Source organism: Brassica rapa, chromosome A03, assembly GCF_000309985.2.
Source record: "Brassica rapa cultivar Chiifu-401-42 chromosome A03, CAAS_Brap_v3.01, whole genome shotgun sequence".
NCBI lineage: Eukaryota > Viridiplantae > Streptophyta > Magnoliopsida > Brassicales > Brassicaceae > Brassica > Brassica rapa.
The window spans coordinates 20,338,841-20,405,864 of NC_024797.2; the positions used below are offsets into that span (position 1 = coordinate 20,338,841).

A 67,024-nucleotide genomic window follows, 5' to 3' on the forward strand; every position below is an offset into this window, starting at 1 on the left:
TTTAACCTAAACAAGATTACAACCAAGGTTAAAGAAGTTTCTTTTGTGTGCATGCACATTTAACAAAGTTAAAGTTTAATAAGAAAAGTTAAGAAATTACGAAATAAATTTTGTTCGGAAAAATGAAAAAGAATTTTTACGAGTAGATATAACAAACAGTGTTTTATGGTCAACATATAATCCACCCAACGTTGATTTTTGTTTTGTCGTATATAATCGTAAACGTTGATTTTCTACAAAATATACGTGTGGGCTCGCTATAACGCACTTCGTGCGTCTACCCGGTGACTTTGTTTCACTCGGTCCACATGTCTCGCCATCACACTCTACACACATTTTTTATATATACAAATAAATTATTTATTTTAAATATATTTTTGCAGTCACTAGAAAAATCACACCCATTGATTCCCACATGCAATATAATATATGTACATACTTTTTGACTTTTGTGCCTCTAACCAAAGAAATCATCTCTCTCTCACACATCTCCTTCCGGGAGGCTTACCAAATGCTTTTGAATTCTCGCACATGCCTTTTGACAAATGCAGTATAAATACTCAAAACCATATAAGGCAGTAATTCTCAGGCTCATCAACAACATTGATCATATAGCTCATAAGCATTTGATCACCACAATCTCTCTCGATCCTATACTCAATACAAAACTTCAAACTTTTCACCAGCAATCAAAACACATCATCAGAAGATGGGAAGAGCTCCATGCTGCGAGAAAATGGGGTTACAGAGAGGTCCATGGACGCCTGAAGAGGATCAAATCTTGATCTCTTTTATTCACAAACATGGTCATAGTAACTGGCGAGCCCTCCCTAAGCAAGCTGGTATGAACAAATTAAAAGCTATATATATATATATATATATATATGTGTGGAGTCCAATTTCCTAAATCTCTTTATAAAATTTCTTAACACTGATGATAACTACTAATTACAGGACTTTTGAGATGTGGAAAAAGCTGTAGACTTAGGTGGATGAACTATTTAAAACCTGATATAAAAAGAGGCAATTTCACCAAAGAAGAGGAGGATGCTATCATTAGCTTGCACCAAGTCCTTGGCAATAGGTATATTTACTTTACACACTTCTGTTTTTACATATGAATTTATACACGTATGCCTATATACGGTTTACATACATCCAAAACACATACGATAATGATCATCACAAGAAACATGTCTTGGTCCACTATTATATAAAAGTTAGTATACAATTATCGGCTCTTTTGGAAAATTTGTATTAAAATTCCTTTTTTTTCTTGGTATTGTCTCTAGATGGTCAGCGATTGCAGCAAAATTACCAGGAAGAACGGATAATGAGATCAAGAACGTATGGCACACTCACTTGAAGAAAAGACTCGAAGATTACCAACCCGCTAAACCTAAGAGCAGCAATAAGAAGCAGGGTACTAAACCTAAATCTCCATCCGCAGCGGCGAAACTGAACAGTACTAGAAGTGAATCGGAGCTTGGAAATTCATCAAACCCTTCTTTTGAAAGCTTGTTCTCGGCATCACCTTCGACAAGTGATGAGGTTTCTTCTGTGACACTCATGAGCCACGAAGGCCATAACAACGAGGCTAAGATGGATAACAAATTGGGAGACATCAGTACTGCGGACCAAGATTGTTTTTCTTTCGAAAATTTTGGAGCAGATATCGACGAGAGCTTTTGGAACGAGGCGCTATATAGTCAAGATGAACATAATTACGCGTCGAATCTTGAAGTGACTGGTTTTGATGATGAGACACAACAAGAGTTTCAGCAGTTAGGCTCCGTTGGAAATGAGATGGTTTTCGACAGTGAGATGGACTTCTGGTACGATGTATTCGTGAGAACTGGAGGGGAGCAAGAACTATTAGCTGGGATATAATTAATTAATTGTTCGACAGTGTCCGTAAAACTTTAGTTGTATTAGTTTGGTTGTAGGTAAGTCGGTTGTAACGGTAAAGTTGTTACTTGTTAGTGTAAACTTTTTTGCAAAAACTTTTGTTGTAATTAGATGTGTTGTAGTTGTAAGTTATAGGTCGTAGATATTTTAAAATAAAATATGTAATGTATCTATAAAATAATTATATTTATCAATTAAAATCATTTATATTAATTATTTTATATATTATCAAAGTTTACTGTTATTTAAAATGTGATATTTAAATAATATTTATGTTGTCTAAAATATTTCAATAATTTAAAAAACACCCAAAATTAAATTAAAATATTTTTAGATGGTATTTATTATGATTATCTAATTTCTTTGATATTATAGATTTTTTTTTTCATTTTACAGATTTTACCGCCTATAAAGAAGGATGTAGGTTTTTTAACCAAAATACATAAGAAACAATTTTGCTTTAGTTTTTTGCTGTAACTTTAAAAATAAAGTTAAAAAATGATTGGTATATTTAATAGAAACTTGATATGGGTTTTCACTTTTAAAAATAAAGTTACAACATAACTGGTAAAATTTAATGATTTAAAAATAAATAAAGCGAAAATATAGATATAAAGCCCAGCCAAATAAAGTCAAATGGTGCAAATATTATGGCTAGGAAGCTCTTTAACTTTTTATAAAAACTAGCTACAGTGAAAACTCTATAAATTAATAATGTTGGAACTATACTAAAACTATAATTTTTTAATTAATTTATAGAGATATTAATTTACCGATATACTAATTGAACCAAAAACTCAATTTGAGACTATAAAATTATATTATTTTATATAGATTTTTAGTGTATATTAATTTATAGAATATTAATTTAAAAAGGTTATACTGTAGTTAGTTACGAGGGTTACTCCTATTAATTAGATGTTACGTTTTCAAAAGATATGTATGTATTTTCTCCAAGATTGAGTAGTTAGCGACTTCGAGTATAATCAATGACAAGTGATTAACTATAACCTATATTGCGTTGTGGATGAAATAATTAGCCGACAAACATTGGATGCCATGCCAACAAAATTGATTAAAATGTAGTACTCTCTCTTTTTAATTTTAAGTGTCACTTTGGATCTTTGCACACAGATTAGAGAAAAAATTAATTTTGTATATTTTGTATATAAAAACATAATTACCTATACAAATAACCATACTTCAACTAATAAAAAAATAAATTGTATTTCATAGCTAATCCTTTTTTGTTTATCCTATAACGTTCTGGCGGCGACTTTGACGCAGGATATCAAAACGACGATGTCTCCGGCTGAAATTGACGATAAAACAATGGAAACTTTCGGGTTTGCTCTGAAGTAAGACTCGATGAAGCTGTTTATATATATGAGGAAAAAGAGAGGAAGGTAGGACAAACACAATAACTAAGATATTAAAAAAAGTCATTGATTGATCGAGAGGAGCAAGCGGTAACAGATATTACAGAGCAACCAAGAAGGTGAAGACGAGGTGGAAGAGTCAGGGATGATCAACTCGTACGCTCCAGACGAAATTATGGTTGGGTGAGATTGGGCTTGCTATGGACCGTAAAGAAAAGTAATGACAGCCCAATTTTGATCTTAACACGACAAAAACAATAGTGACATGGCAAAATATAAATATGTGACTGGAAAATTTTTAAACGATATGGACATGCTGAGAGTTGATTATTTAGAACTTTTAGTATTGTAAGATACTACTCAACTTTCTAAATTGGTTTCAAGTTCAACTATGGTGGAAAAGGAAAAGTTGCTACTAATTAACTAGCAAATTAATTATCAGAGAAAGTAGCTTAGTGTATAAAGAAGAATTCTGTCCGTTGTGTATCTTTCTTTTAAAATTCTACGAGACAGATTTTCCCAAGTTTGTGCCAAAAATGCATAATTGAAGAAGATATGATATCTTGGCTCCATTGTAAATAGACATAAAACGCACTGTGTTGATGTACTAATTCCATTTACCATACGATCACTAATGGACAAATGATTATGCATAGCAACCCATGACATGAAAGCATAGTTGGATGTGGCAGCAAGTTAATATCACGTATAATAATTTTATATTAAGAATATCACAATTTTTCCTTAGTTATGCAACTAGTAATTTCTCATAATGAGCGTTTCACTAGGAGAGCCACTCCCTAGACATTCCCTGAGGTCGTTGTTCTTCTACAATTTAACGCTTTCAACTCCAAAGTTTGCTAATTTTCTGAAGGTTTTTCTTTTCTTTTCATATTCATATATACAGTACGTTATTTGCAACTCCAAAGTTTGTAAGATCCAGTGAAAGTGCAGGAGGTCATGGTGGTGATGGAAACGTTTCTCTTGTGAAGTAATGGTTCATCCAAGTACTCGAGCGCACTGTATCTTATATATCTTAGAGGAGATGATTGATGGATAGTTTGACAAGAGTACTTCCACTCACTCTGCTGAACTGTGGTTTTGTTTTGACATAGAGCATGAATGAACCTTTTCTCCACTGGTTAGGAATGGGTTTAAGTGAGAAAGCTTAAATAACCTACCTATTAAGCACCGCTAAACTAATATGCGACAGTGAAGTTCTATTTTTAAGATGGTTTTGTTTTTCACCCGTTGCCTAAAAGATTCTTGTTGTTTTAGGAACTTTAATAATATCATTCTTCTGTTTCTAAATAAGTGTTACTTTGACAAATTTCATACGGATTAAGAAAGTGACTGAACTATATGTAAGCTGTTATTAATTACACCTCTCTAACCAATAGTATTTGAGATAACTAAAATTATTTATAAAAACAATGCAGTTTACAATTAATTTTCGGCTGAAAGTAAGTATAATTTGCATTGGAATTGCAAAGTGACATTTTTTGTATAACAAGAAGAAAAAAAATTAGAATGATATTTATTATGAAACAGAGGAAATATTAAGAAATGGATATTGAAAAAAAAGACTCTCCTCCTCATCCTCTCGAAGATACAAACCATATTCAACTTTGCTCCGGCTCAGGCTCCGGTGAACGCGTGAATGTGACGGCTGTAGCCGGATGCGCTCGTTCTTCTTTCCTTCGTCTTCCTTTTTACTTCTCCATGGCCACTCGCTTCCGACATATCGCAGGTTCTGGTGTAGAGGTTCTAATCGGTGGAGGCTCTGCTCGCGAAGGGCTCATCGCCGGTGACGTCTCAGCTGCAAGCTTCGGTGAGGTTCGTGAAGAGGTGGTTCATGGAGGAGCCGGCTTTTTGAGATGGGAGTAGATCGATTTTCAGTTTTCAGATCTACAATTCCTCTCCGCCATTGGCTTGAAGTGAAGGGCTGAAGCTCCGCTCCTGTCTCGTGGTGGTCTCCGCCGCTCTAGGGCTGTGGTTTCAGTCTTCTTCTCGGGTTTAGAGTTTGTGCCCCTTTCGGTGTCGGAGAGGTACAGCTCTGGTTCTCATTAGTTAGGTGGTCTCTTATGGTTTTCAACTCAGAGGCGGGTCTTCGACAGCTTGGTACGTAAGTGGTATTGGTGCAGTGCTCTCCTTAGGCTCGTGTGGGTGAGGTTTGTAGATGTATCCTCCGTTCACCGGTGGATTTCGAAGGTTTTCTATGGCCTTTGGAGGCTGCGGGTCTTGCTTCTTGCTTCGTTATCTCGGATCTTTTTGTCAAGGCACTCGTCATAGTCCTTCCGGGTGTTAAAAGGCCTCTTATCACTTGGCTTGTACTCCTTGTTTCATCGGCATTTACTTGTCCGTTGACACCGGTACATGGGTTTCACAACTTAGACTTTGATCTTTGGTTCTCGGAGATCACAAATGTGGAGATGGTTCTCGGGAGAGTCATTGACCGTCTCCGTGTCAACATTTGGTCTTAGTTCGCCTCCTGAACCCTAAGAGTTCGCTTGATCTGTTATGGTGGTGTTCTGGGTCTTTCCTTGTAGGTTTAGGAGTATTCTGGGCAGGATGTGGCAGTTAGGTCATCTCGCTTTTTGTTTGGTTCGTGGCGGCATTGAAGGTTGTCTAGCTGGTTTCTCGGACTTCTCGGTAAGGGTAACCTTCCTCTCTTGCTCGTCTAGCACTTCATGGACAGTAACGTTTGTAAGCTTCGAGGTGTTCATCGGTCGCTAGCTATTCCGGAGACGACATAGGAATTTCCGGCATCCGAAGCAACGAGGAGAATTTCACTTGGTCATCGTTGATGGTTGAGAACGGCGACCGATTCCTAAAGATAATAAAAACGATCTAGCGAAATGTGCTTGGTTTAATGGGTGGACGAAACTAGGTTGTAATACTTAGAATTGAGAAATTTTGTTCAAATCGAGGTTGTAAACAAATCTGAATCCCCGGTTATCGGGATGAATAAAAATTTCGATTTAAAAACAAAAATTAACAATATCGTATTGGCATTATCAAATACTTGTTGGTTCAAATAAATTTTTTTTTTTGGACAACTGGTTCACATAAGTTAAACTGTCTTTCTTGGCTCAATTTTCAAGATAGGAAACCTAGATATATACTCTCTCTATATATATATATATTATTAGGTTTTCTGATGTAAAAAAAATCTATATAGGTGTTCCTTGGATCTCTCTCTCTCTCTCCCTTCCCATCATTCTTCAGCTCCCCTTCTCATATTACGCTATTAGAACTTTTTTATTTACGCAGTTAATCAGAAGTCTTTATGCAGTTGACAAGCCTTCCGAGGGATTTGTTAGAGAATATACTCTCTAAGGTTCCGGATACACCTCTGGCACGATTCCGAACAACATCGAAACGATGGAACATTATGTTGAGTTCTGAGAGCTTTGTTAAGAAACATTCTGCGAACGCACCAAAGGATGAGTCTCTGTGTATCACGTTGATGAACTCTAGGGTTCACTTAGTAAGGATCAATCTCCATGATCCATCTGTTAAGGTTGCAACTCATCCATTCTACCTTAAAGATCCACTTTCCAATTCGTCACAAGTCGATATACGTAACGTGTCTCGCTGCGATGGCTTATTGCTATGTAGCACAGAGGACGATAGACTCGTGGTTTGGGATCCGTATTCAGGTGAAACCAAGTGGATTAAACCTAGAGACAGATACAAGGACACCGACTACTTTGCTCTTGGTTTCGACAACAAATCCTCATGCAAGCAATACAAAATCTTGAGGGTGGATCGTAACCATATACTACCAGTCTGCGAGGTCTATGACTTCACCTCTGATTCCTGGAGAGTTCTTGGTACGGCTACTGATTGGTATCTACCAGATTATTGTCATGGCATATCTATGAAGGGAAATACATATTGGCTTGCTATGCGAATGGTGAGGCCAGAAACTGAATTCATACTAGGTTTTGATTTTTCAAAAGAGACGTTTCAGTGTCTGCATCTTCCTCATCCTTCTCTTGGACTTACCGCTTTATCAGTGGTTAATGGGTGAGGATGAATCTTCATCAGAACTACAAGTATGGGTGACAACTAGTACTGGATCATGGAATAAGTCTCTAGCAGTTATAGGCCTTGATGGATATAGAGATATGTTAAAAGATATGATTCCTCGAGGGATAAGTTTCTTGGCAGACGAGCAGAAAAAAGTTGTAATGTGTTTGAACCGCGAAAACAACTTCAATATTCTGCGAGAAAATAAACACATATTGAAGGAACATCTTGGTGGCGGTTCTAAATGCATATCATCTCCCGCAGTTCTTATGAATTATCCTCCAAGTTTGGCTAGAATCCGACAAGGTACATTTCTTGGGGACGCAAAAGGAAAGCGGAAAGCATGTGACTTGTAATTTAAGCGTTATTTATCTGATAACCCCAGTTTCTTTTTTCTTGTTTTCTGCTAGCAACTTTTATACATTTTTCTGGTTTGCCTAAGGTTTTACAACCTTTTTTCTTTTTTCAACTTGTTTTTTGTTTTTTTGGTAAAACAACTATGTTGTTTGGTATTTTAAAATTTCCTATGACTTGTCAAATTAACTAATTCCATATATATATATATATCTACAACCCTCTTTCTGTTACTTTATGTGAATCATATTGATACTTGACCACGATCGACAACATTTAGCACAGTTGTTTCTGTTAGAGGTATAGTGTATCACCATTTATCCGGCTCACACGCATATTGCAGACAAGGAAAACATATAACCACTATTGTTTTATATAGACAAGGTGGATTTCTGTAAATGTTTTGTTGTTTTAGGCAAGACGGTTATACTTTGATCTTATATTATCATTATGTATACAAAAAATTCCATAAATTTATAATGCAAAGTTATAAAATTTATTAATTGATAGTAGAATTTGAACTGCACTATTGTTTATGTATAATGATATTTGTGTACAACTTTGAATACAAATTTTCAAATTTATAATTATTTTTATAAATATATTAGGTTTGTGATTAAAAAGTTAAAATAACCATACCAAATTATTTATAAATATTTAAAAATTATGTATTATAAACTCAACCCACTCCTAAATAATAGTCACTAGTTTTTGAACATAATATTATGGTATTTTTGATTGAATGTATTTTTAAAAAGTAATATTCAACTTACGATATTTCAAACAATTTTTCATCTTTCATATATGTAAGAAAATATTTAGTTTTTTTTTCCTTTTGTAACACGTAAGAAAATATATAGCACAACATGTTAAGAATAATAAATTGCGAGGAAGTCAACCAAAACACAATCGGACAAGTGTAATGACTACACTTTCACATGATGAAAATTGGTTTCCCTAGTAACTCACTCACTCTGTCACAACAAGATCATCAGAAAGAAAAAAATGCGTAGATCCAGAGGCAATATAAATCATCAAACAAAAGAGCTGATAAAAAATAAAAGCTCTTCTTGTAAATCGATCCAGAGGCAATAAATCATCAAACAAAAGAGCTGATAAAAAATAAAAGCTCGTCTTGTAAATCAATTCATGTTACATTAAAAAAAATAAATAACTAAAAATCAAATCAACACACAAAGATCACCGACACAACACACAAAAAAAAAAAAAGATCGATTAAATTAAAAAAAAAATACTTCCTCTGTTTTATAATATAAGTCATTTTAAAACTGCACACACAAATTAAAAAAATCATTAATTTCTTATATTTTTTAAACAAAAACATCATTAGTTATTTACCTAACCACAAATCAATCAATAATAAAATAGAAAACTAGATTTTGACCCGCACATTCGTGCGGATATTTTTCATCTTATGAATGTATACTTTTGATTTATTATAAACATTTTAAGTATATAATTTTAATTTTAGTGTTATATATTGTGAATATAAACCTATTACTGTAGTAAATTGTATACATGGTAGCATCCATCATATTATTTTAGTAAATTTTATTGATATAGAATATTTTTTGGATGTTATGATATTAATTTTTTTTTGTTATTAAATTAAGACTTCAAAATATTAGATTACTTTAATTTTTATAACATAGTTTGTTTTTCCGTGTTACATTTCAAGAAGTTATTCTTTATTATCTATGATTATACCTTTTGAAAAATTTAAAACATTATTATTTTAAGTTTGCATACTTATTTTTTTAAATTTTATATTTTGTCAAAATTGTTTAGAAAATTATACAACTATATTTGAGGTGGGAGATTATATGATTTTTGAAATTGTTTTGTTATTAAATAAATACATTATTTTATATAAATAATTTTAATTTCGGTAAAACTTTTATACATCTCTCAGAATATGTTTATAATTAATATAAATATTAAATTTATAATTAAAATTTGATTTGTCATTAATATTTTGAATGAATAATTAAAATTCTATAGTTTTCTAATAACATATTTTTAAATAGTATATGAACTAAAGGTTAGTTATAAACTATTATATTTTTGTATATTATTATTTTTTAAACAATATATTGTTGAGAGTTTCAAAAAAAAAAAAGTTGTTGTAGATATAATAGTTTAACCTATGTTAATGAATTTATGTTTATAAATTTATTTTTCTAAAAAATATAATATAGTTTACGAATTTAAATACATTTTGATGATGAGTGATAATTTATTTAAATGAAAATATTTTAAAAATAAAATAGATAAATTTACCCATATTTAATTCATATAGTACTTCTATTTTAATATAATATATAATATAACTAAAAATATATAAAATAGTATAGAATTTTATTTTCTTGTTTTATAATAAATTTTTAATTAACATTGAATTATAAAGTTATATTAGTATTTACGAAATTAATTAAGTGTTATTTTATAAAAATATTTAGAAAGTTGGTAAGATTTTGTTAGATTCTTTTTCAACATAATTTGTTATATTTAAAAATAAATTTATATTTATATTTGTTTTATTATTAATGTAAATAATGAAATATGTTATTTTTTTAGAGGATCCTAGTATGACTTGTTAAAAGTAGATAGAAAATAGAACTTTGTTTTAATAGATTAGATATCCAAGGAACCAAACACATTTCTATGTCCAAACACGTGCTATTCTAAAGGAAGTCCAAAAATAAATGAGAACTTGTAAATGGTAGATAAAAAATAGGACTCTATTTTAATAGATTAGATATATTATCATTGGTCATGTAAACTGTTAATAAATTTTATATAAAAAATCGAAAAATATTATATAATTTAGAACATAAAATTTATTCAAAACAATTTATATTAAAAAACGAAGGGAGTAGTAATTAAAATTCAATGCAAAGCAAATTGTTAAATGGTTAAACTTAACGACAGTGGCGCTATCTTCACTCGAACTCTCGCTCTGGCTGCAGCTGCTGCTACCACCACACCAAAAAGCAAGGAAGAGAAGAAGAAAGTTCGTTTCTTTTCTTTCCCAATATAGAACGAACCAAACTCCTTAGATCCGATTCTCACTCCCATCTCCTCTTCTCTCTCTCTCTCTCTCTCTCTCTCTCTCGATTCTAAAAGCTATTCATCTTGGATCTGTTCGTCCCTCCAAATCTAAGAGCTACTGTGTGAGTGAGCTCCTCTCCTTGTTTCTCCTTGTCGAATCGTTTGATTATCAAATTAGGAATCTTTGTAATTCCAATGTGAATCGTTTGATACGAATCCTCATTGCTCTCATTATCAGATCCATTTTTTAGAATCAAACTGTGTAGATTAGCAATGGCGTTGAATCAAAAAAAAAGGATCTAATAGTTTAATTTCAGTGAATTGTTTTTTAATAAAGTTTCAACCTTTTTGTTTGTTTTGTAGAGAATCTCACGTTTCGGAACTTAATACATTAAAAAAGGCGGAAGGCAATGAGGGGAAGAACAGAGGGAGGGAATAAGAAGAAGCCAGTGATTGTTCTGCTCTGCGTTGCAGCGGTTGTACTTGTTTTTGTCTACCTCTTCTTTGGCTCCACTAGCCATGCTATTGAGTACGGGAGGAAACTTGGGTTGGGTGGTGATAATGATGATGCTACCAAGAAGGAAGACGCTTCTACCTCCTTTTATGTTGACGATGACGCCAACGGCTTCACTCCAAGAAGCTTCCCTGTGAGTTATTGCACCCTTTTTTAGAATGTTTTTATGATTAGACAGTGTGGTTAAATGTTAATATTACCCTTATTGTTTTATCTGAAAAAAGGTGTGTGATGATCGACACTCGGAGCTTATCCCTTGCTTAGACAGGAACCTCATTTACCAAATGAGATTGAAGCTGGACTTGTCTTTGATGGAGCATTATGAACGCCACTGTCCTCCTCCTGAGAGGCGCTTCAACTGTTTGATTCCTCCACCTCCAGGTTATAAGGTAAGTTTTTTTTTTCCTTTACAACATCTGTTTGGTTATAGTCGGTGTCTTCTTGACATGTTTTGATATTGTGTAGGTTCCGATCAAGTGGCCGAAAAGCAGAGACGAAGTTTGGAAAGTGAACATTCCTCATACTCACCTTGCCCATGAGAAGTCTGACCAGAACTGGATGGTTGTCAAAGGAGACAAAATCAATTTCCCTGGTGGTGGCACTCATTTTCACTATGGTGCTGATAAGTATATTGCATCCATGGCCAATGTAAGGGCACTGTGACTAGATCTTATATGCACTTCTTCAACTTACTGATTCTCGAAACTTATGCAGATGCTTAACTTTCCCAAAAACATTTTGAACAACGGAGGAAGACTTAGGACGTTTCTAGATGTTGGCTGTGGTGTTGCAAGTTTCGGTGGGTATCTTCTTGCATCAGATATTATGACCATGTCCTTGGCACCAAACGATGTGCATCAGAACCAAATCCAGTTTGCTCTTGAGAGAGGGATTCCTGCTTACCTCGGCGTTCTAGGGACAAAGAGGCTCCCATACCCGAGCAGATCCTTTGAGCTTGCACATTGTTCACGTTGCCGTATTGATTGGCTTCAGAGAGACGGTATCCTTCTTCTCGAGCTAGACAGGGTGCTGAGACCTGGTGGCTATTTTGCGTATTCATCTCCGGAAGCATACGCACAAGACGAGGAGGATCTCAGGATATGGAGAGAGATGAGTGCTCTTGTGGAGCGTATGTGCTGGACCATTGCTGCTAAAAGGAACCAAACTGTGATTTGGCAGAAACCAATGACAAACGACTGTTATCAAGAAAGAGAACCTGGAACTCAGCCTCCTCTATGCAACTCTGACAGTGATCCTGATGCTGTGTATGGTGTCAACATGGAAGCTTGCATTACTCAATACAGTGACCGTAAGTTTTCATTACTTACTCCTCACATGTTTGTGATATAGCATATGCTTACTGAAACATTACAATTTCATTAGATGACCACAAAACCAAGGGAAGTGGATTGTCTCCATGGCCAGCTAGATTAACCTCTCCTCCACCTCGGCTAGCTGATTTTGGATACTCCACTGACATGTTTGAGAAGGATATGGTAAGTTAAGCGGATGATCTTAGTTTTAGTGCTATAGAAACTGTAGTCATCTTATATTATTGTTTCCACCATACAGGAAACTTGGAAGCAAAGGGTAGATGCTTACTGGGATCTCTTGAGTCCTGCAATTCAATCAGACACTGTGAGGAACATAATGGACATGAAAGCAAACATGGGTTCTTTTGCTGCTGCTCTGAATGACAAAGATGTTTGGGTTATGAATGTTGTTCCTGAAGACGGGCCCAACACGCTTAAACTTATATACGACAGAGGCCTGATGGGTGCTGTTCATAGCTGGTCAGTTTCATCCTTAACGTCACTTAAAATCGAAATCTCCATTAGTATCATATATGATTTTATCATTTGATTATGCTGCAGGTGTGAAGCATTCTCAACTTACCCTAGGACTTATGATTTACTCCATGCTTGGGACATCATTTCTGATATCAAGAAGAGAGGTTGCAGCGCAGAGGATTTGCTGTTGGAGATGGATCGTATACTTCGTCCAAGTGGGTTCATACTCATAAGGGACACACAATCCGTAGTTGATCTGGTGAAGAAGTATCTCAAGGCTTTGCATTGGGAAGCAGTTGATACAAAGGCAACCTCAGATTCGGACAATGTTATACTCATTGTCCAGAAGAAGCTCTGGTTGACAAGTGAGAGCCTCAGAGACCTGGAGTGATGATCATTGATTATAATGAGGACAAAAAACAAGATTCACCGAAGATTTCTTTACTGAGATCATCTAATCAAAGCATACAACGAAGAAAAATTCGTTTTATAGCGGCATTTAAACATATTTCTTTCTGTTTAATGTTTTCTTTATTTTACGTATTCATATATGTTCTTTGTATGGTTCAGTAGAGATGACTCAGTTTCCTATAAACTATAACTTTTTGGATGCAATTAGATGTATGCGTTCAATCATTGAATAATAGCTTATATAGACCCATTGATTTGTGTTTTATGTAAGCACATTTTGGTCAAACATTGTTCTGTTACATACTTACATCTAATGTGTAGCTTGTTAAACAGTATAATGAAAATCATTACAAAAACATATGCAAAGTCAGCAAGACAAACAAGGAGCTGCATGGTTTCATTACAATTTCGTGACACTTGCACAAGTTTCTGTGTTGTTGACGATTAGCTTTCTAAGGAGACTTATAGAGTATGCTGTCTTTATGAGAGGTTTATGTATGTCAAGGTTAAAGCATAATGTGGCATATGAGATAGTTTTCTGATATTAATATATGAGTTTTTTTAGTTTACAAAAAAAATAAAAATATATATGAGTTCTTTATTCATATATTCTGCTCCTTTTTTCGGGTAATTGCATTTGCTGCATGTGTAAAATGCTGGAAAATAAGTTAGCTGCTGCAGAAGTCTCTAGAAAGAGAAAAAGAGTCTGCTTAATTAAGGATTTAGAGAAGAAAGAAACTGAATACATGCAGAGAGAAATTTACTTGCAGAGGTTTTCAGCAATTGCATTGTGAAGCTGCATTGTTATTTCCAAGATGGAAGAGTATTTGTATCCATTTTTTTATCAACAAAGAGTATTTATTTGCATATCTTATTATGGAATTTCTACCTAGTGGAGAGATATGATGACGTTACATGAGGAAAGACACTTACAGAAGATGAGTCGAGACTGTACTGTTAGCTATCGAGTCCATTCATAAGCACAACTATAATATCTATTATTTTGTTTTATTTTAATATCTCAAACAATTTCAGTATTTAGGTGAACGTCTGGATCAAGTTGCTAAATCTTATTAAGCTTTTACCTAAATAACAATAACCGTATCTTCCGCGTTTGCCAGTAAAAACGACCTCAAGGTGACTCAAAGAACCTTAATATAGGATTGAAGAAATTCCATTGAAATCTTCTGGTTATCGATTGACTTGCAACTTTTACATCCAATAATCATCTGCCATGTGTCCATCACACATATGTTGAAAAATAGACAAGAGAAAGAGAAAGAGCCTCGGTGCTCAAAGGGCAGATTTTGAGATTTCTTTTTCCTTACGCTACCTCTAGATCCCTCTTCAACTAGAGACTCATAACAAACAAAAAATAGTTAAGAAACAAGAAAGATAAGTAGATAAAAAAAAACTTTTGATTTTTCCTAAATCATTTTGGAAAAACACATTCTTTTAAAGTTTGTAACCAGGTAATTTATTTTCTTACAATATTTTTTTTTTGTACAATACAATATTTCATTTGTCTATTTAACATAAAAAATGTGTTGTTGTTCTTGTTTGTTTATGCATTCCTCTTGAATTTGCAGAAATTCATAGCTCTTGGAAATCTATATGTTTCATCTTCTTTGTTAAAAGGGTTTTATCTCTACCCATAACATGTAAGTTCATTTGATTAATTTCTTAAGATCTTTTATTTCTTGATATGATCACCCAAAAAACAATGTACATCTCTCTCATTCTTTGCATCCTCAGAACCTGATGGAAAACACTAGTAGAGAAGCATAAGAAAAATGACAAAAAAATCTCTAAATAATAACTCATTTCTGATGAACAAACAAGGGTTTTGATTTTGCTTCTTCCTCAATTTAGGTATGCAGCTGCGTGTTGAAGATGGTCTCACCAATGAAGGGTCTATTAAAAGGGTTGAGGTACATTGCTCGTATCTTCGGTGAGTTCTATAAAACCAAATCATAAATATCTACGTACCTTTAAAAATAATCAAGAAATCAGTTTGTTTTTAAAAACGTTAAAAAAATTGTTGCATGCAGAGGATGAGAAGGAACCAGAGATGCAAATTGGACAACCAACCGATGTCAAACATGTTGCTCATATAGGATGGGAAGGGCCTTCTGCTACGACCCCAAGCTGGGTATACATATAATCTCTCTTTTTTTAAAATATATAATGTACTTGTGGTAGTGGATGAGCTCATATATGACTTGCATGGGAATATTCAGATGCATGACTATAAGCCACCCGAGGATGAGGCAAAAGGAAGTTCCGAAAAGAAACCTGCGAGTTCCAGGGAGAGGCAAAAGAATAAGGGAAGGCGTAAATCATCTACAAGCACAAACTCACCTGCAGAGTCTCCAGCAAGGCCAAGACGCAGCACGGGTAAACAGAGAGAGCAAAGTACGGGTTCAGGGTCGGAGTCAGGTTCAGGGCTAGACATACCTCAACAGAATGATCAGTCTGTGGTACAGAAAACCCCGAGGCAGAAAAAATCAAAAGGAACAGCAGCAGTAAGAGGAGGAGGCGGTGAACCTCCACTGCCTGTTCCACCTGTAGAGTCAAAGGAAACAGATATATCCGTGCGGGCGGTTTATCCTTGTGTGGGTCTAGAGAGTTCTACAGGAAGATGAGAGATGAAAAAAAAAAAGAGTTTTTCATGATCAAGTTTAGAGTAGAGTTGTGGTTTTGTTTTTCTTCTCATTATTTACAATTGTCTTTTCTCTCCCTTTTGTTAGAGATGTACGTTTGTATAACAAGACCAATGTTTTTATCAAGCGATTAAGTCGAGAAAACAGTACAGTTTGATGATTATTAATCAGGGATAACATATGTTTGGCTTAAATGATTTTGGTTACTCTAAAAGTATTATACCTCAGCAACCTTTCTGTTGTGTTTTTGGATCAGCGGTTACATGTTATGATAGTTTTTGTTTTAATAAAACCAAAGCTTTTACTATGTTAAGCAAAACTCATTTGCTAAACTGCTGGTACAAAGCATTTAAATTAAATACGTTCAGATGAAACCAAAATTTTTATTTTTTTTATATAAAAATAATTTTCTTTTGTTTTTGTTTGTCATATTAAAATATTCATGAACAACTAATATAAAATCATCTGCAAAAGAATTTAATGTAAAAGCATAATTAAATAAAATATTTAAAAACCGGTTCTTAATTTTTTTAATTAAAAGTTAAAAGACAGTTTTTTATATTTCGCCAAAAACTCCATCATACGAACCCCATTAATCATACTCTAAAATTACGTTGTCTGTATTTTTGTCAGTAAAAATGCAAATTGCGTTTTTTCATCTCATAATTTTTCTTGATTGGCAAAATATTTGTATAATCGTGTTTAACCATAATTCTGGCATTAAGCCATTAGGCAAGGTTAGGAAACTCGATCAATAATGGGCTAAGACTTTTTAGTAAACTCTGTGTAAGCCCAATATGTTTATACTAAATACGGGCCTACAGGACCCAAAGTCGTCGTTTTAGATAGGGTTTACTATAAGTTGTGTTTCTTTGGCTAGCGGACGACGACGGCACACAAGCTTCATTCAAGGTCAGCCGAGCGAAAATGGTAATTATTTCTTCTGTTTTGTATTCGTTGAGCTCGTTTCGATTTTTTCAAGATCTCTAGTTTCAAGATATAATGTATTAGGTTAATAAGAGAAGTGTAGGCTTCATTGGACTAGTTAAAACTGAGGCATGTTTTGTTTGAAGGTGAACATTCCAAAGACAAAGAAGACATACTGCAAGAACAAGGAGTGCAAGAAGCATACATTGCACAAGGTGACCCAATACAAGAAAGGTAAAGACAGTCTCGCTGCTCAAGGAAAGCGTCGTTATGACCGTAAGCAATCTGGTTATGGTGGTCAGACCAAGCCTGTCTTCCACAAGAAGGTACAATATAGTTTACTTCTTCTTCTCACAGATTGTTTTTATTTTATTTTTAGTTAGGTTGTTACACATCAGTTGTGATTATCCTTAATCAATGTGGCGAACCATTAGTAATCTTGATTTGGTTTTCTTTTGGGTAGACTCTCAAACATCAGTTATAATCAGTTTTTTTTCTTTCAAAGACTGAGATGTATTTATTTGTGACACGTTGAACAGGCTAAGACCACGAAGAAGATTGTCTTGAGGCTTCAATGCCAAACCTGCAAGCACTTTTCTCAGCATTCAATCAAGGTAATAACGAACTATCTTCATACATAAGTTCTTTTTATTACCAGATCTGCAAGCGCTTGGTAGTTGTTCTTACATTGTGTCGGCTTTTGTTTCTTCAGAGGTGCAAGCATTTTGAGATCGGTGGAGACAAGAAGGGGAAGGGAACATCTCTTTTCTAAGTTGGTCTTGTCTTAACTTTTTGCAAGTTTTGTTACTCATGTCGGATCATGATTCCATCTGTTTTAGCTCTCGTATAAGATAATCCCATCTTTGCTTGTTAAAGATATGGTTTGACTCTTTATCATTGCACTTCTTAGTCAATACAATATAACTCGCAAACCATATTTCGTTTTAGTCTCGGTTTTGCTCAAAATCAGCGAAAGCTTCGTTTAGGCCTGGTTAGGCTGGCAAAAAACCCCAAAATCTGAAAAGTCGAATTCGATCCGAAAAAATAGTATCAAATTCAAACCTAAAATGATTTAATATCTGAATGTGTTCAAAATTTTGGTATCAAGAAAACCGAATCTGACTCCAATTGAAGTATTTCGGGTATCCGAAATAGATTTATATATTTAATTATATTAATTATTTTTAAATTTAATGTATAATAAAAAACATTCAAAATATATAAAATACTTAAAACACCAAAATACTTGAAATATCTATTAATTCGGTGTCCAAATATTCAAACCAAACTAATTTATATGTTAAGCTTAGGTATTTTAATATATGCTATTCAAATTTATATGTAATATTTTATTTTATTTATAGTTTTGAGAAATATTAGTAATATAATGAGTTTAAAAAAAAAATTAAAAGTAATTTAAATAGATTATCCGAATCGAACCCACAAAGATCCTAACCGAATCCGGACCGAAATTTAAAAATACCCAAATGAGGCTGAAATTTTTGACCCTGAAAATCCGAAACACGAATAGATCCGAACCGAACCGAACCGAGTGGGTATCCGAACGTCCACCCCTAGGCCTAGGAAAAAAAAGCTGAAACTAAGGAACCGAACCGAAATACCCAAAATTAGAACTGAATTGAAATCTTCAAATATCCGAATGATTCGTATATTTCTATAGCCGAAATAACTGAACTGGAACCCAAACCTGCACAAAAAAGGAAAGCCCAAGTCTCAGCCTGTCTATCTTGAAAATCAAACGGTGCATGAAATTTCATGTGAGCAAGTGGATGAGTTTGTTATAACAAACTCGTGAGCTGGCATCGTCGCTATCACGAAAAACAGAGAGAGAATACAATCAAGTTGCAGAGTACAAGAGAGCAAAGACTTAGCTCAAGGTCGTGAGGGTGAGGATCGATGAGTTGCGAAAACGGTACACGGTATATACTATTCCGGAGGTGACTTTCCGATCTCACAGAAGAAACGACAAGTGAGCTTCATTTCTCGATCTTGTATCCTGTTGTATAGATCCGCCATTGTTGAGATCTTGTAAGCTTGATTGAGTTTGATAGTGAGTCAGTTGAGGGATGCCGTTCCCTCTCCGGTGAATTGATCAGCGAACACCGGGTGAACAAATTGTCTCGGTGCTGTTCTCTGATTGTTTACTTCGATCGCTAACCTGAAAATGAAAACAATCGAATCGATCACTTAACATAAGCAAGATAATAACCCTACTAAATCAGATCTAAAACTCCACAAGAGGATTACAGGCTTCTGTCACATTTTGTTTCTGTTAAAGGATTTTCAAAGGCTTCAGTCACATGATACTCAACAAAATTTTGCTCTAATTCTCTAAACATCTAGAAACTATTACTACAACAATGTGTCATGCTAAAAACAAAAGTTCTCTTTCTAAATACGACAGATAAAAACTAATTCAGGGGTTCTCTTTGCAATTTTGTCAAAACAGCTGTATCTTATCAATCTATATATATTTGTCTGGTGCTTCTCAGTTCTTCCTTATCGAAACGAAAAATAAATCGGTTTTATACAATTAAAGCGAATTAAAAGGTCATGGGTAACAACATAGACACCGGAAACTTTGGCCACCTGGGAATCACGACGGCAGAGATGGAGTCCCTAGCTAGCTTCTGCGAAGCTGTCTTGCCTCCAGTGTCGCCGCCTGAAGAATATTCCGGCGGAGATGATCACTACCGGAACAAAGAGACACTCCGATCATTTTTCTTTACTTCTGGGTCTCGTACTCCTGTTGTTCGCGAGGTAAACCCACTTTCTTCTGGATACATTTTTTTTAAAAAAAATTCCCTAAAATAATATTTTTAAGTTTTTGTCGTTAAAATAGTTTTCAATAAAAAAAAGTGACCAAATTTTTTTATTAAAGGGTAAAAGTATAACTAATCTAGACTTGTGGTGGGATTTTGGGATAGAATTTTAATTTTAAAAACTAAAAAATAAATATTAAAAATTTAAAAATAAAAAAATAAAATAAAAATTATTTTGATCTTTAATTTAAAATCTATTTTTGTGACAAAAACTTAAAAATAGCTATCTGAAAGAATTATCTATTTTTTAACTCAATTTTCCTTTTCAATACAAAAAAATTTGTCAAACGTCTACACAGAAACAAAAACATAGAGTTTGATTCAAACTCGTTTTACATAAAACTATAATATGTGTATAATATATTTTAAATTTTATATTGGGCAATTGTCAATAATATCACCTTTTGAAGTTTATGTCTCAAAAATAGCACTAGAAGGAGAAAGTCACAAAAATGACATTCATTAAAGGGTAAAATATCCCTAATACCCTTGGTTTAAAATTAAATAAACAAACAAAAATAAATAAAAATAAAAAATAAAAAATAAAAAAAAAAAAAAAAAAAAAATTTTTTTTATAGTTTCAGATTATATGTTTTCAGATTCGAAATTTTTATAATTTTTTTTTTGAAATTTTTTTTTTTTGAAATTTTTTATAATTTTTTTTTTCAAATTTTTTTTTTATAATTTAAGGATACTTTTTGAAACTGTTTTTAAAATTTTTATTTTTATTTTAGTATTTATTTTTTATAAAATTTTAAACCCTAATTCCTAAACCCCACCCCTTAACTCTAAACCCTAAGGTTTGGATTAATTAACTCAAGGGGTATAAGTGTATATTTACCTCTTTAATGAAACCTATTTTTGTGATTTTGAGCCTTAAGTGCTACTTTGGGAACATAAACTTGGTTTGGTGCTATTCTAGTCTTTTTCTCTTTTATATTCTTGAAATATCAAACATGTTCATGTTTTTTTTTTTTTGTAAATGTGTGTTTATAGACAATGTTTTATAAGGTGTCCTTGCAAAATTTAAACTCAACAAAAATCAACTTTGTTTTAAAAAAAACGCTGAAGGTTCTTCATTTTGCATTGGATGGCGTTCTTTTTTTGAGTTAACCCAAACAATGTTTGAGGACCTTTTACCAAAAATAAGAAATGTTAAAAAAAAAATTTGTTACAAAAAAAATGTTAAAAGTTAAAAGAAAAACAACGTTTAGTGGTTCTATAAAAAATATACGCACTGATAAAGCGAGGTCTATAAATGAAGGTAAATGTTTTGAATAGAAGTCAAATATTGCGTGAGTGAAAGACTTATTTATTGGATGCAGAGCATTGAGTTGATCACTAAACGAGGGACAGTAGAAACTTACCTTGTAACGAGACTGGTTCTGTTCTTGCTTGCTACTCGGCTAGGGACGTTACTCATTTGTGGAACCGAATGTTTGGTCTCGAGATGGCCTTTCGTCGAGAAATTCAGTGAGCTCTCGTTGGAGAAGAGGGAAAGAGTACTTCAGAAACAATTCAGAAACTGGCTTTTAACTCCTATTAGAGCTGCCTTTGTCTACATCAAAGTCGCCTTCCTCTTCTGTTTCTTCTCCCGGGTATGTCTAGAGATGTCAAATGGGCGGGTTGGGCAGGTTTAGGTATGTCCGAATGGGTTTCAGTTTTTGCTGGACATTTTTGGTCAAAGCCCAAATAGAACCATGTCCAAATGAGACCATAACCAAATAATACCATGATATGTTGGGCTATCCATGGACGGTCCATATGCCCACTTAATTTAAACAACATAATTTCAGTTTTAAAGATTTAAAGATTCTGAAGTTTTCAATTTTAAAAATGCCATATATTTAAACTTTATGTTTTAAACTTCATGTTTCAAAGTTATAAAAAACATAAGATAAGTTCAAAAGATTGGTGATTTTGTCTGATTTGTGGAAACAGAAACAGTCGCCAGACTCGCCACCAACTTCGTTATGAACACAAATCACCGATCCATCTAACCCATAACACAATATTAGTAGATGATACAAATCAGTAGCTAATAGTGAAAACCCACAACACAAATCACGAAATCAAACCTTAAGATAATGAAATCAGAAGTTAGTGAAGAAGAACCGAAAAGAATCGAAGAAGAACAAAGACGAGGAAGAAGAATCGAACACGAAGAAGAAAAATCAAAGACGAGGACTCGAAGAGGAAGAATCAAACACGAAGAAAAATCGCAAGAGTGAGACGAGAAGAAAAAAAAATGATTTGTGTTTTCTTCCAAATTTCCAAACCCTAGACATTTAAGTTTATTGGGCCGCCCATTGTCCAAATGGTTAAGCCCAGTGTTGCCCATAGATATAATTGGGTTCACCCATCTGGACAAATTTTAATTATGGTTTAATTTGGGTCTGTCCATTTTTGACCATATCGATTTGGACACGGGCCACCCATTTAGAGCCCGCCCATTTGACATCTCTAGGTATGTCCCAAATCCTCTGTTTTTCTTTACACTCCAAGGCTTGTCTAAGTCACAAAGAGACTGTATTTATTTTACAGTTGTGTTCAATTTGGATTAACCAATCTAAAATCCATCAAGCTAAACAGAAAGTTCCAAAAATAAAAAAACCCTAAACCTAAAAAATTTACCAAACCATATGAGATTGTCTTTTCCTTTGTTTAATTACACATAAAATAAATATAAGTTTCTATTCTAGTATAACAAAATCTCCTTAAATCTTTTATTTGGAAAAATTAGAATAATTAAATTCGAAATTATTATTAAAGTATGCAAATTAAAATTAATTTAATTTTGATCAATAAACGAAAAATATATTTTATGATATTGTTTTTATAAAAAAAAATTACATTATTCGATACACAAAAAATGCCATTTTTACTCAACAATCATTTTATTAAATTCTAAAAACTGTAATATAATAATACGTTATAAGATCCAACAAAATATCTATTATATTTTTTTTTAACTTGATTATTGCCAAAATAACAAAAACTAAACTTATCTACACATATTAACATAAATTAAAATATATAATTTTTTCATTAAACTAAAAAAATATTTAAAAAGAAATGTAAATTAATAACCATGCGTTTTGTAAACCTGAACCAGAATCTACTGGTTTCAAAATAGGATTTTTCCTACTTTTGTGCTGACAACTTATTATTATTTTACAAAATATTATTTTATTTTAAAAATTAGAATTATAATATTAGTATTTTCTATGTTTAGTAAATTAGATTTTTAACTATAAATCTTATTATTATCTTGATTTGCCGATGCTTTTGTCTAGGTGAGTCCAAATGGCGAAAACCTTGCATGGGAAGCCATAGGTTACAACGTGAACACCAATGAGAATAAACCTTCTGAAACACATAAAGAAAGACCTCTTGAAAAAGGGATGGTGGAGACCATGCAAGAAACAGAGCAAACTCTCGTCGAATCACTTGCTCAAAAGGGCCTAGAAGCGGAAACAGACCACGATACGATCAGAATCAAATGCGACGCTGTCGTGGTCGGATCTGGTTCAGGAGGAGGCGTGGCTGCTTCTGTTCTAGCAAAAGCTGGTATGAAAGTAGTTGTTATGGAGAAAGGAAGCTACTATACGCCGTCTACTTATCCTTCTACCGAAGGTCCTGGCATGAACAAACTGTATGAAAATGGAGGGATCCTCCCAACCATTGATGGGAACATGATGGTGCTCGCTGGTGCAACCGTAGGCGGTGGATCTGCTGTTAACTGGTCTGCGTGTATAAAAACGCCGAAGTCGGTTCTTCAAGAATGGTCGGAGGATCGAAAGATCCCTCTTTACGCCACCAAAGAATATGTTTCAGCTATGGAACTAGTGTGGAAGCGGATAGGCGTCACGGAGACATGTGAACTGGAGGGTTTTCAAAACCAGGTTCTTAGGAAAGGTTGTGAAAATCTTGGGATCAATGTCGAAAACGTTGCACGTAACTCCTCGGAGAGGCATTATTGTGGGTCGTGCGGGTATGGATGCAGACAAGGAGACAAGAAAGGAAGCGACCGGACTTGGCTTGTAGACGCCGTGAGTCACGGAGCTGTTATTTTAACGGGGTGTAAAGCGGAGAGATTTATACTTGAAAAGAACGGTAATAACGTAGGACGCAAGAAAATGAAATGCTTAGGAGTGATGGCGAAATCTTTAAACGGAAACATAGCGAAGAAAATAAAGATCGAAGCTAGAGTAACGGTTTCAGCGGCTGGTTCACTTTTAACACCTCCGTTGATGATCAAAAGCGGGTTGAAAAACCGACACATTGGTAAAAACCTTCACCTACACCCTGTCCTAATGACGTGGGGTTACTTCCCGAACAAGGAATCTTCCAGTTTCAACTTCAAGGGAAGGTCTTACGAAGGCGGGATTATAACATCAATGAGCAAAGTGTTGTCAGAAGATTCAGAAGTTAGAGCCATCATTGAGACACCTGCACTAGGACCAGCCTCATTCTCGGTGCTATGTCCTTGGATCTCAGGGCTTGACATGAAGAAGAGAATGTCAAGATACTCAAGAACCGCGAATCTCATAACGATAGTTAGAGATCGCGGTTCAGGAGAGGTGAGAACCGAAGGCAGGATAAGCTACGTTGTTGATAAAATAGATAGAGAGAATATCACAGCCGGGCTTAGACAGTCGTTGAGGATACTCATAGCAGCTGGAGCAGAGGAAGTGGGAACTCATAGAAGCGACGGGCAGAAACTGATATGCAAAGGGGTTGATGAGAAGTTGATCGAGGAGTTTTTGGACTCGGTGAGTGCAGAGGAAGGGCCAAAGGCGATGACCGAGAATTGGAGTGTGTATAGCTCAGCTCATCAGATGGGAAGCTGTAGAATTGGAGTGGATGAAGATGAAGGAGCGATAGATCTTGATGGAGAGAGTTGGGAAGCTGATAAGTTGTTTGTGTGCGATGGAAGCGTGTTGCCTAGTGCGGTTGGTGTTAATCCTATGATTACAATTATGTCTACGGCTTATTGTATCTCCACGAGAATTGTTAAGAGCATCAATGAACTTTGAGGAGGATCATAATTTTAATTTTTTATTATTTTTTTTTGTTTTTTTGTTTGATTTTTAAAAAAAATAAAAATAAAAAAAATAAATGGACCAATCGCGGGCCGCCACGTGGCGTGAGGTCCGCGTTACAGTGATGAACCGGATTCATCCTAATGAACCTGCAAGAGCTGAGTTCATAAAAATGAGAATATTATAATATTTTTTTTTTTGGGAAATGTGTGAACTTCTGCATTGGACCCTCAATGCAGATGCCCTAAGTCCATCACCATTGGTTAATTCTTTGAAGAAAATGATGACTTCAATTTCGTATATCAACTCTGCATTAAAAAATCCTTGTAGATCTGTGTAGTGTGATTTATTATTATTATTATTATTTGTTAAACTTACAGAAAATCCATATATAAACTGGGTGGTCAAATTGTCTTGTTCTTAATACACTTAGAGTATGATTAATCCGGGTTCTTAATTTAAGGTTCTTAACTCGTGTTTTGACATTTTTTTTTTGTTTTTTTTTACACTTTTCGGCTAAGAACTGATTCTTATATTTTTTATTTAATAGATGGTTCTTAGTTAAAAGCTAAGAAAACATCTTTCTACTTCGCAGTACGTAAAATCTCTTATGGGTTGTCATTCTTGTTCTTATAAATTTTATCATTTCTGGTTTTTTTAAATATACCAGGACAGCTTTGTAAGTAAGCAACCATGCATTATCCACAGTTTCTTAATCTCCAGGAAAGGTTATTCATGTTCAAACATATACAAATAACAACAATATCTTTCTTCAGAAAATGTTACTGATAGTCTAATAATATGTTATTGTTTTCTATTTATTGGAAGATAACTCATTTTTTGATCGGAATGTACAGTACAAGCATGTATCTTTCTCCACAATAAATTCTTGCTGGCTCACCACGCATGCAGTATAGTATTATACGTATATTTTTACTGCACGTAGTTTGCGTATCAAACTGGAGCGATAATTAGGTTATATTTCTTATAGATTAATGTTCGGGATCTTGACCCGAGTCAAGATTAATCATATGGGCATTTAAATGTCCCGTAGTAACAGTTAGAGGATAATTGTCTTGAAACTCGATAACTAGTAGATGCAAACGATAAACACAAGACTAACACACATTCATCAAATTATTAGTAACATGTTGAAAGATCATAACAGATCCAAAGAGACGATCATAACTCATAAGTAAAAAGGAAAAAGCTAATGGCAATGATGATAAATACCTATTATTATTATTACAGTCACATCTGGATCCATTTAGCAAGCTGGGTCGGGTTGACCACACCAGGAATATGGATCCCATCTGTCTTGAACACACTCGAGACATCAGAGTAGCTCTGGTGAGTCTTCTTCTTCACTTCCCTGTGTTGTTGCGGCGACGGCGTGTCCAACGGCCCAACTTCAGCCCATCCAGGATATAGCTTCCGGCCCAACATCGTCCCGCACGTGAGGAACTCGTGAGCCATGTAGCCGGCCAAGACCAGGTTCGATGTAGCCGAAGCGGCTCTTGGATCAAAATCTAAACCACTCTCCGTCATGTCCTTGCGTTTTCTCGACGCGCCCGTCGTTTGAACTGCATGCGCGTGGTGGTTTTGACTCATTTGATTACTTTTCTTCAGATGATGGCACGTGGTTATCGGATCAGGGTGATAATGGTCAATGTACACAAGAAAGGGCAGAGATGTCAATTCATTTCTCACCTGAGGTGAAAAGCGTCAAACGCATGACTTGTCGAGAAAAATAAGCGGATACGGACAGAAGTTAATAAAAAAAGTTTTCTCGATAAAATAAAATAAAAGAGTTTTGTGATGATGTTTAAATTAAAGAGAATATAAAAATATTTAAAAAGCGATCGGAGGTTGCCGGATGAGATAAATCTGAGCGTATTGGTGACGGCAATATACGGCACCGTCAAGGATCCGTGAAAATTCGAGGCCGTAGATCGGAGAAGATAAAGTAGGCTGAGATCGGGGAAGAGATATCGCCGCCGGGATCGGCGGAGGAGTAAGCAGCGAAAGACGGAGAGCAAAGGGGATAAAATAGAGAGAGAGAGAGATGAATGGGAAAAGAGACGTAACTTCTTATATTCGATAGATCAAAAAAATGCGACGAGGCTTTAACTGGGCCTGCAATAAAATCTGATGACCTTCGTGGGCCTACATTAAATCTAATATCTAGCTTTTTAGAAGTCGCGGATGATGGAGAATTAAGTGAAGTTGGGTTACTTTAGATAGCAATATTAGAGATCAGTAAGTAAAAAATGTTATTTAGTCATTTTTTACATTTAAAAAAAAAACTAATATATAATTGACACATGTAAATGCTGTCTCTCAAAATAGAGTTTCCCACTAGATAATTTCTAAACTTTTTTTCGGTTTTTCATTATTTTATTCAATTTAAAAGGTGAGGAATTCTTGAGAAATTTTCTAGGACCCTTTAAAGTTTTTTTAATCACAAATATAACTTCCAATGGTCAAAATGAATATAATGTTTCATTAAAAGGTAAATAGACATTTATATTCCTAGTATTATCTAAACTAGAATTATGGTTTAGATTTGAGAGATAAAATATATGATTTTTTTTTTAAAAATACTTAAATTAGTTTCGAAACAAATTTTTGAAACTCAATTTTGAAAAAAACGATTTTCAACAAAAAAAAAGTTTCAAAAAAACAAATTTATAAAAAAGTTCGAATTTAAAAACATATAATTAGTAAACTATAAGAAATTTATTTATTTTATTTAATAATTATTTATATTTATGTATCTACAAAATAAGTGTATAAAAATCTTTTGGTTCTTTAATGAAACTTCTTTTGGCAATTTTCCTTTTTGTAGATTATTTTGGTGAAAAAACTATTTTAAGGTTATCAAAAAGAATTACGTGAAATTCTATGAGAGATACCATTGACTTCGATAGTGTTTTTGTTCTTTAATACAGAGAATAATAAAGAGATTGGATATTAAGAAACTATGTTAGTGATTACCTCAACAATCAAGGGATATTAAGAAACTATGTTAGTGATTACCTCAACAATCAAGGGATATTGAGAAACTATGTTATCTTTTTTTTTTCTGTGAAGAGTCTTTATCTTATATTATATAGAAATTTGAAGTTTGGTTTTATTTCTCTAAAGAGTTTAAAGTTGTATCTTGCAATTAAGTTTGAAATATAATATTTTGGTTAATCATGTACACTTGTTTTAAACTTTTAGTTCAAATTAGAGTAATTAAAGTTTTTGGATAGAAACATTATCCAAGCAAAAATATATGTTCGCTGATTGACACATTTTGTCTGCCCTCAGATAGGTGCAAGATTGACATATTGGAGGGTAGGCAGCGTTGAAAATGTAAGATAAAAAAAAGTTGTTTAAAAAAAAGATAAGAATCTTGTTTAATAGTCAAATTATTTTGAACAAACTAAAAATAATAATTTGATATCTAACGAATCAGCTAGACATTACTTGATAGTTGGTACTGACTTGTCACACATCCATTTTCAATTTAAAATACTTTTTATGACCATTGGGTTGTGGCGAAGATCAAGCATACTTATCCCGGAGTATCTTGCCTTGCTTCTTGACATTAAACTATAATGAGAATCACTTTATCTATATTAATTAGTTATGTAAGTCACAAATAAATGTCTCCCCGGACACGCCGTTAGCCTAATCACTAATCAGGTTATCTATCACGTTATAAGTATAAGCAGGGGTAGAAATGAATGTAATGTTGCTTCGACAAATCCCATCTTGAGATCAAATGCACCTTATGTCAAAAACAAAGAGGTATATTTCTTTTCTACATGATTAGTTCCTCATTGATCCAATATTGAATATTCTACGTTTCTATAGTCGGTATGGTCCAAGAATCATAAGAAAAAAAATAAAGATAAAAGAATTCCATTGGTGATTTCTTAAAATATATTTTTTTTCTAAGAAAAGAGAGAAGGACAAGTATTTTTTTTGTTCTTCTTTTGAAACAGAAGGACAAGTAGTTTATTAACCTAAATACTATGAGAAACTTACTAGAATCTAACTATTGGAGCGCACGTGTTTGGCCCTGGAACTGTCACATCACTTGTCCTTCTAATTGACCGACCCTGCCTGTGACGCCTTGATCAGATATGTGCTTCTGGTATATGAGAAACTATACTACCTGTGAGGCAGCTCGAGAATTTTCCACGCGAAATCGATTTAACTCCAGTCAGAGTCGGCCATACAAAACCAGTCAAGTGGCTTAAGTAGTAGATACCCATATAATCAAAAATATACAATAAGAAAATAATCTTATTTTCTATATGAAAACCAAAATAATACTAGTACGGTATTATTGAATAAATTTGTATTCAATGTCAATTTGTTTCTCGTTTGTTAAGGCGGCCTTCCATTATTTTAAACAAGAGCTGTTGCTGTCAGAAGAGAGTCGGTCAAACTAATATTTCTAACTGAATAACTTTATGCTTCAAATAATTATGAAATTTTGGTTTCAACTTTGAATGGTACCAAAATTGACACAACTCCTAAATATTAAAAAAAAATTGTTCATGAATTGCGTATAAATATTTTCATATAAGAATAAACCAGCTAAGACACCACATGATCGACTTGTAATTTCTTCTTTCGTAAATATTCATACCAAATATAATATCCTTTTAAGAATCAATGAATTGTTGCGAAGAACAAGCGTATCCGGGGTTATGTCGTTTGCGTCTTGAAATTAAACTAGAATGAGTTGGCGTTATTTAAAATAATTTTATAAATAATTTTTTTATTAAGGAATTAGTTATACAAGTCAAAAATCAAATGTTACCCCGGACACGCCTTAAGTTTCAGGCTTATTTCTATATAAGTTAGCAGAATATGGGCGCATGTATTTCAACAAGTCCCCATCTTTAGATCAAATCCACTTTGTGCACACAAAAACAGGTATTTTCTTGTCTATATGAATTAATTATTCATTAATTCATTCTATAGTCGGTTTTGTCCAAGATTTTCAGAAAATAACTTTTAAATAGGAAAAACGAATAAAAATGAGGGTGGCGGTGATCGGAGGTGGGGTAAGTGGATTGGGAAGTGCTTACGTTCTTGCAAGAGATGACGCAGTTAAGGAGTTGGTGCTGTTCGAAAAGGAGGACTCTCTGGGAGGTCATGCTAGAACGATGCGTTTTGATGGCGTTGACTTAGACCTTGGATTCACAGTCTTCAATAGTGTACGTATGCTTGCTCTGCCTCTATCTGGAATTATTAAAACGAAAGCCACCCAAAATTCCATTTTCTTAGTAAATATATAAACGGTATGTGCGTGGAAATGAATATATATGGATAGTATTTTATAAGTAAATAGCAAGTTTTGAACAAAAGATAGACACACATTCGTTTTAGAAGTTTTTACTCCTATAGTCCTATGCCCATTAAACATTTTGAGACGCGTTTCTATACGCTCCTTTTCCATGAGATAAACTTCAATTTCCATCATATGAACATGCTATCTATCATGTTGAGTCTTTTTAAATCTGTCATTTCGTGTTGAACAATGGTTCGTTTTGGCCATTTACTTTTTTAGGGAACACATTTAATCATTTACTTGAAAACTATATAGTTTAAAGTGTTTTAACGATAAAATTAATCAAGTCACCAGATACCTTTCATGACTAATTTTTGTGTAGACAAATTTTTGTTATTTGCTAATAGCAGCAACTTAACAAAATTGCTATTTACGTAAATAAGATTACTATATATGTATAATTGAATTGCACAGACCTGATGATGTATATGTGGGCCAAAATGCATAGAAAATCTCTTGTAGCTTTGATTGTGGTGTATAGGCTCTGCTAGGGCCGCCTAGACGTTTTGATAGGTCGTGACTCGTGAGTCTCGTGACTCGGGAGTAATAAACTAAAAATACGTAAAAAAAAAAAATTGGATAACGATCATGACTATCTATGTAATCAGGTTACGCATCCGAACATGATGGGATTCTTGAAGAATCTAGAGGTAGACATGGAGGATTCTGATATGTCTTTCTCAGTGAGCCTTGACAATGGCCGAGGCTACGAATGGGGATGCCGCCACGGCCTTTCAAGCTTGTTTGCTCAGAAGAGAAACATTCTCAATCCGTATTTCTGGCAGATGATCAGAGAAACAAAAAAGTTCAAGGAAGACGTACAAAAATATCTAGAAGACCTGGAGCGTAACCTTGATGTCGACAGAACAGACACCCTAGGAGAGTTTCTCAAGTCTCATGGGTATTCTGACGTGTTTCAAAAGGCTTACTTGGTGAGATAGTATGTTCATGAGAGTTTCTTGGACAACAAATAAAATAATAAATTATGTTTTTTTTCTTTCTAAAGCTAAGATTATGTTATTGGACAGGTACCAGTATGTGGTTTGATATGGTCAGGTTCATCAGAGAGCGTTCTCAACCTTTCGGCGTACTCTGTTCTTTCGTTTTGTCGTAACCACCATTTGCTTCAGGTTCATACATAAATCTGTCTAAAGTACTTTCTAATTTTTGTAAGTATATATATTTTGATAAAAGAGTGCTTTCTTAACTTTGTTTATCATTTCTTTCTCAGCTCTTTGGGAGGCCAGAGGGGCTGACCGTTGCAGGACGTTCTCAGACTTTTGTGGCAAAGGTTCTAAATTACTAAAGTTGCATGTATTATATATATATTGGTTTTGTTACTCAGATTACTTGCGGATCAGGTTAGGGCAGAATTGGAGAAACGAGGATGCAAGATTATAACAAATTGCAATGTACAATCTGTTGCGACATCTGAGAATGGTTGCGTCATAGTAACAACTGAAGATGGATCTCAACAAATATTCGATAGCTGCATATTAGCTGTGCACGCACCAGATGCTTTGAAATTACTTGGAGATAAAGTTACTTATGAGGAGACTAGGGTTCTTGGTGCTTTCCAATACACTGACAGGTAAACCCATACTTGTAATAATCTAATCTAAGCAAGATTATGGAGACTCATTAACTTGTTTCAATGCAGCGATCTTTATCTCCACCGTGACACTGACCTGATGCCACGGAAGACTGGTGCTTGGAGCGCTTGGAATTTCCTAGGAAGTTCTGAAAATAAAGCGAGCGTTACATATTGGCTCAATATAATTCAGGTACATTGACAGCATTTGGATAGCTTTTTAACATAGAAGAAAATGAGATTGAAAGTGTGTTTTTTTCTATAACAGAAGCTTGGAGAGGAACATGATCCATTCTTTATCACTGTTAATCCTGAATATACACCGAAGAAAACATTGTTCAAATGGACCACTAGTCATCCTGTGCCCTCCGTTTCCACTTGGAAAGCTTCACAAGAGCTATACCAGATTCAAGGGAAGCGTGGTATATGGTTCTGTGGTGCATATCAAGGTAACACCTGGATTTTGTAGTACTAATCAAATTTGTTTTAAGATAAAACTCATTCTAACTTCTTAAATAAAATGAACTAAACCCTATGTTTAGTCCCTGTCAATGTTAGTTAATGTGGTTCATTTACCTTTTTGCAGGTTATGGTTTCCATGAAGAAGGACTAAAGGCATTGATCATTTCTATAGTTAATCCAATTCAAAGTTCCTCTTAGTGAGTTTTATTTTTAACTTCAGAAGTTTGTTAATATTATGTCAGGCTGGCATGGCGGCTTCACAATGTCTGCTAGGAAAAGATATGGTTACAACTTTTACCAACCCGAAACATATGGTCCCATCTGTAACCGAGAAAGGGGCTCGGTTTTTCTTTACTAAATTCTTGAGAAATTTCATATCAACCGGTTGTATAACGTGAGTCTTTTTCTCTTGTCTTGAACGTCCTAGTTTCATCTTATATCATTTCTTCAGTATTACATATACTTATTAGTTAGTTCCTTACAGAATACATGAAGAAGGAGGTACAGTGTTCACTTTTGAAGGAAAGGATTCAAGCTGTCACTTGAAATCTATCCTTGAAGTCCACAGTCCTCAGTTTTACTGGAAGGTTTGCACATAGGACACTGGTTTTAGATTAGTTCTTGCAATCAGTGAAACTTGTTTTTTCTCTAAAGCTCTAGAGCTGGATTCTTTATTGTTTTTTTCCCCCATAGGTTATGACACAGGCAGATTTAGGCCTTGCTGATGCTTATATCAATGGAGATTTTTCATTTTCTGATAAGGAAAGAGGACTTTTGGATCTGATCATGGTATGGTAAATACACTTATTGAAGCATAAAGATATGAGTATAGAAACTTATGACATCCATCATAAACTTGCAGATTCTTATTGCAAACAAAGAATTGAACTCAAAAAACTCAAAACTTGCTAAGAAAAGGTAAAGGATGATTCAAATTTTAGCTAAGCTATTAAGTAAGCTTTCACTTGTCACAACATTACAAAAACCTGTGTTTGATCTCATAGGGGATGGTGGACACCGATGTTCCTGACTGCCAGTTTAGCATCTGCAAATAATTTTCTAAAGCATTTTTCTAGGCAGAACACATTAACCCAAGCTCGAAGGAACATTTCTCGTCACTATGACCTTGTAAGTTTTCTTGTGCCTTACATTCACTATGTGTCAAACGAACATATCTACTCTGAGTTTTTGATTTGCTTCATGGTTGGGTACTTATGCAGAGTAATGAGCTTTTTGCTTTGTTCCTGGATGATACCATGACTTATTCCTCTGCAGTATTCAAGGTGGGGTATTATTTTATTTTTTTCAGTTAATATCTCTGATTCTGACTTACAACCTTTTTCCATTTTCATGTTATAGTGGGTTGATGAAGATCTGAGAACTGCACAAATGAGAAAAATATATCTTCTAATTGATAAGGTAACGTCTATAGAAAAGTGTTTCTTGATTTAAATCAAGAACCAGGATTCTTTTATTCTCTGTTTTTAATGGCAAAACATTTCACTATAGGCAAGGATTGAGAAGAATCATGAGGTTTTAGAAATCGGATGCGGGTGGGGAACTTTAGCCATAGAAGTTGTGAAAAGAACTGGATGCAAATACACTGGCATCACACTTTCTATTGAACAACTTAAGTATGCAGAAGAAAAAGTGAAAGAAGCTGGACTTGAGGTTAGCAGAATCCATCTCTGGATCTTGGTATTGATTTCCATATCCTATGACTAACAATATAACATCTTAATCACCAGGATCGGATTAAGTTTAAGCTCTGCGATTATCGCCAACTATCTGATGCTCACAAATATGACAGGATTATATCTTGGTAATATATATTGTCTCTCTTATCTGCTGTATATGTAACTTTGTAATCTATCTTATAATAAAACATTTTGGAAACTTCAGTGAGATGCTAGAAGCTGTTGGCCATGAATTCATGGAGACGTTTTTTAGACATTGTGAAGCTGCACTTGCAGAAGATGGCATTTTTGTATTGCAGGTAACATTTTCTTTTTTCATTTTCAGCTAATTTCCAGTCTCATGTTTTCACAATCATTGATCTTTTTTTATAATGTTTTGACCATAAAAGTTCATTTCAATACCTGAGGAGCGTTATGATGAGTACAGACTAAGTTCAGATTTCATAAAAGAATACATATTCCCTGGTGGATGCCTTCCTTCTTTAGCCAGAGTTACTTCAGCCATGGCATCTTCTTCTAGACTATGGTAAAGTCTTTTCTTTATCAAGTGTTTAGTTTCAAGTGCATTTTCTCTACTTTCTCTTTCCTTCAACCTTTCTTACACCCAAATAAAAATCAGCATTGAAAACGTTGAGAACATTGGGATTCATTACTACCAAACATTGAGATTGTGGAGGAAGACCTTCTTGGAGAGACAGAAGTAAGCTTAATACTAAAAACATTTCCTCTGTTTTATGTTCTGATAATCATATGCTTTCTCATATGTCCAACTTATTATCTTTGCAGACAAATAAATGATCTTGGATTCGACGATAAATTCATCAGAACATGGGAATATTATTTTGACTACTGTGCAGCTGGTTTCAAGACTCTTACCCTTGGAAACTATCAGGTTACACATATGAGTATTAACCATGCTTTTTCCTCAGTGTCACTCAATAAAGACATTATTTGAATACTTGATCATGCGTTTTGGCCAACGTTACAGGTAGTGTTCTCACGTCCTGGGAATGTGGCTGCACTTGGGGATCCATTTCGCAGCTTCCCTTCTGCTCAAGTATAATCAAGAATATATGCATCTTTTTCAAACTTGCTTAAAGTATTATTGCTCTCTCATTTCTTGTGTTGTTTTCCATAAAAGATTCATAGTTTGGGTGTGAAAGTACATATGTAAACTTGTAAGAATATATGCTTCCATAATTCTGTGCCAACAATATTGTACTGTCCAGACCATATATCAATTTATTCTACAATAAAAGTTCATAACCGCCTCAACAATGTGTCTTATCTTTTTTTTTTTTAAATATATGTTAAATTTATTCAAAGAAAACTGATTTGTTTACAACAAGTGCATCTGTTTTTTGAGAAAGCTAAACCTTAGTTACAACCCAACTCTGCTACTTTGTGGCAAGCCACAAAGTTAACGCTCCCGTATACTTCAAATCTCCTATTTGTCGCAATGAGAACAATGTGTCTTATCGTTTACTTCATAAATACAAAATCCAAAAAAAAAGTTCCAACACATACCACACTTCATGAAGAGTGGCCCCTCTTTATCTCATAAGCAAGGCAAAAGCCAAAAGTTTGAGGTAATGAGGCTTAGGGTTGCTTCTATAGACCCAAGAGGTTCATCGGCTGGCAGGTATGCATCATCCTTAAATTGCAACATTGAATTATCGGAAACCATTGGGATTTTCACCGATTTAACTATGTAATACGTGAAGATTCTTACCTTAATCATTGAAGGGCTTTCCTTAGTTGACAGATATATACGGTAAAAAGTGAATATTTGGCATTTTTACGTGAATCTATGAAACATCGGCGAACCTGATCACCGATTTAACTATGTAATACGTGAAGATTCTCGTACCGTACGAGTCACATAATCACACAAAAGTGGAGAGCATGCCTTCATCAGATGGAGACACTGTTTGTGCAGTGCAGCCCTCTTAGCTTAAGCATGGCTGCATGGGTATTGGCTCATGGAAGGTGCACTGTATCTTGTACTCTTTCATGGTCATCACAAGGGAACAAAACTGGGAACCGATTAAAACTATAAGAAACAGGTTCAATTCGGCTCAGAACATATAACACACAAATAAAGTAAAATTTGGGGTTTCTTTCTCTAATGAACTAGTTTGGCTCTTTTCGCAAGATTATAAGAAAATAGTTAGTATTTTTCTTTTTTGAAACACAAGAAAATAGTTAGTAATTATTAGTTATCAAAGACAGAAAAATGTAGTAGTTGAGGAATATTTAGAGAATTGACGATCAATTTATAGTCCGTATAAAATGGAAAAGCTCAATATTTTGAAGAAAAAGAAAGTTGAATATCCATAATTTATTCTGTTGAAAATAATAAAAAAAAAAAGAAAATATCCTTTTTTTTTTAAACAAAAGGAAAATATCCATTTTGAAGCGAAACGAGAACGTCGTTCTTTTTCTCCACGCCTATAAGTAATAGAGAAGCTGCAATCGCAACAACATCCACTCACACCCTCTTACATGGAAATCAACAGTTCGATTCCATCCAATGGCAAAAAGAGCATTCGCGATGCTTGAACGCCAATCGCTAGCGGAGAATTCATCGCCGTCGGTCGATACCAAACGCCCAAAACGCTCTTCCGACGTAGCAGCAGCGACCGAGAGTACAACAACAACATGTTTGTTCCCAAAAGCGGTTATTGGATACCCGGAATTGTCCGAAGAGCCAAGTAGCGATTGGGATAGAAGCGTTTTGTGTAGGATCTGCGTTCGATTACCTGACGGGAGAAGAGTGCAGAGAAACTTCTTGAAATCAGAATCGGTTCAGCTTCTCTGGTCGTTTTGCTACTCCCAGATGGATCAATCGGAGAGGAACAAGCCTTTCAAGCTGTTTCAAGCCATTCCGGGTTATTACAAGAATCTTTATTACGGATATTACACGAGTTTCGAACAATCTGGGCTTGCCAACTCTTTGATCTCTGTGACTTGGATGTGAAGAATAACCTCTCTTTTTTTCTTGCTTCTGCTACTTAGTTTGTATTTTGTAATCTCAAGTTCATCGGAAAGATTCGATCAAATCGATTTACAAAACAAACTGTTTCAAAGTCTATCATAGAACATGTATCACCTTTCCATGGTTACGGTTTTAGTTAATCAATTATGACAACAACTTCAGCAAATATCACTCGTCAACATTATTCTTGTAACGGCTATGAGTTGGTAACGGGGTCAAAGTAACTCAAACGTGTCGAAAATAATTAAAATTCCTAATATTTTCTTAAATTACATGTATCTACCCGAAAAGTATAAAAGGAAATATATTTGAATTGTGGATTTGATTTCAAATCCATAACACAAAAACATGAAATAAAAACTTAAAAGCATAAAGAAAGAGAACTTATACAAAAACAAAGTAAAAAACTGAAGACAACTTCGTCGACATGTTTATTTCTCAGGACAACTTGTGGTCTTCAGTTGATCATTACATTAAAACCATAGGAGCTTCCTGACTTTGTGCACAAAGAAAGAATAACATTTTTGAACTTTCATATGCTCTATAACAACTATGGTATCATTATATAACTAATGTTCTTGTTTTTTCAATTAGATCTAATTAACATATATGGCAAGTTCTCTTCAATAGATTCTGAAAAGAAAACATTTGCAAGGGATGACATGTGTTCTTACTCTTGCATGTCTTGAGCCTTCTTACACTTTCTACACTGCGTAGAACCAAGACAAAAATTCCATAAGCAGATTCTACCTCATGTAATGTCTAGATTTCGTATTTCTAGAATTTTAGAATACCTCGTAAAAGTAGAAACTGCATTCGTAGAAAAAGTAGCTAATACAATTAGTAGAATTCGCATTCCCTATTTTTAGAAGTTTAATTAAAAGTAGATTGTTCGTTCTAAAAAAATAGATATGAACTTGTTTAATCCGGAATTCAATTTCTACAAAACTCATTTTCCGTAGAAGACAAAATCTACTTTTAGTATAACGTAATTTAAAATTTAAATTTATCAAGTTTTTCAACAAAAAAATATCAGTTTGCGTATATGAGTATTTTATCAATTGTTTGTATTTTTGCATAAATTTTTTGATTCATAAAACTATTTATTTCATTAAGTTTTAGAAATTGAAATGGTAAAATGGAAAAAAATGGACAAAAAATATTTTATACTAAATGAACAACCATGCTATTTTTTGTTCTGTTTTAGCAATTTTCCCAAAAAGAAATAGACATGATATATTCCTCTGCTTTGTATTCCCTCATTAAAATATGGATTTTAGGTTCCATTTAAAATCCTATAATTGCAAACTGAAACAACTCTCTCATTCTGAACAAATACCTTTTAACTTTCTTTAAGTAAAATTAAGTCAAACTAAAACTTTCCTCTAATTTGGACTGGATCTATGTAAGTTTCAAAAAAAACCAGCTTGGATCCAATACGAAAACAAAACGACATCCCAATTCATAAAAATCAAAACAACAATACAACAGAGAGAAATCAAACATCGGTTTTTAGGTTTTGTTTTTGGACGACACAATAAAGGGTAGACTCATATAAAGGCTTTGAAAACATATTATCACTCGCCAAGTACTTGATTATGCAGAAACTGCTGCTGCTGTTGAGCTATTCGGATTAAATTTGATGCACATTACTGTATTCCGACCATCATCAGCCAAAGATAGAGTAGCCTTACCGTAACTCTTCACAGATTAGGAAAAAAAAAATAGAGGAGAATTCAGTTTTTTTTTTTATTTCGTAAAAAATTATATGCCAACAACGTACCACATGATCGTCGTTTTGCAAAGGAACGTCAGTAAATACGAAATCAACGTGTCTGCCAAGTCCAATAGGCGATGAATTTAGTCGTTCGAGTTTTGGGCTTAGTCTTGTTCTTAGTCTGGAATCAGTCTACACTAATACCAGAAACATGAAGTAAAGTTTTTTACTAGGCTTAAACTAGAAAAAGAACAACATCAATGCCTATGCTTGGACACATGTGTTGGATTGATAATTACAAACAAGCCTATTATATGTAATAGTTCAAATGATAAGAATATTGTAAAGCATATTTGCTTATCCTCTCTCGTTTTTCTATAATTATTTTATCGTTTTTCTTTTGAAAAATGAACGCTTTCAATCTAATGCATATTATTTATATAAGAAAAACTCCATAATGCATATTCTAAACTGACATTCATAGCATGAAAACTACATAACCTATTTTAAGTGGAGACGCACGGGTTGGCTCGCAAAACTGCTTAGCTATACGGAGCAGGCTTGAACATATATACACAAATCGCAACCTATGGTAGGCCGGCGCGGTCGGTATAAAAGTTTAACCCCCTACGGATTGAGATAGTTGGAAGCAGATTGGTCCGTCTGGAATCTCTACATTTCAGTACTTATTTAAGTTGCAAATATTTAACTCAAATAGTAGTTCGTATATTGAGATAAAAGTTAATTTTCTTATTTGAGGATTTTTTGGATATTCTTCCGGATTCAGATCAGGTTCATATATCTCTGATATCTGAAATACCACCTTACATAATCCCTTTTGATATATTTTTTATAAATCGGATCGAATACGGATTAAGATTTTTGGTTCTGGTTTGGTTCAAATTTCTTGTTCAGTAACAAATTTCCATGCCTAATTGCAGATATACAAACGATCAAATAACAAAGCCTGACTTTAAAAGACTGATGGTAAATAGAACTTACATCTTCAACTTTAGATTTACATTTTTAAGGAGAAAAAACCTTTCTTCATTGTTTTTAGTATACATTGTACTAAGATTAGAAAAGATGTCAAGTCCGGTGTATATGTTGACAATCTGACTGAGGGATGTGTTGTGGTTTTCGAACGTGACATAATTACAGGGTTTTCTGTAATTTTTTTTGGAAAATGTGAATGATCTGTTTGGCAGTGCTGTTTCCGTTAAAAGGAGTTTGCTGTATGGGAGCAAGTTTCCTTTCTCGCTCACTTTTTTCACGGAGATTCACCATAGCAGTCTCCTTCTTTGTCTGCCTTCTAGCTTCTTCCAAGAGTAAATCTGAAGCAGTGAAAACTTGTTTGTCCAATATAAGAACGCTAAGATCATCACTCGGTAAGTCGTCTGCAGGTCTCACAAGACAGAGCTCTCTCGAGGAACTCGGTTCTGTAGTAAGACTCGGTTCTTTGGCTTCCTTCTGTCCTGCTTTCGTTCCATTCACACTTTCACTCTGCAATTTCAAGTTCACAATGTGTTTAAAAACTATTAACCAAAGATCAAATTCGCACATGAAACAAAGCCCTTACAACAAAGATCAAATTCTCACTAGAAACAAAGCACACATGTTCAGAATCAAGGCATACAATGGTTCATCAAAGTACACTAGAAACAAAGCACACATGTTCAGAATCAAGGCATACAATGGTTCATCAAAGCACACAAGAAACAAATATAAGAAAAGCTAAATAATAAATAAATATACAGTATAAGAAATTAAAAACAACAATAAATATAAAATGTATTATTTTCTGGTTTTTTCTAAGGATATAGGTGTAAATATACAATATCTGTAATTAGATATGTTTTGATATATGTTACTCCTTGTGCCATTATTTTCTATTTTCAGAAAAATTAATAGTTGAGCACTAATATAACTTAGGTCAAGCACACGAACAACAACAAAATTGAAACATTGCAAAGAATGCTCACATCAATATTACATACAATAACTTTAGGGAAAATTACCAAAAATGACTCAAATTTTGATTTTGAATACAAAAGTATATCGCACATTCAATCAAATGCAAAAGTAACAAAAAAAAACTAGTGAAATTACAACAAACTCCTTATGTTATTTAGTCAAAGATTTAATCCATACAAATAATTTGATTAAATATGACCAAACCTAAAATACAAGTATAATCTTAAGGAGATTAATATCTAAGTTGATATTAAATTGAACAAAAAATATCGTAAATATCACATAATGTAAGGTTTTAGTTAGTGCTCATGTTTTACTAAGAGAGATATCATTAATAATTTGAAATAATAAATTAAATTATTGCAAGCAAACTATAAAATTATTGTGTTTGAAAATATTATAGTAAACTATTAGTAATATGGTAAATATTAAAATTATATACCACTAACCATATAACTCAAATATTTGTATGTATAAAAATAAAAATAATCATCCGCACGATTGTGTGGATCAAGATCTAGTTTTACCTTAAGTCATCAAAATTTATATATCAATGCAATACAAATTTTCTCTTTATCACATTGTTTTATACTCCCTAACCAAGTTTTAGATGCCACTTGTGAAGTACCTTTTCCATGAAAGCAGCTCCATTTTTGATCCAACTTCTTTGGAAAATGTGTACCGTGCCAATAGAATATGTTGACGTTGTCCAAATTTTAGTTTAATTATTATGCGATTTGTTTTTCCTGTTCCTCAAAATCATTGATATTATATAATATATATATTATCAAAAAATAAAAATATATATTTTTTGTAGGAAATTTTACCATATATATATATATATATATATCAATGCAATACAAATTTTCTCTTTATCACATTGCTTTACACTCCCTAACCAAGTTTTAGATGCCACTGCAAAATTATACAAGTTCTAACCATAATTTCCGGAGTTATTAATTACTGATTTAATTTATAAAGTATTACTCGGTTGAAACAAATAAAAAATAAAGCGAGCTAAATTTATGAGATATCTGTTACATTAATTTTTGGAGCATATAACGAAATCCATGAAAATTTTATTTCTGAAAGACTTAAGAATTTATCTCAATTTTTTATAACAATGGTTGAAACATACCCCTAAAAAAAACTATCGACATCATGTATTAAACATTTTTACAAGTACGATCCCTTTCTGTGGGGTTATTTATAAATGCATGGGAGGAAAACAAATTTTCTTGGAAACTTTCACCAACTTTTTTGTATCTTTGTTCATCGCTCCTCTTAAAAGAACCACTTATTATTACTATTATAAGCAATCAAGAGCCGTTCCCAATTGGTGTTGTCATGTACCAATTTAATTATATAGCATACCTGTATAGCGCATCAGTGAAGCAATAGCGATATAACATACGGAAAAGTATGCATCATTCCGACAGGACAGGCATAGTAATGGTAACCGTTGAAATTGCATTTGATGTATGCATGGGTAATGTATAATACAATAATAATAGTGTATCAGTATTTAGCACGTTTCATGGATTTTGCTAAAAAAAGGCTTGCGATTGACTGGTTTTTACAGACTTGAAAGAATAGACGTGTCTTGCGAATGGACCCAGCAAATTCCAACATGTTCAAAGTCGTATATGCAAAAACGTTAATAGAATTTGAAGTTACAAAAAAAAACGTTAATGGACATCTTTTTTTTTTAATGGACATACTTTGAATTGGCGATGATTCTATATATTATAGTATGAGTGATTAAGTATTTGATAAATGATTATAATATGTGTGATTCTACGTTGTTGTTAAGGATGACTTATTGTAAAACATTTGGGTAACCTTGCTACATTAAATAATGCGAAGAAATTTAAAAAAACTAATGATGGATCAAAACTAAAACTAAAGCAGTATTCAAAGTGATTATGATAGATATAAAGGATTTGGTCAGTTTCGATATCCTGGCAAGATTCATAAATTTTGGCAAGTACATATATTATATTTGCAAATTTCTTATGAGTCTTCTTTGTTTATTTTAACCAAACTCAGATAATAGGACAGTGTTGTTTAAGTCTGGAATAAAGTATTTACAAATATTATGTTTTGTTTTGAATATTAGTTATGTCGGTGGTTTATTGAGTCAAAACTTAGGATTTAATGAACTTTTCTTGGGACTAATCATCTAACAATTATCTAGTTGATTAACGTGAGTTATATTGTAACAGTAACCATTTATTTACTGGTTACTCATGTTGATTAACGTGAGTTATATTGTAACAGAAACAGACGCTCTCACCTTTGACTTAAAATTGGTACCGTATATCTCTAAGAAAAAATTTTATTTTGCGAGTGTGTAGAAAATTTAGAAAAAAATCGAAAAAGAAATCCAAATTTTATACAAACCACATTATCTTTTTTTTTGCAAAATATAAGTACAACCAGAACATAAATTATTGTGCACAAAAAAAAAGAACATTAATTGTTTTATTTGAAAACAACTCCACACTAAATGCAAAAGTAACACACAGATGACAAACAAATACTAATAGAAACACTAATCAAGTTCTACAGTCTCTCCATCCAACATATTCCAAAGTTGCTCAACGTCAAACGCAAAGGTTGCCCCCTTTTTTGTTGCCGTACCTTTTGGAACGAGCCCGTCAGGCTGTTTGCTCTCCTCTAGCAAACTCTCCCACCACATATTCTCTCCATCCATTAAATTACTATAAAGTTCATACTTCTCCCCAGCTTTGTTACATGTCATACTATTTTCACAGACATTATTAATGTTGTTGAGTCCAAGGCATGGAGGAACAACGTCAACTTCTGGCAGGCCATGGAGATGGCTGCAGCCATTGTTAACGGTGAAGAGTCGAGGTCGAGGTTTGAAAACGTCGATTTTTTGGGCGGGTGTGGTAGAAGAGAATGTAACGTTTCTCTTCTTCATCTTGGTCTTACAACATGGTTCATGTTTCTTGCTCAGATGGGTGTTCCAGTAATTCTTGATATCATTAGCGGTCCGACCGGGTAGTCTACCAGCAATTAAAGACCACCTAAGCATGCATTTGAACGATTTGGATATACATATATATATATATATATATATATATATATATATATATATATATATATATATATATATATATATATCTTATGGATCATTAGACAAGATACAAGTTGAATTTTTGTCTTAAGAATACAAACCTGTTTCCTAAAAGCTTATGAAGACGGAGAAGAAGATCAACTTCATCAGAGCTAAGTTTTCCTCTCTTGATATTTGGCTTCAAATAGTTCAGCCATCTTAGTCTACAACTCTTCCTACACCTATTAAGCCCTACAAAACCAATAATTTTATCACGAAGAATAACACTAACAGAAATTATATATTATTTCCACACAAAGACACGTGTTCGTACAGAAAATGTCACTGAATTCATGTACTAAAGGACAATCGAAAAAAATTGTTGGTATCTTTTCGCTTTGTCAGCGAAAGTAAAAGCCTTAATTATAGATCTTCGTTTAAGTGCGACATAATTAATATGAACAACATGAATGTTTTTTTCATGAACAACCGCATAAAGCATGAGTCAAAGATTTGTTCATTATGACAAAAAGAAAAACTTTGCTTTGTGCAGCCATGTGTTAATTAATTCCCCGAATAGTAGACAAAGATAAAGAAATTTTTCATAGTGATTAATTATATGTATACAGATCATATGTACATATATGTGTGTGTGCAGAAGAAAAAAAGTAACATACCAGCTCTTAAAGGAACTTGATGCCATTTGCCTTCTCCATACTTATCAATGCATCGCCTCAAGAGACTGTCTTCTTCAGCGGTCCATGCACCTTTTGTCAACCCTTTGGACGAATCCTCCATGGACCAAAGATTGATATTAAAATTATCTAACAAAATTATTGTAAAATTTATACGTAACAAGAAGGGGAAAAGGTTTATAAGTAGTGGTTTCACAAATCCCTGGAGGACTATATATATACACGTGAGGGACATAGGCAGTGACGTGCATGTTTGATATCCACACTTCCTCTTTTTTTTTTTTCTTTTTTGAAACTCGTTCTTAATTTGTTAAATTATCTCTTCATATTAAAATATCACTATCAATATTAGAGTTTTATCGGATCAGCCGGTATCATATTGCGAGTTAATAGCAGGTTGTGGAATTTTTATCAGATTTTTAATTAATAAGTTTTCATCATTAAATCCAAACTGAATTATATATAGATCGTCGGGTCTATAGTCTAACAACAGATGGGGTACGGATATAAAACATTGCATGAAACTCAAACATTATAATATAATAACTTTAAAATTATTTATTTTCTAATAAAAGTCACAAATTCATATAAATTTTATCAAAATGTTCAACAAAAAAGTATTTGTGCTTTGAAAGTTTGGACCAAAATTTAGTCAGCATTACATCTACAACTTTGAGTGAATAATGTAACAGCGGTTCTTGGTCTCCCTTGAACAAGCCAACCAACCAGTCTTCTTTAATCTCTAATACTCACTAAGACACAAAACTAAAAACCAAACAAAAAGAAACACAAAGAACTGTGAGCGTTCAAGAAACAATTAATAGTTTGATGAAACGCTTTTCTTGCATGAATGATTATATCTTAATCCCTTAAACACAAACCCATAATCTCCTCTAAATACCCCCTTAACAAGTCTCCTCTCCTTCATCCCAAATCCAACTCACCACTCTCCTCTCAACAGCATGTCTTCTCCAATGGCTTCTTTTGCTCTGTTCTTCTTCACTCTCATTGTCCTGTCAAGTAAGTCTCATTGCACATATTATATTTCATTGACCAAAGACACTTTACTTACCACAACCTTGTCTTCTTTTCACAGGTTCTTGTCGCTACGCAATTGGTTCACCGAACAACAAAACATTTTTATCACTTGCAAGTAGGATTGGGATCAACTACGGAAGATTTGGAAACAATCTCCCATCTCCTTACCAATCAATCAACCTCATCAAATCCATTAACGCAGGCCACGTCAAACTCTACGACGCCGACCCCGAAACCCTAATGGTCCTCTCTCAGACCAATCTCTACGTCACAATCATGGTCCCTAACAACCATATCATTCCCATCGGCGCCGATCAAGCCGCCGCAGACAACTGGGTCAACACCAACGTCCTTGCTCACTACCCACAAACAAAAATCAGATTCGTCCTCGTCGGCAACGAGATTCTCAGCAACAACTCTGATCAAGACAAGCAAACCTGGTCGAGTCTTGTCCCTGCCATGCGTAAAATCGTTACCTCTCTTAGAGCAAGAGGGATTCACAACATCAAAGTGGGGACACCACTCGCCATGGATGTTCTTCGAACGAGCTTTCCTCCGTCGAGCGGTGCGTTCCGGGAAGAAGTTGCCGCTCTGGTGATGTTACCGTTGCTGAAGTTTCTCAACGGAACAAACTCTTTCTTCTTCCTCGATGTTTACCCTTACTTCCCTTGGTCCACTGATCCGGTTAACAACCCTTTGGATTTCGCTCTCTTCCAATCGAATTCGACTTATACCGACCCCCAAACCGGTTTGGTTTACACCAATCTTCTAGACCAGATGCTCGATTCGGTTATTTTCGCGATGACCAAGCTCGGTTATCCGAACGTCCGGCTTGCAATTTCTGAAACCGGGTGGCCTAATTCAGGTGATATCGACGAAACCGGAGCTAACATTCTCAACGCGGCAACATATAACCGGAATTTGATCAAGAAGATGACTGCAAACCCGCCGCTCGGTACACCGGCTAGACCCGGTTCACCTATACCAACGTTTTTGTTCTCGTTGTTCAATGAAAACCAGAAACCCGGTTCGGGAACAGAGAGGCATTGGGGAATTTTGAATCCTGACGGTACACAGATCTACGAAATCGATTTCAGCGGGACAAGACCGGTTCCTAGTCCTGGTTCGTTGCCTAAACCGAGTAACAATGTTCCGTTCAAGGGGAATGTCTGGTGTGTGGCGGTTGAAGGAGCCAGCGAGGCGGAGTTACAGCAGGCGCTTAACTTTGCTTGCGGACAAAGCAACGCAACGTGTGCAGCTTTGGCGCCGGGAAGAGAGTGTTACGCACCGGTTTCGCTTACTTGGCATGCAAGTTATGCGTTTAGCTCGTACTGGGCACAGTTCCGGAACCAAAGCTCTCGGTGTTACTTCAATGGCTTGGCGCGTGAGACCACGACCAATCCAGGTGAGTTTCTCAAAACACTTCATTATGTTTCTAACAAGAAAATACTAGACATACGAACATTTAAATACTTTTTTTTTTTTTTGAACACAATACGAACATTTAAATACATTTTATGATTTTAATGACTATTTTCTACAGGAAATGAACATTGCACGTTCCCTAGCGTTACCCTTTGAGAGTTCCGCAAGAGTCAAAACTAAGGCGTATGGAGAAGGATCAAAAGCTGGATCATTAGTATTTTTCAAGTCAAATCTTGTTCTTGATAATTATCAATTTCCTTTTATTCGAAGTTTTTACTCCTTGTTTTCTATTGTTGAGAAAGATTGAATAAACAACGAAAATTTGTTACTAATATGTTAAAAACGAAGATTACACATCTCTCATTTTTTATCTATCTGGTAATATATTAATGTGTGATAAATATAGTGAGAAAATGATAGAAGACATCATGGAAAAACTATAACGAATTGAACCAGAGCATATACAATCACCAAGTCGGGAACTACATTGAGTTTTTTTTTTTTAGTGTAAAACTACATTAAGTTTTGCTAGATTGGTTTCAGAGGCGAATCTGAAATTTTAAGGGCTTGAAACATTTTCAAAAACCTTGATAAAAAAATTCATAACTATGGGGCCTATGTCTATATAAAAAACCTTTAAAAAAATTTGGGGATCAAAGCAATGCATGCTTCAATAGGTTGTACCCAGATCCGTAAGAGTAAGATGCTAAATATATGTAAAGATTGAAGAAAATGGAGATAAGTTCTTATATTTGTGTATGTTGCCATGCGTATAGACATCTGTCTTGATTAGGAATAAATTTTAACATTCAATAAAATGAGTATTATATCTACAAATGTTGAGTCAATAACTTGACAATACGTCTCCTTTGAACCAGCCAACCAAGTGCCAACTACTCTTCTTTAATCCTTACACATTTACTAATAACACAAACTCAAAAGAAAAAAGAAGCACCAAAGAACGGTGAGAGTTCAGAAAACCAATCAATAGTTGATCTTGTCTTTGGGAGGCGATTAGCTTCGCTTGCGGGAGAAGCGGAGGCCACGTTTAGAGATTGTTCTTGTTTCGGTGGAAAGAAAGGCCATCTCTCTTGAAGTATGTGCGCCACAAACGATAGGAGCCATGAGACGGTCTACAAACTAGAAACGTAAAGTGGAGTCTCATGAGAGGACCACCTTTTTCTTAGAAAAAAAAAAGTTCTTGTCTTCTTTGGCCTTTTTAAGTCCCAAAGATTGCACACTTTATTAAGAGAACATCAATAAATTCCCATAAAAGTATTTTTGTTTAAATATAAATTAAATATTGGACACACTTAATTCTCATTATTTACAAGTTCACATTAAATTTTTATAACATTAAAAAAAAAGAATTAATCAAAAACAAAGAATTAATCTGCAGTATTTTCTTTCCAAATATAGTAAAGTTCAAAATAAATATTTTCTACTATTATATCTGGGAAATAAAATTATAAAACAACCACCAAATTTGGGTGTTACATTTAATTATAGGTAGATTAAATATGTTAAACATCATGGTTTTCACATATCTAATAAATTTACAAGGTTAAGAGATGCACCGATAAAATAAAAATTTGTAAGAGAATGGTGATAAAATAAATAAAAAATCTTAAAATTGTGCAAGTATCGACTCTGTTTGTTTTCTTTTAGTAAAACTCAGAAGTTGCCATGCTTCTGCAGCGGTGCCTACCAACTGGTCATTTCTTTTATCTTATATTCCTGTGAAAATCGTAATCACAATATCGTCACGCTTCTCTCGTCCTTTTCTATGTTTCTTGCTTCGTCATCTCTCTCTCCTTCTCTTCCTCTCATCTTCACGCCAACACCAGTAACTTCTTTCCTCTTCTCTCTCAGCCATGACGTCTACGTCTCTGGCACCATCGGTTCTCGTTTCAAGATTCTCCTCCTCTCCTCGTGAGTTTCAAGATTCTGGGAGTTACAAGTGTTTTAGCCGCCGAACTCGTGTTCCTTCACGCCTGCGATTTCGAGTTCACTGCGAGTCTACGGCGAGTTCCCTTTCTTGTTTTCTACTTCTGACCGATTCTTTTGTTAAATAATATCTTGCGGAGGGTTGACTTTTGGGGTGGTCAACTATAGCGGTTGCACTAAACCAGACTAGTTTTAGGTCTTACGAAAGCTAAAATCACTTTTTGAGCCTTCTTGAATGATTTATAACATCAAAATCTTGTCTACTTTTCTTATAGGTTCAGGAGAAGGAGCTAGGACGTTGTTCACCCTTCTTGGAACGCTTAACAGTACCAGGGGGTGATGCTGCTGCTGCTTTGAGATCTAATGAATGGAAGGCTGTTCCAGATATATGGAGATCATCTGCGGAGAAGTACGGCGACAGAGTTGCTGTGGTTGATCCCTATCATGACCCTCCTTCCACTTTCACGTATAGACAGGTAAAATTTCTTATTTATCAGTTCCTCTGCAAAGCATTGCGTGACTCACTTGTAAAGATCCTCCTCCTTTGAAACAGAGGTTTTGAAACAGAGGTTTTTTTCTGCTCAAGTAGGAGTTAGTACGTATTTAATCACCTTACTGTTAAGTGAACTATGCTTCTGATTGATTTTCAAATCCTGGATAAATTGGCATTCAGCTTTATTTCTTCATATATTAGTTCTGTATTGTCTAGACATTCTGAAACAGAGGTTTTCAGTTAATATATTTATACCTTCTAATGAGTACTGTGTAGCATGTCCTTTGGTGTTTGTTATCTTTTTCACTTTAGGATTCTATAAACCAATTATGTTTCAGCATCTGCCTCATAATTACTTCTTGTTATGTGATAAGATAGGTTGGTAATTATTATACTAGATAGGTTGTTTTAAGATGATTTTCATTTCAATAATCTTAAAACTGCAGCTGGAACAAGAAATATTGGACTTTGTTGAGGGCTTGCGAGCAGTTGGAGTGAAAGCAGATGAGAAGATTGCACTTTTCGCTGATAACTCCTGTCGCTGGCTTGTTGCTGATCAAGGTACGTACGTAGTTGATTATATTAAAACTCAATATCCATTACATAACTTGCTTAGTGCTTGAGCCTTAACCGTTACTAGGTGATCCCATTAGACCACCAACACTGACCTTATCATTACTTACCTTACACGTTAACCATCTTGGTCATTTCCAGAGACAACCAATGATCTGTGGAGATGCGTATTGTATAATTTTTAATACTTTATGCCAGGGATAATGGCGACAGGAGCAGTCAATGTTGTCAGAGGATCAAGATCCTCTGTTGAAGAGTTATTGCATATATACTGTCATTCTGATAGGTACACCTAAACCTTTTCTTCCTTTGTTGAATTTGCACTTTGTTATTGTTCTTGGTTATGTGTTCTGCTTGATTTCATGTAGCTGCTGGTTCTTATTTGTCTTTTCAATTACCTTTTTATTGGCTTGTCTTGCAGTGTAGGTCTGGTTGTGGACAACCCTGAGTTCTTCAACCGCATTGCTGATACATTTTCTTACAAGGCATCTCTAAAATTTGTGATTCTTCTATGGGGGGACAAATCTTCCTTGGCTACATCAAGTAGGCAGACACCAGTCTATAGTTACAACGAAATCAAAAACTTAGGGCAGGAGAGACGTGCAGAACATGCAGGATCTAACGATGCTGGTAAGTATGAATATGAATTCATCGGTCCAGATGATACAGCCACGATCATGTATACCAGCGGAACTACTGGTAACCCAAAAGGTGTTATGCTTACACATCAGAATCTGTTACACCAGGTTTTTAAACCAATCTTTATGTCATCATTACACAATACTGAGTCTGCTACACCAGGTTCTGAAAAAATTATTTGTTTCTTGGATTACTTGACAGATAAGAAACCTATCTGAATTTGTACCTGCTAAAGCTGGGGAAAGGTTTCTAAGTATGCTGCCATCATGGCATGCTTATGAACGGGCTTGTGAATACTTCATATTTACATGTGGAGTTGAGCAGAAGTATACTTCTATAAGGTTCTTAAAGGTAAGTCTCTCTATGCTATATGTTACACAGTTAAATTTTAAATAAGCATCTTAATCTTAAAATGAAAGAAGATGTAACTTTTTGCATATTTCTTTTTTGATCTTCCTTTTATGTTTGGTATAGGATGATCTCAAGCGGTATCAACCACACTATCTTATCTCAGTTCCTTTAGTGTATGAGACACTCTACAGGTATATACTACTTTACAAGTAAAACTGTTTCACAAGATTCTTTTACTAAGCTAAATAGATTTTTCGGTCTTCTGAGAGTTGCAGCGGGATTCAAAAGCAAATTTCAACAAGCTCCCCTGTTCGTAAGTTCTTGGCGCTTTCATTGATCAGAATCAGCCTAGCATATACGGAGATGAGAAGAGTTTATGAGGTTGGTGACCACAGATGATGTCGCCTCTTTTAGTATTTCTTGCTGCCTAATCTTTCCCGTTAAAAGAATGTCTCTGCTTGTTCCTATTTGTGATGCTTGGAGCCATGATAACTTCTTTGCTCTCTGATGTTCAGGGTCTTTGTTTGACAAAGAACCAAAAGCCTCCAGTGTATATTGTTGCTTTGGTGGATTGGTTGTGGGCGAGGGTAGTTGCGTTTGTCCTGTGGCCATTGCATATGTTGGCTGAAAAGCTTGTGCACAAAAAAATCCGCTCGTCTATTGGAATAACAAAGGTAGTATTACAACACTCTACTTCACTTTCTCTTTTTAGTTCTATATCTATAGCCCAAAAAAAAACAGTTTACTTACAACAAAAATATTGTGAGAATGACTTCTTTGTTTTCTCCAGGCTGGTGTTAGTGGAGGTGGTAGTTTACCTATGCATATTGACAAGTTTTTTGAGGTTAGACAAACCAATATTGTTTCTTGAAGTTAGAGATAAACGTTTATTATCTACCATGCAAACAGAGTTTATTCTTGGTGCAGGCCATCGGTGTGAATGTACAAAATGGATATGGTTTGACAGAAACCTCACCGGTTGTCTCTGCGCGAAGGATTAGCTGTAATGTAAGTTTAAGCTCTTACCTCAATACCAGTATAAGCTCGCATCTAGTAAAGTAGTGTTCAGAGGACATTACAAATTCTCCTATCTATTATGTGTTCTTTTTATATATAATCACTCATTATTTTTGCTGTTATGTTTATTATGATCTTATATAGTTTCTTGGAGTATGTCAACTAGTTAATATTGTGTTTTCTTATATGAAGGTTCTTGGCTCAGTCGGGCATCCTATTAAAGACACAGAATTCAAAATTGTAGATCAAGAGACTGGTAATGTTCTTCCACCTGGTTCAAAAGGCATTGTCAAAGTCAGAGGCCCACCAGTTATGAGAGGTTACTATAAGGTAAAACACTGACTTTCTGCTGATTTTACAACAAAGTTGTGAATTAATTTTCTCCAAATATCCTCTGTATTTTGGATGATTAGATCATATTAATTCATTTTTCTGTTGATTTTTGTCAGAATCCAATGGCCACCAAGCAAGTTATAGATGACGATGGATGGTTTAATACTGGAGACATGGGTTGGATAGCGCCTCATCATTCAACAGGGCGGAGGCGTAGCTGCGGAGGTGTCATCGTTCTTGAAGGCCGTGCCAAGGACACCATTGTCCTTTCCACAGGTATATCATATGTGCAAGCAGGTAGTTTCACAGGTTCAAGAGTAATGCTATAAACGTTTGATATATGCACTTTGATCGTTGTAGGTGAAAATGTGGAACCATTGGAGATTGAAGAAGCAGCCTTGAGAAGCAGTTTGATTCAACAAATAGTAGTTATCGGACAGGTACTTGTTAGAGACTTTGAGTTAGGAACAACAGTATGGGATATATTTCACTTATTTACTTTTTCTTATTTGATTGCTTCTCAGGATCAACGCCGCCTTGGAGCTATTGTTATCCCAAACAAAGAAGCAGCAGAAGGAGTAGCCAAAAACAAAATTTCAGCTGTAGATCCTGAAGTCAACGAACTTAGCAAGGAGACGCTAACGTCTATGGTCTACGAAGAACTGAGGAAATGGTAATGGTTCAACCCTAGTGAAATATATTTTTATTTCTTAAAATGATATTGAGATTTGCGCAGAATGTATACCTCAACCCGAAAAAGTTGAAAACCAAGTTTTACTCTATATGCAGGACATCAGAATGTTCATTCCAAGTTGGTCCAGTTCTCATCGTGGAAGAGCCCTTCACGGTACAATCCTTATCACCCTTTTTGGTTAACTTTTCATTGATGTCCCCTTCATTTGTGATTGGAAGATTGAGCCTCATGCGAATGTTGTATGAACATCATTGCAGATAGACAACGGTTTCATGACACCTACAATGAAGATAAGACGGGACAAGGTGGTTGATCGATATAAGGATGAGATAGCTAGACTCTACAAGTAGACTAGACATTTTTAGCATCCTATTCTTTTCAAGCTTTAGCTGTTGATATAAACTTCCGGAATAGTAAAAGTGACTAAAACCATCTCAGTTAATGGTACCATGTTCATTATATCATATATCTCTAACATATCACATCACATGTCTCTAATATGATGATTTCTGTACTAAATTAGCAAGGACAATATTAATGGCCTCCATGTTAGGTAGAGATCTCTCGAGTAATAATTGGGTTTCCGCAAAGCAACAAGAATCTATTTACTATGAACGTAACAAACCAAAATATAGGCATTTATTGCCCTGCTTGTTATATGCCACACTCTCTTTACCAATCCCGACACACTCAGAGACAAATGAAAACACACTCTAATATTTTGGTGACAATCACGTTGACGATCAGCCTCGTTTGCCTTGCACGTGCCGACGAACCTCCATGCAATAGCTTGTTAGAGACAGAGGAAGTGATGACGATGATGGAGCCATCATTGAGCCAAAGGTTCATGGAGGAGAAGAAACAGATATCGTACGGAGCTCTCAAAAAAGACCAGCCGGCTTGTGGGAGAGCTCGCCGTGGCCACTCTTACACCAAAACTTGTCTTCCTCAGCCGAGCAATCACTACACTAGAGGTTGCTCTAAGATCTACCGTTGCAGACGTGATTCTAAATGATCTCACATCACCTCCTCGTTTGTTCGTCCTCACGCATTGCCATTTGCCACATATATATATACTTCTGATGTATGTTAGTTTTGTCGTTTTTCACATATATATATATGTGAGATCATATATATATATCTACAACAAAAACAAACTGACTCATACTAAACTAAAAAAATTAAGCCAAAATTTCATTAAAATGTGAGAAATTCAAAAACACACTTTTTTGATGTACTGATTTTTCAAAAAGATATATTTCTAAAGCATTTTAATCGCATTCCATTTTCCACTTCAAAGTCCATTTTGAAATAAACTCTTCTTTTACCCTATTCAATTTTATATGAATTTCAGCTGAGACATGGCTTTAGTTTGTATGTTGTCTTTATAAAAACCAATATACATAGTTCACTTAGTAAGCCATCAGCAATAATCTAACACCATTTGTTTCCTACTTCAGGTTTTGTCATACTTTAACTTGCTATTCAGAAAAGATGATGATGAGGCGATTCAAAGGTCAAAAGTTGAATTTTTGGATTGACCATCTCAGTATACAATTCAGAACAGACAAAGGATATTAAAGCCGAAAGTAGCTTTACATATCTTGTTTGATCACTTGTTCGAAAAGTTAACTGGTAAACAGAACATCGCATAAGTAAGCCTAACAACAGTGTAAAACAAAAACTAATTTATCTTGAGAAAATATAAAACAAAAAACAAGCCTCTCAAAACCAAGAACAACAATTCCTTATTCATACAAATATTTGGTCAACCTCCTCAGAAGACCAATATCTCACATTCCTCAACCAGAGCAAACCCAAAACCAACTCAAATGGCCTAATCATAAAAACCACACGAAGAACGCTCAGTCCTTTGTTCTCTCAGTACCTGTAATGACCAGGCTTGTAAGGACCTTCAATGGGTATGCTGACATAGTCAGATTGGTCCTTGGTGAGCTTGGTGAGTCTAGCACCGAGCTTTCCCAAGTGAAGTGCAGCAACCTTCTCGTCCAAGTGCTTAGGCAAAACATATACTTTCTTCTCATACTTCCCGCTCGACTTCTCGTTCCATAGCTCAAGCTGCGCAATCACCTGGTTGGTGAACGAGCACGACATCACGAAACTCGGGTGACCAGTGGCGCATCCCAAGTTCATCAGACGACCCTCCGCTAGCACAATGATGCCTGACTTGGTGTCGGGGAACACCCACCTATCAGTCTGCGGCTTGATGGTGATGCGTTTCACACCAGGGAAGGTCTCAAGTCCTTGCATATCGATTTCGTTGTCAAAGTGGCCAATGTTGCAGACAATGGCGTTGTTCTTCATCTTCCTCATGTGGTCGACCATGATGATGTCTTTGTTTCCAGTGGTGGTGCAAAATATGTCAGCTTCGGAGACGACGTCCTCAAGGGTTAGGACTTGGAGGCCTTCCATGAGAGCCTGAAGGGCACATATTGGATCTATCTCAGTCACGATCACACGTGCACCAGCTGTTTTCATGGCTGCGGCACAACCCTTTCCGACATCACCGTAACCGCAGATAACAGCGACCTTTCCAGCGATCATGACATCAGTGGCTCTCATGAGACCGTCAGGGAGAGAGTGGCGACATCCATACAAGTTGTCGAACTGCAACCAGCTCAGTTATCAGTGATACAACTACAGAACTACAGCTGAAGAAACATAGATTTTGTTTCAAAATATGTGAAACACAACTTCAACCGTGTTTTGGTAAATGAAAAATCACATTAGACCTGAGCATTTTAACAGAAACCCAAAACACTAAACCTAATCAAACTTGAAAACCCCGAAACAGGAACCGGTCAAGAACTCATACGTATACGAACAGTTCATGTTTTTCTAAACCTAAAAACAGAAACTACACCTTAATACCCAAAGTATAATTTACATACTTAAAAGTGTTAGTAGTTTAGTTTAAAAATAACTATATACTTAAAAGTAGAATTTATGAACCAAAAATTAAATTCGTAAATATCAAATATTATTTTAAAAATGAATTACTCGAAAAACCGAAAAACTCTAATATTTTAATTTAAATTACACGATATTTTAATCCAAATAGTCCGAATTATTTTATTAGCATGTTCCTAGTATTTTTACCAAATGGCCTTTTACCAAAAGGTCCAAAATCAAATAAAAAAGCCAAAGCAAACCAAATTTTATAGATATCTGAAATTTTTCTATATGTCTTCCCCTAATAAAACCGAAATTAAAGCAAAAAAAACAAATGTGCAGATCTAATTAATAATTGTACACAGTACGTTACAAACTGTAACGCCAGATCCAGTCTAAAGAGCACTCCCAATGGGGGTGCTCTTATAGAGCAGAACTATAATGGAACAGAATAAAAAGACATACCTTGCTCTTGGTAACGGAGTCATTGACGTTAATGGCAGGGAACAAGAGAGCTCCAGTCTCCTGCATCTGGTAAAGCCTCTTAACACCAGTGGTCGTCTCCTCCGAAACACCAACCAATCTCTCCTTCATCTTATGATACTTCTTGGGATCAACTTGAAGACCATCTTTAATAATCGACAACACGATCTGAAACTCAGGATTATCAGTAGAACTCGGATCAGGGACCTGACCCGTCTTCGCAAAGATCTCCTCAGCCTTAACTCCTTCGTGAATCAAGAGAGTAGCATCACCACCGTCGTCAACGATCAGATCAGGACCACCTCCCGGACCCCAGTCGAGAGCCCTCTCCGTGCACCACCAGTACTCCTGAAGAGTCTCTCCTTTCCATGCGAACACGGCGGCGGAGTCACGAGCGATGGCGGCGGCTGCGTGGTCTTGCGTGGAGAAGATGTTGCATGAGCACCACCTGACCTCGGCGCCAAGAGCGGTTAGCGTTTCGATGAGAACGGCGGTTTGGATCGTCATGTGGAGAGAACCGGTGATTCTAGCGCCTTTGAAGGGCTGAGAAGGTCCGAACTCGGTGCGGCAAGAGACGAGCCCAGGCATTTCGACCTCGGCCAGCTCGATCTCGAGACGGCCGAAGTCGGCCTGAGACATGTCCTTGACCTTGTACTCACGGCCACTCGACGTCTTCTCCACAAGCAACGCCATTGTTTGAATTTTTCCAAGTGTGCGAGGAGAAACGAAAGGTAGCGAGTGATGTTAAATAGATTAACGCGGGAGATGAGATGGATGGCTGAGATTAGTTGTGGGGAGAATTTGGTGGATCTGGTAAAAGAATTAGACTTTTCTTCTTCTTTGTTTTGTTTATAGATTTTCCTAAAAGGTGGCAATTCTGTTTTCGATTTCACTTATGAGAAAAAGTATGTAACGCCCCGACCCGCCCACGGCTAATGGGCCACCCACGCCCGCTCTCTCGGCCCGTGGGCCCTATCCCGTCTGACGGTCGGTTCGTTAATTTTCCAAAGGCTCGAAATCATTGTTTACTGATCCTGCAATCACCACCCGACCTTTTCCCATGCTTTGGCCTCACTCGCACGCTATCGCGAATCACTTTCCGATAGGTCACCCATCCTTCCACTACTCCAGGTCAAGCACGCTTAACTCTGGAGTTCTTTCAGGATGTGTTCCGGAAAAGGTAAGTCAACTTTGGTGACATAGGTAGTCAAATCAATTCTCTTAAGCCTTTTTCACATATCATAACTCGGGATGTTACAAAGTATTAGTATAATTAATGAATTGTGTATTGGTTACTACTAGTAAGACAACAACAACAATGTTTCAAAAGGAAAATAGATATATATTACATGGATATGATATGTCCATATGAAAATAGAACAAAAATACTTATTCTAAATGTTTTCATCTGATCATCAGTTTTGAAAAATATATACACATGTAGACTTGTCGCTCTGTTTACGTTTTAAATTACTCATTCGTTTGTTTTATCTTTAGCCAACACTTTTCATCATTTGGCCAATCATATCATCAGCATTTGTACAACCTGACAATAGTGAACTATTGAAATAATATTTTTATTATGATTAATTGGTATATATTCATAAAAATCTAAGATATGTATGCAAAATGACTGTAGATATTAGATAGTAAATACTTTGTGGTCTATAATTCTATATGAAGTTCAATAGTTAGCTAGTGTCTACCCTATGCAAAATGTGTTATTACCGCGGTCACTCACATGACATCTTGTAGATTTCGTTTCTTAAAACTTTAAACATATCTTCTATTCTACTTTGGCCAACCGGCAAGTGTGGATTCAAGGCTAGGGTAGACACATTTCTGTAACGAACACGGTATCTATTTGTGTAGAACTTAGAAGTTGCAAGGGCCACGCATTACGAACTCCATAATCGGCATTCCAAAATAACTTTTGGCACTTTGTGGTTCGGTGAGAATAGTCATCAATCTCAACTACCACACTCCCAAAAGTTTCTTTTAAACGTGATTATACTCCACACTGCTATTTCTTGTTGAAATGTCAATTTGTTGGCTGCTTAGTGTAGTACTTTTCAAATATATGTTTTAACACTTTGAAACTAAGAAAATATATTTTTTATTCGAGATTAACTGACATCCTATACAACTTTTTTAATTAATCCTAAACTAAATATGCTGTATATTTACCATATTTCAAAAACGCCTAATTACTTTGAGTAGTTATGTGATGTAATCTGATTCCTTTACTTGCTATAATTTTAGTAATTAAATTTGAACTTTGAATTTTATTTACTAATTGAAATCATTGTCAAATAACTATCTTCATGTAGATAAAATGATGGATTTAAAGTTGATTTTCTACATCTCAAAAAATCTCTACCTAAGTGTGCTATGGTCAACATATTTTGTATCAGCAGAAGAATCATGAACAACAACAGAAAACACTTTCAGTGATCAATGGCTTACAAAAGTTTCTTATCTTATCGAAAAATGAGCATCCTCTCAAGAACTTATTTTGCTCTAGGATGTTTGGTCACTTTTCTTGTAAACGCAAACTCTCCAAACTTATGCCCAACTTTCCCCTCTGTGATCTTACAACGCACATGAGTTTTCCCATTATAGATCCTCACAGACGAATCCACATACTCTGGCAGAATAGTCGATCTCCTCGACCATATTTTCCTGTTCAGAGCTGCGTTTTTTTTCTTCATCAAGAACGCGTCGACGAACGGATCTTTCCATACAGATCGGCTCACCACCTTATTGCCACCAATGAAGAGCTTTGTGGACATGTAACGGAGTGAACCGAGCATTGATGTAACTGGAACACTTGTGTTTTGTAAGAAGTCGAGTTTGGTGCAGAAAGCCATTTTAAATGTCTGGAAAAGATAATCCCATTTCAGACAGTTTTCAAGATGTCTACACTCCATTTTAAAAGAGTTTCTATGGCGTGGAGAAACCCTAAATGCGAAAAGTGGGGAAGAGATCATAAATCAAAACCTGGGAGTCGATGACTGAGCACGTCCCTCGTCGTCGTCGTCGATTTTGCAGACTCGTTAGGGCTTGTCGCGATTCTAACCAAACCGGTTTGATCTATATGTTTGGGTTTAGCTCTTCTATTAAACCCGGTTTTTGGAACCAAACCGGTTTACCAGCAGATCTGTGTCCCACGGCCTATTAAACCAGTTTTCTGAAAACGGTGTCGCTTAGCTGAAACCCATAATAATAATCGGTTCAACGCCTATTACCTTTTCTTCTTCGTCGCTTCAACCATATCTACTCTACTTGGGCTTTTTTTCTAACTGACTATAGGTTTCTGTCGCTAGCTGAATGAATAGGCTTTAAAGATTTGTAACTGTATATTGTATTCGAGTCCTATCTAAATCGGATTTTCTGTTTAACTGGTCTCGATTTCCAATTATTGAAGGTATTTGCACTCTACTGATATAGTCGTGAAATAAAGGCCACAACAAAGAAAAAAATGGACTTATCAAGTAGTGAGTTAAGAAAATCAAACAAATGAAGGGAAACACTCAAACCCATGAGCTAGTAAACTGAAAAAAAATTGCCATTAGACTAACAACATTAATTATCAATGATTAGGGTTGATGTATATATTAATTGGGGCTGCAAGCCCATGCTTGTTTCGCTTTTATTCAAGGAGCCACTGCTTCATGTTAGCTTATTACTTCTTACATGAAAGTATGGTTTGTATTAATCATTTAGAACTCGGATGCATGGCAGTGCTTCACTGCTCACACATCATTGTAAAGTAAAAATCTTCTTATAGAAATTTAACAATATTACCAACGATACGTCGGGCTATTGGTTTAGTGCTTAGAATTGATTTTATTGTGTCCATAGTTCATTCCCGTTAGGATGGATACTTTACGTCGTGTCATTGGTATTAGTGCTGGCTAGTTCCGGGTGTAGAGGAGATTCGGGCCTTAAACTAAACTCTTTACAGTTTACAAAAAAAAAGAAAAATTAAAACAAATGTTATCGGTTTTTTTTTTGAAAAAATGTTTATCGGTTTTGGTAGGGAAGTTTTGGCTTTTTAATTACTATTTTGAGCTTTTAAATGAGAATCAGTTTTTTTATTCATGCCTTTTCCTTTTGCTTGTAAAATAAGGATGATTTTATGAAAAGATAAAGTGGAATTATGTGATGCTCTAATGATTCATCATAGCTCATTATATTGGTAATATTTCAATTTCATAGTTAATGATAAGTAGTCATTGTCTTTGCCTTGGCACATGGGCAAGAAGAACCACATCCCATATTGCAATAATTTCTTAATATTTCTTTCATATACAAAAAGAATGCATATATATATTGTTGCATATGGATGTGTATTAACTTTCTGTGCATCAGATATGCCTTTTCGGTTTAGGAAATTTATTTATTCTAGATAAGTATCTATTTCTATAGGGAAAAGAAAATCGGATTTTAAAACTGCTATAAATACAGGTTTAATGGTTTGTAAGATTATTCATTCACATAATAATAAAAAAACTTAAAGAGGCATTTGTCTTAATTTATTTTGATCTTTCTTTTGTTTTTTTTTCAAAGTTGATTTGCGTTTGTTCACAATATATATATATATATATATATATATATAGTGTGTGTGTATTCATAAACAAGTCATATATACCCTATCAGTCAATATCAATTCTCTTTTCTTTTTTTTCTCAAAAACAAGGCCTAAGATTCTTTGGAGGAAATGGCTTAGGGAATACATACAATTTAATATCAAGCGTAACTTTTATCACGATAGTACTACGTCTAGATTATTTCGTGCATTAATTAAAATAGTATAAAAAAGCATGTCGATTTATATCATACTGAACAAATAATCGGGTCCAGAAGTTCCAGAAAAAACATATATTAAGCAATATTCGCAGCAGTGCATCCATTTATTGAAATCAATACTCGAATCGTATAGTCTAGCACTTGCAATACCTGCTTTTGTAATCAAAACTCACGTAAATTAGTGAAAGTATGGTACATTTATCATATATTCTTAAAAAAAAATATATATTCAATAGTGATAATGTAACAGAAATCACAGTATTGTAGTCCAGTCCATATGTCATTTTTCATCATAATTTCCAATCTGCCGACATTAACAAAAATAACCGTGTGAAGTATGGATATAAACAAGAAGAGAATGTGCGTTTGTCTCTGTGAGAAATCATGTGACAACGGCCGCATACAATGTGCAATTAGATAATGATTTGATCTGTAAGACTTCGGTTGATGGCATCTATCCTCATATCAAGCCGTAGTTCACATATATAATTGGAGCTAACAACTTCATGCTCAGATATTAAGTAAAAGAAAAAAACACTTCATGCTCAGATTTAATGTTTTTTAGTGTACCTCTTTAACATTTCTGATCTTTTTTCTGCTAAATAATATTTCTGATCTTGTACAAAAGAACTACGCACGCTCAGCCGTCGACAAATTTAGTATTCGATGAATCCATGCAATCTCTCAAATATTTGAAATCAATATCCTGATCGTATATCATCTTTTTTTTTTTTTGGTCAAAGTATATCATCTTATCCCTAGTGTTTGAAATAATTAATTGAAAAGATGTGAAGGAAATCCAATGTTGAAGTAGTATTATCTTGATCGAGTTTGAAGTATTTCTTCCTGTTTGTAAGACCATCGGCATTGAGAGAAATGATAAATTTTGACATGAGTCTGTCGAATTTTTGAAAAGTACTCTAGCATTAAAGTATTATTATTATTGGTGAGAGATTTTCTTTTTAAAGACTCCCAATTTGGATGTCGTGATAAAAAGTAGTATTATATAAAATTGGGAACGATGAAGTGGAATTTGATCTTTGATATTGAGGAACACAATAACACCATTAATCATAAGACACATTGTACGTATATATGATTGGTTACAAATGTTCCATGCAACAATAACTGAGGAGATGATGGGACAACAAAGGCCTAAAAGGATAAAAGTCTCTTTTCAATCAAGGAGAAAGAAGCCTTTGCCGACATAATAGAGAGATGAGAGTTTTGTGAAGTTGAAGGAAGTGTGTAGAGTATGAGTTGTGATGGGCTTTTCAACTTGCATATAAAGCCAAGATAATTGTAATTGGTCAACAAAATCACTGTCCCACCTTTTTGGCTATTTCGAGTTATTTCTTTAGAACTCTTACCCGCGATCACGATCGAAAAGGAAAAAAAATCTTTCATGTCTAGTCAAAATTACTAGAAAAACGATTGATTCATGTTAAATTAATAAAATAGAGGTGGAAATGTATAAATATGATAAAACGAGTCTCATAAGTCAAGATATTCCAACTGAAGATCAGCAACAAACGTGAAGAGTATTATATTTATCTACATGCTAGTTGAAACAAACGATCGTCTAATTATCGATGAAGTCACATTCTTTGAATTTGATTAATGTAACCATAGACTGATCGCAGGGTTCAGTTCACCGGAGTTGATTGTATAAAAAGAAAGTATCAAATAAGAGATCTAGATCTTATTGTTCCTCTTAAGTAATTCCATTTCAGATCTTAGGACACTATAAGTATGGGAAAAAGAAAATACAAGTAACGAGTGAAGAATTTAATATTACGTACATTTAATTCTCAGTGTATTCTAGCCTTAACCACAACGACCATTAGTAATGATCTTAGTTAGGGCATCTCCAACCCTACTCCATTTTCAACTCCAAACATCATTATGGAGTAAAATCTTCTCCAACCCCACTCTATTTTGGAGTTGAAAATAGAGTAATGGCTAGGGTTACTCCATTTATGGAGTAATCTTACCCATTACTCCATTTTGGAGTTGAACTTTTTTTATTTATAAAATGGTCCTTTCAATCTTTAATGTTTTTATTTCTTACTTAAATAATATTTAAAATGATACATTAACATGAAAATAGTATATTCCACAAAGAATTATTTAATAATTTTAAATAAATAATGAAAATAACAGAAAAAAATAAATAATAAAAATAAAAATAACATAAAATAAGTAAATTTAATAATCTGGAAAATCCGTTCCGGATCCGCTAAGGTCGGTGAAATATTGCCCAAACGGAGAAGTCTAAAAAAGAGCTTGTTGATCTTGTGATTCAACATTTCGCTTTGATATTATTTGTATTTGTTGAGTTTGAATATACGCACGAACATTTGGATCTTGTATAGATGAGCGTGAACTCGATGCACCAATTGAACTTGGAAGAGAAGCTCCACATCCGAGTATCAAAATTGCAGAAGATGAAAATGTCTGATTTCAAAATTTTCTTGCTCGATTTAGGAATATCAAGATAAAGAAGCTCATTTTCATTACGAAATACATTAGTTGATCATTTGTGGGAAAAATATTCTAATGCTCATTGTTGAACCCACATATATGTTGTCTTTTTAATGATTTCTTGTACTTTTTAATAATAAATATTTAATTCAAATAATTTATATTTTAATTATTTATCGTAAACATAAAATAGTTGGGGTTAATTGGTAAATTTTTATAAGTATAAGATTTTATTTGCAATTATGAATAAAATAAAAATGAAATCTTTAAGAAATATTATTTTTGGAGTAGAAAATGGAGTAATACATTGGAGTAAAACCTTACTCCATTTTGGTGTTGCACCATTTTAAAGTAAAAAATAGAGTAATACATTGGAGATGCTCTTACAAGCTCACCAATTATTTGAATCGTCATTTACCTTCTGCTTTGTAAACAGATCCCCCCAGTCCCAACTCCCAAGGTTTAATACATCTCTTTCAGACTTCGTGAAATGCCATAACAGGCTACCTTTGTTAGATTTAATATTTTGTTAGATTAAATATGAACACTCCGTTTCTACGGATTTTCTTTTATTCTCTCCATATCAGTTTAACTAGTGTTTAAGAATTTTAATTTCTTTTCTCAAAGTAAGTGATGTTTCTCACAATTCTAGGTAAAATTTAATGTCATTTGAAATTTTTAACTAATTATAAAATACCGCATCTTTTTCTTATTGGTTGAATTAGTTTTATTTAATGTTATTTTATGTAACTACAGTCAATTACATAAAAGTTTGTTTTTTTAATATTTGTGCAAAAACCTTAAATACCTCTTAAAATGATACATAATGAATATTTGAATATGCAATTTAATGTCATCAGATTTTTCTTTTAATAAATGAACTTTAATGAAAGGAAAGTAATCGTGCTGTACGATAAACCGCACTCCAATACTAAAATATGATATTTTAACCCCAATCTCATCGAAGCAAGACAAATTTGTTCTCCACCAAACATCGTGGACTCAAACATTTGTCTCTCTGCCCCCATAACTGAGGCTGGCGTTGGCCGTTTTAGTAGTTGTGAAGCACGCTATGGACGTCAGTTTCACAAAAATGTGGATCCATTCCTCATAAGATTTCAGCAAGCTATCAACCTAGGTTTACACAACAGTAGATTATATAGAGTTCTTGGAGATTTTGATTAATCATATTTTCTACTAGTGATTGTTCTGCGCTTCGCTTGAAAAATTGTATTCTGCTAGTGTTTAATCTTTTCAATATGTTTGAAGTGTTAAGTTATATATTATGCGTAAATCATTATTTATGTAATTACATTTTTTTATCACTATTTTTTTTGTTAAAATTGTTTGTTATTAGGTGATTAAGTATCAGCTTTGTTACAGTTGATCAACCAAATTTCCTAATATGATTGTTGAAATGTTTGAACGAGACTATGTTATGTTCTTTAAGCAGTATAGAGATTTTATCTATGTTTTTTATTTGAAGTCATTTAGTTTCTATTATGCTCTTGTGTATTTTTTGTTGGTAGTTTTATATTGCATCTCTTGTTTGAACTATTCAAGTATATACTTTTCAGTGTTAGAATTATAATTGAACTTATTATGAATTCAGCATGTAACATTGTAAAATTTCCACATTTATTTAAATACAATAACTTTATATCTTTTATTTAGATCTTGAAAAAAGTTTTTTTCATTTGGTGTGTCTGGTTACAAATCATATATTTCTCTCATCTTTAAGAAAACCCATGAAAGTGTAATTGTTTTACATTGTTTACAAAGTTTCTTCTACCTTTTTTTTGCAACACCAAGGTTTGCTCTACTTTAAATTTGATAATAAGTAGGATAAAGTTTGTTAAAATTGTGATTGATTTAATTTAACACATAAAACATGCATTATTTCTCATTTATATCTTTGTTTTTGAATTTAGTGGTATCTTCATATATTCTACTAAAATTGTTTTGTTAGATGAAGCAAAATATAATAACCAATTACTGTAACAAAATATTATTTTAAGTTAAGTAGGCATATGAAAACTTTATATAAATCATTACTATTTTGCATATATTATTGTACTTGAAATCAAATGAACCATGTTATCTGAATAACTAATTAATTTTTTGAAAAAATGTATGAAATATAGAAGAAATTTTTGTGTATTACTTGAGATGGTCTAAGCTCTAGGAGCGGCTAGTCCAACTGGAAGATTCCATCTGGAAGCGGCTAGTCCATTTTTGTAAGAAATTTTTACATTCTAAGACACATTATGTCTTTCCATTTACAGGATCAGACACTTTACACATGCCACACACTTTATCTATGTGCAATGTCTCACATACCCTCAAGACTAACCTAACCAGACAAAACTCCATTTTCCAGTATCTAACTATAGTTAACCCACCCTAACAACACGTGTCTCGAATTAGAATGTCAAAACAAAAAAATCAAAACCACAATCTCTCTCCCTACGATTTTGAAAGTAGATCTCCCAAATCGCAAACCCTAGTTTCACTTCATCCCCATTTCACCTCCGTCTGATTAATCGATCCTTGTTCTCCTCCGTCGGATTCATCGATCCTGTTTCACCATCGAGCCGGAATCATGAGGAAACCACGTAACAAGAAGAAATCGAAGGAAACCAAGTGGATGGATGATAGTTACCTTAATTGTTTATTTTCTTTCGTTGGAGAAGTAAGTATGTGCTTTACTCTTATTTTTCCTCTTTTCAAAAAAAAAATTGTGTGTTTCTTTGTTTATGTACAAAGTCTTCTTATTTTGTGGATTAGATTTATTTTGTTCATTGATGGTTTTGTTCATTGTTTGGCTGTTGTAATCATTTTTGAGTTTTGAAACAAAATGTGTAAAATAACTTAATTTATTGAGAAAATAATTTGAATGTTAAATGGACAAAAAATCAAAATGGAAAATCACAAAAAACGCATTCAAGTTGTTCGACGAAATGCTCTATAAAAATATGCATGTCCATAAAACGGCGTCCACACAATCCTATATGATATATAGAAATATGTATATCCACAAAATAGTGTCCACAAAACCTCGTTCAGAAGAACTCGTTCACATGGACATCAAAATTTATTATAATTTTACAAAAAATATATACATTATGAATATCAAAATGTAGAAGAGAAAAAGTTATAACTTATTTTATACATTAATATAGATTTTATACATTATAATTTGTAATAATGACCACAAAAATATGTTGGGAATGTACATAAACACTACACGGTATGCATAAAGCACTTGTCCACAGATACTAAGAAATTAAGTAAGATGATTAGGAATAT

The 67,024-nt window shown here is 34.4% G+C and overlaps 13 protein-coding genes and 1 long non-coding RNA gene across 19 annotated transcripts; 9 read left to right on the forward strand and 5 right to left on the reverse strand.

The window, feature by feature from the left end:
• Positions 1–516: 516 nt before the first annotated feature.
• Positions 517–2,524, forward strand: LOC103859998 (transcription factor MYB15). The gene is made up of 3 exons (XM_009137604.3): positions 517–842; positions 955–1,084; positions 1,293–2,524. Exons 1-3 carry the CDS (start codon positions 710–712, stop codon positions 1,888–1,890), a joined length of 861 nt encoding a protein of 286 aa, XP_009135852.2. The 5' UTR covers positions 517–709; the 3' UTR covers positions 1,891–2,524.
• Positions 2,525–10,597: 8,073 nt separating this feature from the next.
• On the forward strand, positions 10,598–13,733 carry LOC103859999 (probable methyltransferase PMT1). Of its 2 annotated transcripts, none has more exons than XM_009137605.3 (8): positions 10,598–10,870; positions 11,112–11,395; positions 11,487–11,651; positions 11,728–11,910; positions 11,977–12,571; positions 12,646–12,758; positions 12,835–13,055; positions 13,137–13,733. In XM_009137605.3, exons 2-8 carry the CDS (start codon positions 11,159–11,161, stop codon positions 13,441–13,443), a joined length of 1,821 nt encoding a protein of 606 aa, XP_009135853.1. In that variant the 5' UTR covers positions 10,598–10,870; positions 11,112–11,158; the 3' UTR covers positions 13,444–13,733. The 2 variants fall into 2 exon arrangements, with proteins under 2 accessions (XP_009135853.1, XP_009135854.1); XM_009137606.3 differs by having other exon boundaries at positions 10,623–10,874.
• A 241-nt stretch (positions 13,734–13,974) lies between these two features.
• Positions 13,975–16,699, forward strand: LOC103860000 (CRIB domain-containing protein RIC5). Its single transcript, XM_009137607.3, has 5 exons — positions 13,975–14,935; positions 15,053–15,124; positions 15,336–15,414; positions 15,515–15,615; positions 15,704–16,699. The coding sequence occupies exons 3-5, from the start codon at positions 15,357–15,359 to the stop codon at positions 16,106–16,108; spliced, it is 564 nt and encodes a 187-aa protein (XP_009135855.1). The 5' UTR covers positions 13,975–14,935; positions 15,053–15,124; positions 15,336–15,356; the 3' UTR covers positions 16,109–16,699.
• A 259-nt stretch (positions 16,700–16,958) lies between these two features.
• On the forward strand, positions 16,959–18,000 carry LOC103860001 (60S ribosomal protein L36a). Its single transcript, XM_009137608.3, has 4 exons — positions 16,959–17,056; positions 17,200–17,379; positions 17,593–17,667; positions 17,766–18,000. Exons 1-4 carry the CDS (start codon positions 17,054–17,056, stop codon positions 17,823–17,825), a joined length of 318 nt encoding a protein of 105 aa, XP_009135856.1. The 5' UTR covers positions 16,959–17,053; the 3' UTR covers positions 17,826–18,000.
• Positions 18,001–18,450: 450 nt separating this feature from the next.
• LOC108871097 lies at positions 18,451–19,421 on the reverse strand. The gene is made up of 2 exons (XR_001957755.2): positions 19,322–19,421; positions 18,451–19,232 (listed from the first exon to the last, which is right to left on the reverse strand). It is a non-coding gene; the product is annotated as an uncharacterized LOC108871097 (long non-coding RNA).
• A 150-nt stretch (positions 19,422–19,571) lies between these two features.
• Positions 19,572–24,976, forward strand: LOC103860230 (long-chain-alcohol oxidase FAO3). Of its 2 annotated transcripts, none has more exons than XM_009137819.3 (3): positions 19,572–19,834; positions 21,222–21,494; positions 23,193–24,976. In XM_009137819.3, exons 1-3 carry the CDS (start codon positions 19,628–19,630, stop codon positions 24,933–24,935), a joined length of 2,223 nt encoding a protein of 740 aa, XP_009136067.1. In that variant the 5' UTR covers positions 19,572–19,627; the 3' UTR covers positions 24,936–24,976. The 2 variants fall into 2 exon arrangements, with proteins under 2 accessions (XP_009136067.1, XP_033144189.1); XM_033288298.1 differs by having other exon boundaries at positions 19,672–19,834; positions 21,197–21,494.
• A 1,041-nt stretch (positions 24,977–26,017) lies between these two features.
• On the reverse strand, positions 26,018–27,007 carry LOC103860002. Its single transcript, XM_009137610.3, has one exon. The coding sequence runs from the start codon at positions 26,550–26,552 to the stop codon at positions 26,193–26,195; it is 360 nt and encodes a 119-aa protein (XP_009135858.1). The 5' UTR covers positions 26,553–27,007; the 3' UTR covers positions 26,018–26,192.
• A 2,730-nt stretch (positions 27,008–29,737) lies between these two features.
• LOC103860003 lies at positions 29,738–36,446 on the forward strand. Of its 2 annotated transcripts, XM_009137611.2 has the most exons (23): positions 29,807–29,879; positions 29,969–30,163; positions 30,906–31,229; positions 31,326–31,427; positions 31,529–31,588; positions 31,659–31,888; positions 31,958–32,081; positions 32,157–32,337; positions 32,475–32,503; positions 32,593–32,744; positions 32,835–32,937; positions 33,044–33,139; positions 33,213–33,268; positions 33,355–33,478; positions 33,571–33,633; positions 33,710–33,769; positions 33,860–34,021; positions 34,099–34,172; positions 34,253–34,346; positions 34,437–34,573; positions 34,667–34,747; positions 34,834–34,939; positions 35,036–36,446. In XM_009137611.2, the coding sequence occupies exons 2-23, from the start codon at positions 29,984–29,986 to the stop codon at positions 35,108–35,110; spliced, it is 2,613 nt and encodes an 870-aa protein (XP_009135859.1). In that variant the 5' UTR covers positions 29,807–29,879; positions 29,969–29,983; the 3' UTR covers positions 35,111–36,446. The 2 variants fall into 2 exon arrangements, with proteins under 2 accessions (XP_033144187.1, XP_009135859.1); XM_033288296.1 differs by having other exon boundaries at positions 29,738–30,163.
• A 134-nt stretch (positions 36,447–36,580) lies between these two features.
• LOC103860231 (plant UBX domain-containing protein 12) lies at positions 36,581–37,027 on the forward strand. Its single transcript, XM_009137820.3, has one exon. The coding sequence runs from the start codon at positions 36,581–36,583 to the stop codon at positions 37,025–37,027; it is 447 nt and encodes a 148-aa protein (XP_009136068.1).
• A 6,084-nt stretch (positions 37,028–43,111) lies between these two features.
• On the reverse strand, positions 43,112–45,127 carry MYB1 (transcription factor MYB114). Of its 2 annotated transcripts, none has more exons than XM_009137612.3 (3): positions 44,496–45,127; positions 43,941–44,070; positions 43,112–43,789 (listed from the first exon to the last, which is right to left on the reverse strand). In XM_009137612.3, exons 1-3 carry the CDS (start codon positions 44,746–44,748, stop codon positions 43,291–43,293), a joined length of 882 nt encoding a protein of 293 aa, XP_009135860.2. In that variant the 5' UTR covers positions 44,749–45,127; the 3' UTR covers positions 43,112–43,290. The 2 variants fall into 2 exon arrangements, with proteins under 2 accessions (XP_009135860.2, NP_001289192.1); NM_001302263.1 differs by having other exon boundaries at positions 43,232–43,768; positions 44,496–44,683.
• A 241-nt stretch (positions 45,128–45,368) lies between these two features.
• Positions 45,369–47,346, forward strand: LOC103860005 (probable glucan endo-1,3-beta-glucosidase A6). Its single transcript, XM_009137614.3, has 3 exons — positions 45,369–45,533; positions 45,610–46,956; positions 47,095–47,346. The coding sequence occupies exons 1-3, from the start codon at positions 45,476–45,478 to the stop codon at positions 47,130–47,132; spliced, it is 1,443 nt and encodes a 480-aa protein (XP_009135862.2). The 5' UTR covers positions 45,369–45,475; the 3' UTR covers positions 47,133–47,346.
• A 229-nt stretch (positions 47,347–47,575) lies between these two features.
• Positions 47,576–54,153, forward strand: LOC103860006 (probable acyl-activating enzyme 16, chloroplastic). 2 transcript variants are annotated; one of them, XM_009137615.3, is made up of 17 exons: positions 47,576–49,000; positions 49,199–49,399; positions 49,863–49,977; positions 50,188–50,275; positions 50,411–50,735; positions 50,830–50,979; positions 51,103–51,170; positions 51,255–51,360; positions 51,495–51,653; positions 51,770–51,823; positions 51,889–51,987; positions 52,189–52,326; positions 52,446–52,605; positions 52,690–52,769; positions 52,854–53,002; positions 53,119–53,176; positions 53,281–54,153. In XM_009137615.3, exons 1-17 carry the CDS (start codon positions 48,851–48,853, stop codon positions 53,371–53,373), a joined length of 2,193 nt encoding a protein of 730 aa, XP_009135863.1. In that variant the 5' UTR covers positions 47,576–48,850; the 3' UTR covers positions 53,374–54,153. The 2 variants fall into 2 exon arrangements, with proteins under 2 accessions (XP_009135863.1, XP_009135864.1); XM_009137616.3 differs by having other exon boundaries at positions 51,907–51,987.
• A 435-nt stretch (positions 54,154–54,588) lies between these two features.
• LOC103860008 (adenosylhomocysteinase 2) lies at positions 54,589–57,147 on the reverse strand. The gene is made up of 2 exons (XM_009137617.3): positions 56,402–57,147; positions 54,589–55,651 (listed from the first exon to the last, which is right to left on the reverse strand). Exons 1-2 carry the CDS (start codon positions 57,110–57,112, stop codon positions 54,905–54,907), a joined length of 1,458 nt encoding a protein of 485 aa, XP_009135865.1. The 5' UTR covers positions 57,113–57,147; the 3' UTR covers positions 54,589–54,904.
• Positions 57,148–58,929: 1,782 nt separating this feature from the next.
• On the reverse strand, positions 58,930–59,289 carry LOC103860009 (40S ribosomal protein S19, mitochondrial). The gene has a single exon (XM_033287364.1). The coding sequence runs from the start codon at positions 59,287–59,289 to the stop codon at positions 58,930–58,932; it is 360 nt and encodes a 119-aa protein (XP_033143255.1).
• Positions 59,290–67,024: the final 7,735 nt, after the last annotated feature.

Coding starts and splice junctions, on each gene's coding strand:
- LOC103860001 (XM_009137608.3), top strand. Junction 17,380..17,592: donor AGCCTGTCTTCCACAAGAAG/GTACAATATAGT, acceptor CACGTTGAACAG/GCTAAGACCACGAAGAAGAT. Junction 17,668..17,765: donor TTTCTCAGCATTCAATCAAG/GTAATAACGAAC, acceptor TTGTTTCTTCAG/AGGTGCAAGCATTTTGAGAT.
- LOC103860005 (XM_009137614.3), top strand. CDS start 45,476: ATGTCTTCTCCAATGGCTTCTTTTGCTCTGTTCTTCTTCACTCTCATT. Junction 45,534..45,609: donor CACTCTCATTGTCCTGTCAA/GTAAGTCTCATT, acceptor TTCTTTTCACAG/GTTCTTGTCGCTACGCAATT. Junction 46,957..47,094: donor TGAGACCACGACCAATCCAG/GTGAGTTTCTCA, acceptor TATTTTCTACAG/GAAATGAACATTGCACGTTC.
- LOC103860006 (XM_009137615.3), top strand. CDS start 48,851: ATGACGTCTACGTCTCTGGCACCATCGGTTCTCGTTTCAAGATTCTCC. Junction 52,327..52,445: donor TTATGAGAGGTTACTATAAG/GTAAAACACTGA, acceptor GATTTTTGTCAG/AATCCAATGGCCACCAAGCA. Junction 53,003..53,118: donor TACGAAGAACTGAGGAAATG/GTAATGGTTCAA, acceptor CTCTATATGCAG/GACATCAGAATGTTCATTCC.
- LOC103860000 (XM_009137607.3), top strand. CDS start 15,357: ATGGTCTCACCAATGAAGGGTCTATTAAAAGGGTTGAGGTACATTGCT. Junction 15,415..15,514: donor GTACATTGCTCGTATCTTCG/GTGAGTTCTATA, acceptor TGTTGCATGCAG/AGGATGAGAAGGAACCAGAG. Junction 15,616..15,703: donor CTGCTACGACCCCAAGCTGG/GTATACATATAA, acceptor GGGAATATTCAG/ATGCATGACTATAAGCCACC.
- LOC103860009 (XM_033287364.1), bottom strand. CDS start 59,289: ATGGCTTTCTGCACCAAACTCGACTTCTTACAAAACACAAGTGTTCCA.
- LOC103860008 (XM_009137617.3), bottom strand. CDS start 57,112: ATGGCGTTGCTTGTGGAGAAGACGTCGAGTGGCCGTGAGTACAAGGTC. Junction 55,652..56,401: donor ACTCCGTTACCAAGAGCAAG/GTATGTCTTTTT, acceptor AGCTGGTTGCAG/TTCGACAACTTGTATGGATG.
- LOC103860231 (XM_009137820.3), top strand. CDS start 36,581: ATGGCAAAAAGAGCATTCGCGATGCTTGAACGCCAATCGCTAGCGGAG.
- LOC103859998 (XM_009137604.3), top strand. CDS start 710: ATGGGAAGAGCTCCATGCTGCGAGAAAATGGGGTTACAGAGAGGTCCA. Junction 843..954: donor AGCCCTCCCTAAGCAAGCTG/GTATGAACAAAT, acceptor TACTAATTACAG/GACTTTTGAGATGTGGAAAA. Junction 1,085..1,292: donor CACCAAGTCCTTGGCAATAG/GTATATTTACTT, acceptor TATTGTCTCTAG/ATGGTCAGCGATTGCAGCAA.
- LOC103860230 (XM_009137819.3), top strand. CDS start 19,628: ATGGGTAACAACATAGACACCGGAAACTTTGGCCACCTGGGAATCACG. Junction 19,835..21,221: donor GTACTCCTGTTGTTCGCGAG/GTAAACCCACTT, acceptor TATTGGATGCAG/AGCATTGAGTTGATCACTAA. Junction 21,495..23,192: donor TCTTCTGTTTCTTCTCCCGG/GTATGTCTAGAG, acceptor GCTTTTGTCTAG/GTGAGTCCAAATGGCGAAAA.
- LOC103859999 (XM_009137605.3), top strand. CDS start 11,159: ATGAGGGGAAGAACAGAGGGAGGGAATAAGAAGAAGCCAGTGATTGTT. Junction 11,652..11,727: donor CTCCACCTCCAGGTTATAAG/GTAAGTTTTTTT, acceptor GATATTGTGTAG/GTTCCGATCAAGTGGCCGAA. Junction 12,572..12,645: donor CATTACTCAATACAGTGACC/GTAAGTTTTCAT, acceptor CAATTTCATTAG/ATGACCACAAAACCAAGGGA.
- LOC103860003 (XM_033288296.1), top strand. CDS start 29,984: ATGAGGGTGGCGGTGATCGGAGGTGGGGTAAGTGGATTGGGAAGTGCT. Junction 33,479..33,570: donor TTTCTCGTCACTATGACCTT/GTAAGTTTTCTT, acceptor GTACTTATGCAG/AGTAATGAGCTTTTTGCTTT. Junction 34,022..34,098: donor TGAAAGAAGCTGGACTTGAG/GTTAGCAGAATC, acceptor CTTAATCACCAG/GATCGGATTAAGTTTAAGCT.
- MYB1 (XM_009137612.3), bottom strand. CDS start 44,748: ATGTCCCTCACGTGTATATATATAGTCCTCCAGGGATTTGTGAAACCA. Junction 44,071..44,495: donor TCAAGTTCCTTTAAGAGCTG/GTATGTTACTTT, acceptor TTGGTTTTGTAG/GGCTTAATAGGTGTAGGAAG. Junction 43,790..43,940: donor CATAAGCTTTTAGGAAACAG/GTTTGTATTCTT, acceptor ATGCATGCTTAG/GTGGTCTTTAATTGCTGGTA.
- LOC103860002 (XM_009137610.3), bottom strand. CDS start 26,552: ATGAGTCAAAACCACCACGCGCATGCAGTTCAAACGACGGGCGCGTCG.